This window comes from Schistocerca serialis, chromosome 3, assembly GCF_023864345.2.
Source record: "Schistocerca serialis cubense isolate TAMUIC-IGC-003099 chromosome 3, iqSchSeri2.2, whole genome shotgun sequence".
Lineage (NCBI taxonomy): Eukaryota > Metazoa > Arthropoda > Insecta > Orthoptera > Acrididae > Schistocerca > Schistocerca serialis.
In genome coordinates, this window is record NC_064640.1 from 940,293,531 (window position 1) to 940,365,619 (window position 72,089).

Sequence of the window (72,089 nt, forward strand, 5' to 3'; positions counted from 1 at the left end):
AAACAGTATTTTTTCGTAAATAAAATAAGTTACAATTTTTAAAATCTAAGTCCTGTAGCTAACGGGCTGCAAATGTTGCATTCAAGAGCAATAATCACGACTTTTGGATAATGAGTGGCTGCGGTCAGGATCATCGAGATGCAGTGTTTCACGCAAGACCAACGTCACAGCTAGCTTAGTCATTGGAGTAAGGAAAGTTTCTCCACGCGGGAAAAAAAGCGTAAGACCATAAGAAACATATTTCTTGGGAAGTCAAAGAGTAAGGTGCCATTGGTGGGAAGGTTTTCGGAGGCGCCACCGCATTTTTACGCATGCAGAAAGCGTGGTGATTCTGCTTGCAGTGAGAGCTGCTCCTCTCTCTCACACACAATTTCTAACAGCACCTAAGGTGTGATATACCGCCAACGTCCATTATTGTCCCATTTTATCTCTATATTCAGATATCTTTGAGGCTACAGTGTGATAGTTCTATTGAATAGATAATGAAATCATTTTTTAAAAAAAACAACACTTGTTTTATTTTTCGAACGTGGTTATCACTACACTAAATCAGTTACAAGAAGTAAATAGTACTTATTCTATAGATGTACAGTTACATGTGCATCTTAACATGTTTTTAACAACAAGTTTATGGTGCTGTAACAATACTGAAACGTGAAGTGTCATCGGGTTACGGTAACGAGGCGCGGGAAGGCGGCGTCAGCGCTGGCAAGGCCGGCGACGTGTCAGTTCGCGACACAGCTTGGGCGACGCCACGATGTCTCCCAGGAAGACGCTAAGCAGGTAGCTCTGCTTGCTGTCCGCGGGGAGCTCCTTGTATGCGCTGCAACAAGAAACATTTGTCGTCTACACAACTGACCATTAAAAAACTGCAACACTGTGAAAGTGACATGCGACAAAGGCCAGTTTGGTACGAAGTCTCGATACGCAGATGATAAGAACCCCAGCGCAACCACACAAAGAAGCTCGGAGTAACACTATCTACATTGTATATACAGTCTGTTGAGGAAAAAGTACTCCTTATTTTGGGAGGTGGTAACATGAAGCACACAAGACAAAAATGACCAGTAAACGTGGGCTCTAAAATCCACGCCTTCACAGCAGTAAGCACATGTTCATCTTCGCTATTGTCATACACGTCTCTTCTACTACTAGCTCGTTGCTGTTACTAACGGCCTATAGGGTACACCAAACAACTGAGTAAACAAATGAGAACCCATTATTCCGTTACTCTGGCACAGCAGAGCTTCTAATGTAATCTGTTTCCTATCACGTACGGCCTACATTTCTGAAACATTTCTGAAGGAGGTGTCCGATATGGTGTGCATTCCTACTACGTGCGTTCATGATAAGTGTAAAGATAAAACTACAATGTAAAATCATATAACGAACTTATCAAAATACAGTTTGGTTCCCTTGGAACTAATGTACACGTTGCACTTAACTAGAACTGTGAACACCGTTAATAGTAACGACAGTAACAGATGTTTCCTGCGTTCAATATCCATAGCAGAAGAATGTGTCCTCATTTGCTTGCTACAGGTCGTTGGCAACAGCAAAGAGCTTGAAGTAGAAGAGATGTGATAGTGAACATTAACAAGTGCTTATGGCTCCCAAAGTGAGCATTTTAAAACCCGTTTTTACGGGATTTTTTTTTTGTTTTGGTCCACACTACCATCTCTCAAAATATGAAATACTTTTTTTTAACACCTTGTATAAGAAGAGATTACGTAACTGGTTTCGTATTCAGAAATCAAAATTGAATTTTGGATGTTTGTAACAAGATGGTGTTATAATGCGTGTTAGAAAGAGAAACATCAGTAGTAAGTGTCGGGATTCGGAAGTGGCAGTCTCAACGCCTTTCGAGACTGCAGTTTATCGCTCAGCAAATAGCTGCTTGCGATGATCGGGATCCCACGACTTTGATGCGAATATGGAATCGATGGGCTCAGAAGGGCCATACTCAATCCATGACATTAAAGTTTCTCAGACAAGGCGATAGACTGAGGTGTTCTAGTGAACGCTCATCAGTCGATATGCAGAGAGCGAAACCAGACCGCGTACAAAACAATGTTGCTTCGAATGACAGGATTTTAACTGTACATTACCAATGCATTCGGCACAATATCCCGGAATTAAACGCCGCTCTGTGAAGCTGTCACCCTCAAATTATATTCAGCAGCGACAGCTGTATTAAACCCGACGTAGGAAGCTCCACGATATCAAGTGACGCACGATCGTATATTGAAAAGATAGACGTCATGGGATGGGGTGTTCATAGCAATGGATATAAATACTTGCCTATCGAGGTCGAAATAGGTTCCGCATGTGACGTTACCTGAACGTAAGTGACCGGCCTTGGTGACCTCAAGTTAATTATATGATTTTTTGACCGGCTTCCCGATTCCCATGTAACAATTGTAGAATCATTAGAAGGAAATCTAGCTCAGTAAACTGTAGGAACCCCGATCACACAATATTAGACTGAGATGAATTTAACATACGGAGAATAAACAGGGACGACTATAGATTAATTGCAGGTGGAGTGGAAAAACAGGCTTGTGAAGCAGTGCTGAACATATACTCCGAAATCTATTTAGATCACCTAGTTTGACAACTGACACGCGGTGGAGTTGTTTTAGACCTTGTAGCTACAAACATGCCTAACTTTGCCAATAATGTCAGTATAGAGTCATCAGATATACACAATGTGATTGAAAGTATCTGGACACCCACAAAAACATATGTTTTTCGTATTAGGTGCATTGTGCTGCCACCTGCTGTCAGGTACTTCATATCAGCGACCTCAGCAGTCATTAGACATCGTGAGAGAGCAGAATGGGGCGCTCAGCGGAACCCTCGGACATCGAATGTGGTCAGGTGATTGGGTGTCACTTGTGTCATACGTCTGTACGCAAGGTTTCCACGTTCCTAAACGTCCCTAGGTCCACTGTCTCCGATGTGATAGTGAAGTGGAAACGTGAAGGGACACGTACAGCACAAAAGCGTACAGGCCTACGTCGTCTCTTTACTGACTCAGCCCGCCGACAGGTAAAGAGGGTCGTAATATGTAACTGGCAGACGTCTATGCAGGCCATTACAAAGGAATTCCGAACTGTATCAGGCTCCACTGCGAGTACTATGACAGTTAGGCAGGAGGTGAGAAAACTTGGATTTCATTGCCGAGAGGCTGCTCACAAGCCACCCATCACACCGGTAAAACGACGCTTCGTTTGGTGTAAGGGGCGTAAACATTGGAGATTGAACAGTGGAAAAACATTGTGTGGAGTGACGAATCACAGTACACAATGTGTCGATCCGATGACAGGGTGTTGGTATAGCGAATGCACGGTGAACGTCATCTGCCAGCGTGTGTGGTGTCACCAGTAAACTTCGGAGTCAGTATTGTTATGGTGTGGTCGTGTTTTTCATCTCTTTTTGCGTAGCACTATCGCAGCACAGGCCTAAATTGATGTTTTAAGCACCTTATTGCTTCCCACTGTTGAAGAGCAGTTCGGAGATGGTGATTGCATCTTTCAACACGATCGAGCACTTGTTCATAATGCACGTCAAATGGTTCAAATGGCTCTGAGCACTATGGGACTTAACATCTGTGGTCATCAGTCCCCTAGAACTTAGAACTACTTAAACCTAGCTAACCTAAGGACATCACACACATCCATGCCCGAGGCAGGATTCGAACCTGCGACCGTAGCGGTCACGAGGTTCCAGACTGAAGCGCCTAGAACCGCACGGCCACACCGGCCAGCTTAATGCACGTCCTATGGTAGAGTGGTTACCCGGCAATAATATCCCTGTAAAGGACTATCCTGCACAGAGTCCTGACCTGACTCCTATAGGGCACCCTTGGGATGTTTTGGAAGGCCGACTAGTTCCAGGCCTCACCAGCCGACATCGATACCTCTTCTCAGTGCAGCACTCCGTGCAGAATGGGCTCTCAAACCCCAAGAAACCTCCCAGCACCTGATTGAACGTATGCCTGCGAGAGTAGAAGCTGTCATCAAGGCTAAGGTTGGGCCAACATCATACAGCATTCCATCATTACCGATGCAGGGCGCCACGAACTTTTAAGTCATTTTCAGCCAGATGTTCGGATACTTTTGACTGCCTAGTGTAGATATCATCATAACCAATATGACATCTAAAGTTAATAAATCCACCGACAGGTCTAGGAGAGCCTTTTATGCTGGAAAGAGCAGATAAGCAGTTGTTAGCATCCTACATAGACGCTATTATGATTGAGAGGTATTAAGGCCAGAGTTCAAACTAATTGTAAATCGCAATCTGGAAAAGTAGACGTACTGAGTAACTATATTTAGGATGGAATAAGAGTTATTGAACTCTCGGTTCAAACAAGAACGAAGTAAAGTCGACTCGAAAATGTTTGTAAAGATTCGTCCGTCTATATACGATTAGTGCGCAAAGCGTAAAAAAAACCTTCCTCTTTCACCCGCCAGCGAAAGATCTTACCAATAACCCTAGAAAATTCTTGTCCTGCATAAAATCGCTATCAGGATCGATGGCTGTTATTCAGGCACTCGTATACCAGTCTTGTGTGGAAATGAGAGATAGCCAAAAGGAAAGCTGAAGTTTTAAAGGATCGTAAAGACATACCGTCGTTAAACCGCTGCATAAACTCCCGTGTAGAGGACATAGAAACTGGCATATGGGGCATTAAAAAGCGGCTGAAAGAGTTGGTAACAGGTAAGTTGCCAGGGTTGTATGACATTCCAGTTCGCTCTCACAAGATGTAATCTGCGGCATTGGCCCTTTACTTAACTCTTATTCATCTCAAAAGCTCGAAGTTTCAAGCGGCTGTAGAAAGGGGTAGGTGATTGCCTTATATAAGAAGATAAAACGAACTGCCTGGCAGAATTTTAGACCAATATCCTTATTGTCGTCTACTGCAGATTTGTTGAGCATATTCACAGTTGATAACAAATTTCCTTGAGACAGAATAGCTTCTGTCCAGAAACTAGCGCTTATTTAAAGAGCATTTCCCGTGCCAAACTCAGCTTGCCCTTTTCCAGGCAAATTCCCATATTCCTAGATTTCCGAAAAGCGTTTGACCGGTGGCCCACTCCAGACTGTTAAAGAAAGGTCCGAGCATACGGAGAAGGCTCTCAGATGTAGGAGTGGTTCGAAGACTTCTTAAGTAATAGGACACAATACGTTGTCCTAAGTGGCAACTGTGCATCAGAGACAAGGGTATCGTCAGAGGCGCTGCTCTTGTTCTCTCTATACATAAATGACGTGACAGACACAGTTACTAGCAATCTGTGACTGTTTACTAATAACGTTGTAGTGTTGTAGTGTGCGTGGAAGTCTCGTCGTTGGGCGACTGTAGGAGGATACTGGATGGCTCGGACAGAATTTATATTTGGTGTGAAGAATAGCAGCTTGCTTTAAATATAGAAAAACGCAGACGAGTACGAAAAAGATCATGTAAGGGGAAGGGTCTAATTCAGTTTATTGGAAGAATGTTAGGAAAAGTGTAAGTCATCTCTAAAAGAAACCGGGTGTAGATGCTTGAGCGAACTATTCTTCAGTACTGCTCGACTGTTTGATATCCCTGCTAGGTCGAATTAAAGCAACACATCAAAGCAATTCAGAGGGCCGCGCGGGATTAGCCGAGCGGTCTAGGGCGCTCCAGTCATGGACTGTGAGGCTGGTCCCGGCGGAGATTCGAGTCCTCCCTCCGGCATGGGTGTGTGTGTTTGTCCTTAGGATAATTTAGGTTAAGTAGTGTGTAATCCTAGGGACTGATGACCTTGGCAGTTAAGTCCCATAAGATTTAACACACACACACACAATTCAGAGGCGTGTTGCTAGATTTGTTACCGACATGTTTGTTTAACACAAGAGTACTACGGAAATGCTTCGTAAACCCAACGGAAATCCCTGGAGGTAACAAACGTTTTTTTCGAGAAACATTATCGAGAAAGTTTGCGAATGACAGCAGAACGGTTTTACTGCCGCCAACGTACGTCTAGTATAAACGAGCGAGGTGGGTCAGTGATTAGCACATTGGAATCCCATTGGAGAGGACGAGGTTTCAAAGTGTCGTTTGACCATTCAGATTTATTTTCCCGTAATTTCCTTTAAAAGCTTTAGGAAAAAGCCGTGATGGTTCCATTGAAAACAGGGAACTGTAGATTTCTTTTTCCCATTCTTCGCTAATTCCACAGTGTGCTCGTCTATGATAATCTCGTTTTGACGGTATGTTAAACTCTAATATTCCTTCATTTCATCTCGTGTAAGGAATGCAAAGTCCAGATAAGAGACATTAGGGCTCGTACAGTCGTTATTCCCTCGCTCCATTTGCGAGTGACTCAGGAAAGAGGATGACTACCACTGATGCAAGGTACCTTAAGCCATGCACGCTGTGGTGACTTGCAGAGTATATATGAATATGCAGGATGTCAGTGGTCTCACATGACTAGCGTCCGAGAGGACAAACATCAGGTTCGCTCTAAAATTTAGGGTCGCACTGCTACAGTGACGAGCGAAAATCACTACCCTCTGCGAAATGGAATGCTGCCTGGTAGCACTGCGGGCTCTTGACTTGGGAAGAAAGTATATAAGCGGAGCAGAGACGAATAGAGAATCGTATACTGACGTTACGGTTGTTAATTACCAGGCGAAAGTGTCTGTGACGGACGGCAGTTTGTTATGACCCGACACATAGGAACGAGCATCTCGGAAACGGCGAAACTCGTTGGCTGTTTCAGTGGTGTTTTCGTGAGAATCTATGGAAAATAGATGAAGCACATTGAAACCGTGAGTAGGTTACGTGAAGGTGTAAGTCCACGTCTCATAAGAGAACGTGGGGAACTAAGGTTTGCCCGCTCTACAAAGCAGAATAGGCGGCAAGCTGTGCTGTACCTGAAGACATAGTAAAATGCTGGTGCAAGCACAAGTGTTTTGGGGTACACAGTACGAAGCACACTGACTGTGGGAATATACAAGTTCACTTAGAAAACATTTCTAATTTGTGTGATGATTGGAAGCTAACTCTAAATGTGGAAAAACACAAATTAATGCAGATGAGTAGGGGAAACAAACCCGTTATGTTAGGATACAGTGTCAGCCGTGTCCTGCTTGACACAATCAAGTCGTTTAAATATCTGGCTCCCCTGCGAGTCCGGGGGTTAGAATAGGCCCGAGGTATTCCTGCCTGTCGTAAGAGTCGACTAAAAGGAGTCACCCCACATTTCGGCCTAATAAGTTGTGGTCCCCTTTAAGGGTTCGACTGCACACTTCCAAACTTCTAGAGAAGTGTGGGCTATTTGGGGAAGGACACCTTACGTGGTGCATCAGATATCCATAGTGTGGTTAGATCTTCTGCATCTCTTATTGTCACGGCTCTGTGATTCCACCTGCAGTTCAGCTATTTGGTCGAGGACACCTTCCGGGCTACGTCATTTTCTTCTGTTATCTGCTGTTCTCTTTTGCCCCATTGACAAGTTTCTTTCGAACTACGATGCCTCTATTTTATTTTGAACACCTGAAGGAAAATTTTCGGGAAGTGACACCGCCGTCCAAAATGAGAAATGGATCATTCATGATTTAGACAGCATCCCTGGCCCAGTACTGGACGTTGCTCGCCTGTGAGAAGGTGGGTGATACTCGCATTTCTGTCAACCCCCATAAGAGCCTCAACATTGTCCAGGGGATTATTTTTCATCACAACCTTATCTTGCAGTCTGACCACTAGCTAAGCGCCGAGTTAGAACGATGGGGTGTTCACTTCATCCAGCGCGTCTATTGGGGACCACAAGATAATAGGATTGCCACTGGTGCCTTCATCTTGGCCTTTGAGGATTAACTTACCTGAAAAGGTTAATGTGATGCTATGCTGGTGCGAAGTAAAACCATGCATACCTCCCACTAACCGGTGTTTTAAGTCATGCAAATTCGGGCGCATGTCTTCCTGGTGCATCTGAAGCGCTACCAGTAGAGACGTCCACTGCATCCAAGTTCTCCATGTGCGCCTCTGCAAACCTGTGTCAGTTGTGGTGAGCGCCACTCCCCCTGCTTGCTGCACTGCTCAGTACTCCAGAAGGAGCGGAAATTATGGAGTACAAGACCCTGGACTGGCTGACTTACCAAGCGGCTAAACAGAAGGACAATCGGCTTCACCCCATTCACTTGACATCTTCATATGATGCAGCTACATCGACGTCGCCATCATCTACGACAGTGGTTCCCACATCTCTGCCTCATTCAGTGGGCCCTCGAGGGCGCCCGAATACATCCGCCCCATTGACAGTTTGGGGCCTCTCTCCTTCCATTACTCCAAAATTACCTACTTCGGTAGCAATACCCCCCCCCCTTTCCCTTTCAAAGTAGGTGACATTGGTCCCCTCGCCTCATCTGGGGAAGCAACAGCCTCCTTTGGTTCTTCTCACATGGAAGGGGTCCCTTGGGATTCTTCCTTCCAAGGTCTCCACTCATGCAAAAGTGGACACTCGCCAGTGGCTGAAGGAGCCACAAGTTGCTGGACGAAGCACTTCACAGACTTCCTCCATGCATGATGCTACTTCAGACAAGTTCTCCCAGCAAGTGCATAAAGAAAAGTGAGATAGCAAGTATTTGAAGAAGAAGTCTGCTAAGAAACAGGAAATTCCTGTGGCCCCAACATTCCGTACCAATTCTGCGTCTGATGACGAGGTGGATATTTTAGTATCACCCGAAGACCTGGCTCTCACCAACCCCTCAGCCGCAATGGACATGAATACAAATACTCCACCAGTGGGGACAGGTGAACCTGAAGCGTAATCTGCCTCCTTGGCCCCTTCATGCTTTCACAGAAGACAGAAAGCGCCTTCCTCCAGTGGTTTTTTCTCCCACCTGGCTGATTTATGACAATATTAAGCCCTACACCTGCTTTTTGCGTTGTCCTTTAGGAAACATTATTTCCTGCAATGCGGACCCGTGCACTTCATGCCTATCAGGGGTACTACAAAAACCGTCCTGACTGTGACAGACTGTCAGGTGGAGTTTGCACTTATGTTCTTACCTCTGTAGCGAACCTGTGCCCCTTCAAGCACCCTCAGAAACTGTGGCTGACAGGGTGAGAACACCACAGGAAATTACCATCTGTAACCTCTGCCTTCCTCCAGATGATAATGTGCTATACCACGTATTGGCTGTAGTAATTTCCCAACTCCCCCAACCTTTTCTACATCTGGGTGATTTTAACGCCTGCAGCCTTTTGTGGGGTGGAACTAAGATTTTTCGCTGTAGTAAAGACGTCGAGGCTCTAGTCACTCAACTAGACCATTGCCTCTTAAATACGGGTGTCTCAACCCATTTCATTATGGCACATGGCACATACTCGGCCATTGATCTCTCGCTTTGCAGTTCTGTCCCTCTCCTGTCTCTCCACTGGAGAATTCACAACGACTTGTGTCGAAGTGACCACTTTCCACTCTTCCTGTCCCTACCCCAGTGTCATTCATCTGGCCGCTTGCCCAGATGAGCTCTTACCAAGGCTGACTGAGATGCTTTGACTTCCGCTATCACCGTTACCACTGTTAAATCTCCGATGGGTGACAACATCTGTGAAGTGTTCCAGATTATCACTACTACAGCTGAATCACCAATCCGTTGTTCCTGTGGTTGCCTTGGTGGAAGTCGGTGTCTTGGTGGTCGCCGGTAATAGCTGTGGCCGTTTGAGACTGTAGGCAGGCCCTCTAGCGTTATAAGCGCCATCCGTCCCTGGAGCACTTTATTGCCTTCAAACGCCTCCACACCCGGGCCCGTCAGCTCATCGAACGACGGAAGCAGCAGTGTTGGGAACGATACGACACCACCATAGGATCATGAAGCTCCCCTTCCCAGGTTTGGACCAGGCTCAGACTCCTCTACGGATGTGAGTCTCCTGCTGGCATAACTGGGATTTCGACCCATGGATTTGTCTCCAACGATCCAGACGTATTCGTAGAGCGTCTTGCCGAGCATTAGCCTCGCACCACTGAGTCTGTGAATTGCCGCCCCGCACCGTCTTATGCAACAAAGTTTTCGGGATCTGGGACAATGAATGTCGCACCCTCAGTATAGCAAACAATCTACGTGTTGTTAAGAAGACAACGAATGTGTGGCGGCCATCGATGCGAGTCACTCGTAGGGACTCCCTTGTCCTTTGCCGTCTCTGCATCGGCTATACTTGGCTGACTCATGGTCACCGATGCCGTCGCAAGGACCCGCCTCAGTGTCACTGTTGTTCCCCCTTGACTGTCATCGACATCTTGTTGGACTGCTCAATTTTAGCTGCTCTGTGGCGGACTTTTAACCTTCCTAGCCGCCGGCATCTGGTGTTGGGCGACAATGCCTCATCCACATATTTAGTTCTACGTTTTATTCATGAGGATAGTTTTTATCACACCATCTAAGGGTGGGCGTCTGGCCTTCTCTCCCAATCCTGCACCCTAACTCTATTTTAACTCATCGTCACTCTTTCTTAGCTGTTTGTTTACCTTTTTGTTCGTCTTTTCCTTGTGTGTGTTCATCTCGCCTTGTTTTTTAGGCTTGAGATTTTAGTGTGTTTCAGAGTGTCTGGCTCTTCCATTTTTCTTCTTGTGATTAGCCGCCGCAGGCCATTTTCTATATTACTTTAACTCCTCCCACTACTTTTCCTTTTGGTTAGCTTCTTTCGTTTTCTCTTTCCGTGAGGTTCCCCGTTAGTTTTACGCCCTTTTACATTCCCCGACTCCTTCTGGGAACTGTGTTAACTTCAGACTTGTTTACATGAGAAAAAACGGACTGATAACCCTGTAGTTTGGTCCCTTTACACCCCGAACCAACCAGAAAGCGTGTAGTTTATAATTTATTTAAGGGACACCTGAGAAATGCTGCTGCGATGACATGTCTCTATTGCTTTTCTAGGTATACAACGCGATATTTATAAAATATTTCTTTAAGTTGCTAGAAGTTCACGGGTATACTGCCGGTTCATAGTGTCCAACGGGCACAATATTTCGGCGACCAGACATGTCGCCATCGTCAGGTGCGCTGACGAACTGAGCTCATGAGGGCGGGCAGCCGATTTAAATCCCCTCGCCCCGCGGGCCGCTCTCTTCGCCGTCCGCGCCCGCGCGTCGGCGGTCGCGAAGACGTGGGCGTCGGAATCTGTCGTAGCGTCGATGTGCTTGCTACGTCTGCCCTGGTCGCCAGTTCGTACTTCTTGCTGACAGTCTTCTTAATTACATTCAGTGCCGGGTCCCAAGCCTTGCTGAGATTGTAGCCGCAATCTCGGTTGATAAGATCTTCCCTGGTGCGAATTTCGATAGCCTCCCTTATAACGCTGTCCCAATATTTAGAGGTCTGAGCCAAGATCTTGGTACGCTTATAATCCATCTCGTGTTTCTCGGACAAATAGTGCTCTGCTACCGCCGACTTATTCGGATATTTCAGTCCAGTGTGCCTTTGATGTTCTCGGCAACGATCTTCGATGGTGCGTACGGTTTGTCCGATAGAAGTCTTCCCACACTCACAGGGAATTTGGTATATGCCGGCCTTCCTCAAACCGAGGTCATCTTTCACACTGCCCAGTAATGCCCGTGTTTTATTGGGCGGGCAGAAGACCGTTTTAACTCGGTGTTTCTTTAATATACGGCCGATTTTCCCAGATAGTGCTCAATTGTACGGAATAAAGGCAGTGGCTACCTCTTCTTCCATGACTTCATCCGTCTCCACAGGTTGTGCTGTGGTGGTGGGACGGAGAGCGCGTCTAATCTGCCATTCCGACTACCCGTTTTTTCGGAACACGGTTTTGAGGTGTTCCAATTCCTGGGGCAGATTCTCTGCGTCTGAGATGCTGCGCGCCCTGTGTACTAGTGTTTTTAGTACTCCATTCCTCTGAGAAGGGTGGTGGCAGCTGTCTGCATGCAGGTACAGGTCAGTGTGCGTATTATTCCTGTACACACCGTGGCTCAGGGTACCATCAGCTCTTCTCTTGACCATGACGTCCAGGAATGGTAATCTTCCTTCTGCTTCGGTCTCCATGGTGAATTTGATGTTTGGATGTGTTGTGTCTAGACAAGACAGCCTAGACACAATGAGAGGAAGCCGAAAGGCACGCGCTATAAGCTCACGCAGGATGGCGTGAGGTCTGAGACAGGATACGTAATGAATGCTATAAAGAAAAGTACGTAGCTTCTGGAATACTTAACTTTAATCCATCCTTGGTACATCGCTATTGACGATACAAGTGAGACTCTATAGTTTCAGACAATATACAGCTAATGGCGCCTTGCTAGGTCGTAGCTATTGACTTAGCTGAAGGCTATTCTAACTATCTGCTCTGCAAATGAGCGAGGCTTCGTCAGTGTGCATCGCTAGCTACGTCGTCCGTACAACTGGGGCGAGTGCTAGTCCGTATCTCGAGACCTGCCCTGTGGTGGCGCTCGGTCTGCGATCACACAGTGGCGACACGCGGGTCCGACATGTACTAATGGACCGCGGCCGATTTAAAACTACCACCTAGCAAATGTGGTGTCTGGCGGTGACACCACAAGATGTATGGAGTTTAGGTGTGTAAGGATATCCAGGAGCTTGTCCCTACCATGGGGACAGATGACGAACGTGTCATCGACATAACGGAAGAAACAAGTAGGTTTCGAATTGGATGACGCCAAGGCTTCCTCCTCTAAGTACTCCATGTACAAATTCGCGACGACCGGTGAGAGTGGGCTGCTCATTGCGACTCCATGCGTTTGCTCATAGTGTTCCCCATTAAACAGAAAATACGTTGAGGTCAAGACATGCCTAAAGAGTTTGGTGGTCTTCTCGTCAAATTTCTGCTCAATAAACTCGACTGACTCTCGTAAAGGCACCCTGGTGAATTGTGAAACCACGTCGAAGCTCACTAGGATATCATTGTCTTTCAGTCTGAAGTTGTCGAGACGTTTCACGAAATCCACGGAATTACGGATATGATGAGGGCATTTACCTACATAGGGGTTAAGTAATTCAGCCAGATATTTTGCCAGCAAGTAAGTCGGTGCCCTAATGTTGCTGACGATCGGGCGCATAGGTACCCCCTCTTTGTGAACCTTAGGGACTCCATAAAGTCTTGGTGGTACAGGTTCTTGAGGTGACAATTTCTTGGCGGCCCCCTCTGGTAGATCCGCGTCCTTGAGTAGAGCCCTGGTCTTGTTCTCCACCTTCTTCTTGGGGTCAGCGTTGATCTCCCTATGGGAGTCGTCACCTAGCAGGCGCTGCATCTTCTCAATGTAGTCCTTACGGGAAAGAACAACAGTGGCATTGCCTTTGTCAGCAGGTGAGATAACAATCTCAGAACACTCTCTTAGATCCCGAATCGCCGCCCTCTCTCTACTGGTAATGTTAGTGTTCGTGGGTTTAGTTCTGGCCAGAGCCCGGCAGGTTTCCCGACGCACTTCTGGTGCTTCAGGTGGTAATCGCGCTGCAACCTGTTCCACTGCACTGACGATGTCCGCGACCGGCCTGAACCCTGGGGGTGGGAGCAAAGTTGAGTCCCTTCTCCAGAACCGAAACCGCCTCATGAGACAGCTCCATGTCAGTGAGATTGATGATCGTCTTGCATGGTGCCTCTAGCGATGGTTTATCCGAGAGACGAGAGAATTTTGAAACCGGCAGTATACCAGTGGACTGTTCGAGCAACAAATACGCCGGGAGAAACTGAAGAATCAAATTTCTTTAAGTCGTTCACACGTAAAATTCACTGTAGTGGAGGAAAAATGAAAAAGGAAGTGTCATATTTATTTTCCCGGTTCCTTGCAAGTACGAATGGTTTTGAGATGGTCGAATTTAGTTGTCACTGTTTTGTACTAGATGAGACATAAGCCTTAGTACATGTTCGAAAGAACAGACCCCACCCCTCTCTCTCACTCACACACACAATATCTTAAGTGCGGATGCACACCAGGCCAGCAGTCTTAAGGGAATCGGCTAAATACTGCGAGTAATTGAGTAATTAGGATAATGTGCAACGTGCACTACTTTCGTAGTGTGTGGATAGGTTGAGAAATTGAGTCTGACAGGAGGCGTGCCAGAGTAGTCCATGCAGTTGCGATGAACACTGTGCCTGGATGGCACAGTGGTTGGCACACCTGCGTAGTATGTGGGAGACCCGGGTTCGAATCCCGGTCCAGCACAAATTTTCAGCCTTCCCGCTTAGTTTAAATCAACGCCCACTAGGTGCCAATATCTGCATTTATTTTGTGTCATAACTAAAAGGTTAGTTATCTTGAAAACTGGATATTTCTCCACCGATGGAAATGTTGTATACAACCAAAATTTCCGAACTCGGTGTGTTGTTCGGGATCCACGTTAATCTGTAAGATCTCTCAGACGTCTGGAAGCATAGTACTATGTCATTAGAACAAAATGTCTTACTACTGCATATTTAGCAAACCCCTGTAATAATAAACCTAACTTTCAGGATGAGGACGACTTCGCTTCAATCGTCTGATATTTTAATGTTTCCTTCTTCCACACAACGGCAAACATGATACACTTCTTCTACAGGAAAAGATACAAGCGCAGTACAATTATTGGTCGTGGAAAGAAATGAAGACAGCTGAATGACAACTCTGGAAGTACAGAAGTAATAAAATGTGCCTACAAACCAAATACTAGCAAAGTGCTACAGTACTACAAAGAGTCTCGCTTTTTGAGTTTATCTGCTCAAATTCCAAGTTATGAAACAACTATGGAGTTAAGATTTGCTAATGAACTTATTTCGAAAAATGCTGCTAAGATAATTTACTTCGAAGAGTGAACAATGTAACTTCGAGTTCACTTAAATAATTAGCGGACCTATTACCAGACACTGCTTTTATTCGTATTATGATCTTTTACAAGCAGAACGGCTATTAAGACTGACTTGGTGACTTACCCCAAAGAGCATTTGAGTTAGATGCATCTCCAGATTGTAGTAAAGAACCGACGGCAGCGACCCATAATGGTATGGACTTCAGTACATACGGCAACCGTTGGGGAACCATCTGACAGCAGGTGCCCTGAGTAACTACGTTACCATCGTCATCTCCTCTAACTGCACTACTGACCAATAAAATTGCTACACCACGATGATGATGTGCTACAAACGCGAAATTTAACCGACAAGAAAAAGATGCTGTGATATGCAAATGATTAGCTTTTCAGAGCATTCACACAAGGTTGGCGCCAGAGGCGACACCTACAACGTGCTGACACGAGGAAAGTTTCCAACCGATTTCTCATACACAAACAGCAGTCGACCGGCGTTGCCTGGTGAAACGTTGTTGTGATGCCTCGTGTAAGGAGGAGGAATGCGTACCATTACGTTTTCGACTTTGTTAAAGGTCGGATTGTAGCCTATCGCGATTGCGGTTTATCGTATCGCGACATTGCTGCTCGCGTTGGTCGAGATCCAATGACTGTTACCAGAATATGGAATCGGTGGGTTCAGGAGGGTAATACGGAACGCCGTGCTGGATCCCAACGGCCTCGTATCACTAGAAGTCGAGATGACAGGCATCTTATCCGCGTGGCTGTAACGGATCGTGCAGCCACGTCTCGATCCCTGAGTCAACAGATGGGGACGCTTGCAAGACAACAACCATCTGCACGAACAGTTCGACGACGTTTGCAGCATTATGGACTATCAGCTCAGAGACCATGGCTGCGGTTACCCTTGACGCTGCATCACAGACAGGAGCGCCTGCGATAGTGTACTCAACGATGAACCTGGGTGCACGAATGGTAAAACGTCATTTTTTCGGATGAATCCGTTTTCTACTTACAGCATCATGATGGTCGCATCCGTGTTTGGCGACATCGCTGTGAACGCACATTGGAAGCGTGTGTTCGTCATCGCCATACTGGCGTATCACCTGGCATGATGGTATGGGGTGCCATTGGTTACACGTCTCGGTCACCTCTTGTTCGCATTGACGACACTTTGCACAGTAAACATTACATTTCAGATGTGCTACGACCCGTGGCTCTGCCCTTCATTCGATCCCTGCGAAACCTCTACATTTCAGCAGTATAATGCACGACCGCATGTTGCAGGTCGTGTACGGGCCTTTCTGGATACAGAAAATGTTCGACTGCTGCCCTGGTCAGCACATTGTCCAGATCTCTCACCGACTGAAAACGTCTAGTCAATGGTGGCCGAGCAACTGACTCGTCACAGTACGCCAGTCACTACTCTTGATGAACTGTGGTATCGTGTTGAAGCTGCATGGGCAGCTGTACCCTGTACAACACAACACCCACTCTACGAGCGGAGAAAATCTCCAACCCGGCCGAGAATCGAACCCGGGCGGGCTTGTTTGGAAGGCAAGCACGTTACCAGCCAGCTAAGCAGGCGTACACTTGACAACAGCGTTTCTACTGCATAAAGTCAAAACCGTGTGGTACGTGACTTTAATGTTGATGGCGTAATGCACCGATACGAATGGTACTCCTTCGCAGCACAACACGCCGACAAATTATACCTGAAAACACGCCTTTTTCAGGGTCCATTCATTTTATGTTCACCCTACCTCCAGACGTCTACGCTATTTACGTTTAGAGAACATTGTTTCATTACTTATGATGTTTAGGAAAAGCTGTCTCAGAAATCTACGTCGCAAAATTCTGCAACTCCTCGCTCTCTCTCCCACGAATTACTTCCGCGGACCTCAGTGAAAGCAGTCGCGGTCCGGATCCGGCGGACGTGCATCCGATTGCCCTGCAGTGCTACAGTCTTTCGAAAGAGTAACAGAAATATTCGGAGAACTTCAATGGAAATCATTATTAGAAAGATAATGTACTCCTCGTGAAACCATGTTGGTTAAATTCAGAGAACCTGTTAGTTACGTGGTTCATAGATAATCTGAATAATTCTTTTATTGAAAAGAACGAGTCAGTTTACAGGATATGTAAAAATTATTACCTTCACATTGTTGTATTTTTGTAGTCCTATTCATGCAACCACGCTTCAAAACAAGTATATATATATATATGACTATTCGGCCATTATGCTGTCATATGCAAACACAACATATAGGTCGTGTAAAGATCATCAGAGCAAACTAAAGATACTGACATATGCTAAATCAATACTAAGTAAGTTTCCGTAACACCCTTATTATGCTTGACATAAACGTATAGCCAAAGTCTAAAGATTTACGAGTATAATATACCTAATTTTGTATTGTTGTGAAGACAACAAAGCAATTTGTCGAAATTCCTAAAGCGAAATATTAGCTGTGCAACTGATGACGGAATTTTATTCTGAAATGCATACCATAGTTGCTGAAAAATAACAGCTATTAATAGAATTAAAAAAAAGTTTCGTCCAAAGAATCAATGATTTTTGAAAGTGCATTTATGCAAGTGCTTGTACTGATAGAACGAAGTAAAGAGAGATATTTTTGAAGGGCAGTGTTGCCCGGGTTTCCTGCCACAATAAGTATTCGCTTAAAAGACCGTTTGTTCTCAAAGCTGCTGCCCCTGATTACATGTCACAAAGCAGCTGAGCTCCGAAATGTTAAATAATCTTTATGCCGGTGAAAGAGAAAAAAATATACATGTTATATTTAGTAACATAGTAATGATTGTGCATGGTGCATAACTATTAAGATATGATCGTACAACAGTTTTCGGTAAATATTGCAGTCGAAAATTTAATAATTTCTCATTATTTTGTAAAATCATTGAGTATTCTGCAACAAAATTCGCAACTGATGCTCTACTTTCAGCAAAGTTATGGTGGTAGGAGTTTCAAATTAGTGGGAAAAGATTTTTGTGAAAGATAAGATGGTAATTGCGTTCATTTCAGTTATACGCAAGGACTGTCATATCTTATTGACTGTTCTCAGCCTTCAATCTCGTAAGTTCCAGATGCAGCATTTGTTTTAATAACCGTTTACTCTCTAATTGCTAGAGAAAAAAGGGCAGAGCAAATAGCGTTCGTTCTCACTTGAAGACGGTGTCCCAGTCGAGGACGTGGTTGTTGGTGGCGAGCACTTTCTCAGCATACTCGTCGCAGACGTTTTCGTAGATGCACACGCTCTCCCCGAACTCGGCCACCATGCGCTTCTCCACGCTCTCCAAGTCGAGGTGCGGCTGGGGGCCGTCCACAGAGCGCGCGCTACGGCGCACGTACGTTCCTGAAAGCAACCGCAACACGTCACCAGATAGCCAACAGGTGCTTCGTTGAGAACAGTTTATGCTATATGTCGTTCGAGAAAATCAAAAGTAGAATATAACAGGGAACAGTGTTGAAGGACGTTAAAGGCTAGGAAAACCATGAAAGATTGGAGTTTCATTAATAGAAGCAAGACTTTTACAATATGATCATCAGACAAAATATTAGTCACCTCCTTAAAATAACAGACTCGCCGCTCTGGAGCAATGTAGATGGTATATTAGCAGCACATGGCGGTCATGTGACCTTCACCGCTGACGTGTCACGGCGGTGAAGTTATGTGTGTGTGTGTGTGTGTGTGTGTTTGTGTGTGTCATTCGGTTGCGTGAAATGAGCACCGTAAGACGAGTCGACATAGAGGCGTAACAAAACGCCAGAAAATAGCAGTTGTGATTTTACGTGCCCATAACCACACTGTAAATGAAGCTACTCAATTTGTTGGTGTATTATCGCGGACTGTCCAAAGTGATTACACGGAATGCGGGGTGTCACTCGTATCCATCTAACACGGCGTGACAACAATGGTCGTAAGAAGATCCTAATAATATTTTCCACATTCGTTTCTTTTAGTGTGTGTAAGGCCGCTGATAACCTCACCGTTGAGCGCCCGTAAGCACCAAACACACACACACACACACACACAGACACACACACACACACACACACACACACACACACACACACAGCCTAACCGACAAAGACCGTACACGAATTTTACATATTTTCACGATCAGTTACAAACCCGACGTGAATCTCTGTTGTCGGTGAACGCAGGTCGACTCAACCAGCTTCAGAGTGAACACCGATATTTTTGAGTCGGATGATTCTCAAAAAAACCATTGCTCACTGCCACACATGAAGTTGTTTGTCTTCAAGGGACCATACAGCAGAGAAAATAGACAGTAGGTGGAGGCGTGTGATGCGTTCGTGAGGTTGCCCCTTTTCAAAGGAGAAGATTACACCAACAGTCCAATGAGACGTTTAATCTACAGGGTGTGGAGGGTGCAGTTTAGGCTGCACGAGGTTCTGCGATGATTTGGGAGTGTTTCTCGTATCATGACTTGGGCCCCCTCATTCGAGTGTCAAACTGTTGCCCTTGCCTCTAGATCTTCCGGAAGAGTATGTTGTGGGTTCGTTCGACTTCAAAGGACTGCACGCATACGTTCCTGGGTGACCAACACTCAGATACGTTATCGCAACTCGGTTTGTCCCCCGAACGTACTCTCATAGAAAATATCTGAGACTATCTGGAACAGTGTCTTAAACGTAGCACAGAACACTCTCACAATTTGGTAAGACCAAACGATCTAATCACCAGTTGGATATGGCGTACAGGATAAAAATTTTGGACTCTCTTTTTTACAGAATTGAGCCCATTATACTGTTAGAGATGCTGTTGCTACAATAATGGCGTGATTTCTATTGGGAGTGACTATTTTTTTTTTGTTCAGTATTGTTAGAATGCTTACAATCGAAGCAACGAAAATGTAAAAAGTAACTTGAACTGTGCCGAAAGACGTTATGGGGCTGAATGAAATCTTCGAAAGGAAAATAAAACTAAAGTGAGACTTACCTGCTTTCACTACAGACTGAGTGACTTGATAGATGTACTTGAATTTCTTTTCCGTATGTAAAATTTATAGATGTCTGTTGTCTATTTAACGGCGAAACTATTAGCACTCTTTTACCATTATTTGCGACGGATAAACATCTCCATTTCACGTTATTGTATACGGCGCTTATTGAGAATTTTATTCATTTCTGTAGCAGTGCTCTCTAACGAACATAAAAGGTGAAAAAATATACAGAAGTTTAGAGCGCTTAGAGGTGATAGAGGGGAAACAGCATTTTATGTGACTGGCCCACTGTATCCCCGCTAGGAGTTTTGACATTAGTGATGCTCAGAGACGGGGCTGAAGCGGTCTTGTGATGAATACTGTTTTAGAGATGTTGCTGAAAATGTCTTTTCCTTTACAGAGCTGCTTGCTAATGATTGGTTAACTCGCTCAAAACAATCAGGGGACCATCATAAATCGCGGTAACTACAGCGTAATTATCGTCTTTTAATAAAAGTGTCATTTATGAGCCAGCCGGTGTGGCCGAGCAGTTCTAGGCGCTACAGTCTGGAACCGTGCGACCGCTACGGTCGCAGGTTCGAATCCTGCCTCGGGCATGGATGTGTGTGATGTCCGTATGTTAGTTAGGTTTAATTAGTTCTAAGTTCTAGGGGACTGATGACCTCAGAAGTTAAGTCCCATAGTGCTCAGAGCCATTTGCACCATTTGTCATTTATGTTCCTCTCATTACGTATTTTTTTCAGTTACTTTCTGTACTATACTCTTCCGTTCGTTCCTATGTATGATCCAAGTTTCATCGAGCTGTATTACTTGGAGTAACACATCATGCGAAAGTTACTTTCCTCCTTAAGTTTTTCACACGATTGTCTTTTGGATGCTACTTTATTGAGTACAATTATCGAGTGTCTTGAGACAACTAACATCGGACTCATAATGCCGCTGAAAAACACTAAATATGTTTTCTTGACGGTTCAGAGGCGTAGCAGATGTTCATCATGCGGTAGTGCGAGGCCGACGAAGTACAACCATTCCTGAACAGGATCCGAAACTGGCTTTCATTGCATGGTGAAAATGAAAACTAAAACATAATAGCATTTTGAACTTACAGATGTCTCCATAGTTGCAGTTTTCCGAATATACCGTGTATAGGATCATCATAACAGTCGGTCAGCGTGCAAGAGATCTAGTCACGGTAGTGCAAGGATGGCTTCATTTACTGTGGAAGCATAACATCTAATGGATGAACTAGGTTTTGTGGTATCTAATCTTATGGGAAAAGCTCGTGTTTGGGGAAATTTAGCCGTAGACTATTATGACAGTATGGAAAGTTATAAAGGCTTTCTTTGAGGAATAATAAAAAAAAGATGGAAGTTTAACCCAAAGAAAGACTCTATTAAAAGGTTTGTGCAGAAGTGTGTAACTACTTTGTCCTACATGACTACCATGTTAGAAACAGAACAAATTATAATGGGGTTAGAAAAGAAGTTGCCTTTGTCCTGGCAATATAAAATAATTTCTGCGCCCAGAGAGGACATTAAGAAATTCATTGGTTGCTTGAAAAGGGTATAGAATCTTCTGAAAGAAGAAGAAAATAATAAGAGATATTATAGGGCTCCTACCAGGCAAAATGAAGTGCAAGTAAACAGAGCAGGTGTGCAGAGGTCTAACAATCACAAAGGGAGGTCCAGAGGACGAGGGGGTTTTACTGAAAATAGAAATTACGACAGGAACAGAAATCGCAGTTATCAAAATCAAAAATCAACTGAGAGAGTAGAACAGTATTCCAGGCAGCCGCATGAATGGAATACTACGGCTAATGTCAGAGTAGGCAATGGAGAAAACTAACAGTCTGTAAGGTTGCTCGCGTTTGCGTACTTCCCAGACATAGGTAAAATCTGCTTCCAAAGCCCTTTGTGAGTCAGCTACCAAAAGAACAACACAGTAGTGATACAGGTACCATAAACAAACCGGAGGAATGGGAGAAAGTGAGGATATTTACTTTTCAGGGAAACGTGGTAGAATTTTCTGAAAGATTAGATGAAAATCGCGAATCTAGGAAGCAGGTTACCAAGGAACAGGATTACCTGATGAGATAGTGGAGCTCGATCTTAGTCTAACTGAGCACTGCAGTACTAAAGTGGATCCTAAAGGGAACATGGAAGAAAGCACTGTATATGTGAAAAGTGTAGCAGAGGAGGAAGACATACCGGCAGATGAAGTTTTACATATAATAGAGGAGACTGTCTGATAGTGATGGAGCAGTTTCAGATGTCGAAGAGGTTAGGCACCTACAGAATTAGATGAAGCCAAACTAAACTGAGCTCTAAACTCCATCCGAACAGGCTTTGCAAGGCCCAAAGGTAACGACCGGCCGCCGTGTCATCCTCTCAGCCCAGGGGCGTCTCTGGATGAGGATACGGAGGGGCATGTGGTCAGCACACTGCGCCCCCGACAGTTGTCAGTTTTCGTGACCGGAGCCGCTACTCCTCAATCAAGTAGCTCCTCAATTTACCTCACAAGGGCTGAGTGCACCCCGCCTGCCGACAGCGCTCGGCAGACCGGATGGTCACCCATCAAAGTGTTAGCCCTGCCCAAAAGAGTTTAACTTCGGTGATCTGACGGGAACCGGCGTTACCATTGCGGCAAGGCCGTTGTCAGATGGGCGTGGGGATTGTTTTGAAAATCCTGACAACATAGAAGAAAGTGTTGCAGAATCTGAGATGATTAAAGAAGGTGCAATTCTGTACCAGTTCTTTGGCTCTTCAGTGTAAATAGTGGATGAGGAATGGAGAATGTGTGAAAGTTTCGTAGAATAGGTTAATGCAAAACGTAACTGTGATGAAATGTGCTTCAACCTGTTTATGTAAAAGTTTCAGAACAGAGCCAGTACTGTTATGATTGCCAGTGTACAGTGCCAAGAGATTTCGTAGAGAGATGAAGGTGAACATGTTGTGTATTTTATGACAACTGAGGCAGTTACAGTAAATGTTTTTAGTAATTTTTCATTCATTGTGTATTTTTACATACACTATGTGATCAGAAGTATCTGGACACCCACAAAAACATTCGTTTTTCATATTAGGTGCGTTGCGCTGCCACCTACTGCCAGGCACTCCATATCAGTGACCTCAGTAGACATTAGACATAGTGAGAGAGCAGAATGGAGCGCTCCGCGGAACTCACGGACTTCGAACGTGGTCAGCTGATTGGGTGTCACTTGTGTCATACGTCTGTACGCGAGATTTCCACACTCATAAGCATCACTAGGTCCACTAGATGAGGGAGGTGAGAAAACTTAGATTTTTGGTCGAGAGGCTGCTCATAAGCCACACATCACGCCGGAAATGCCAAACGACGCCTCGCTTGGTCTAAGGAACGTAAACAATGGACGATTCAACAGTGGAAAAACTTTGTGTGGAGTGACGAATCACGGCACACAATGTGGCGATCCAATGGCAGGCTGTGGGTATGGCAGGCTGTGGGTATGGCGAATACCCGGTGAAAGTCATTTGCCAGCGTATGTAGTGCCAACAGTAAAACTCGGAGGCGGAAAAGATGTTATGGTGTGCTTGTGTTTTTCATGGAAGGGGCGTGCACCCCCTTGTTGTTTTGCGTGGAACTATCACAGCAAAGGCCTTTATTGATGTTTTAAGCACCTTCTTGCTTCCCACTGTTGAAGAACAGTTCGGGGATGGCGATAGCATCTTTCAACACGGTCGAGCCCCTGTTCATAATGCACCGCCTATGGCGGAGTGGTTGCACAACAACAACATCCCTGTAATGGGCTGGCCTGTACAGAGTCCTGACCTGAATCCTACAGAACATCTTTGGGATGTTTTGGAACGCCGACTTCGTGCCAGGCCTCACCAACCGACATCAATACCTCTCCTCAGTGCAGCACTCCGTGAAGAATAGGCTTCCATTCCCCAAGAAACCTTGCAGCATCTGATTGAACGTATGCCTGCGAGAGTAGAAGCTATCATCAAGGCTAAGGGTGGGCCAACACCATGTTGAATTCCAGCATTACAGATGGAAGTCGCCACGAACTTGAAAGTCATTTTCAGCCAGGTGTCCGGATTCTTTTGATTACATTGTGTATTATTTAAAGCTAATGAAACAGTAGGTGCTAGCCTGAATACTGTATGTCAAGATTTTCTAAAGCGGAGAAATGTATTTGCTAGTATATGAGAGCAATGTTGGTGACATTTACGATCGGAAGCAAAAAACTCGTATAGTAAAGATTGATTTTTTCAGCAGTAACTTGCTTGAGTGAATCTGAATGCCTTTTAATTACCGCATTTATGTAATTTGAGTTGGGTAAAAATAGGGACAGTTAGATTACCATTTACTTTTGATTAGTAAAGGTTAGTTCACTTTTTACTGAAAAATATTTTTTCTGAGGAAATATTGATACTGAACAATACTTTAATGGAGTAATGTTACCGCTCGAAATGTAAAGTCAATGAAATCCAGGAAACTGCCTTTGTAAATGTACCGATTATGACAAGAAACTAATTGTGTACGTATCTGGAAGAAACATGTATAACATTCTTCTTTGCGGGAGGCAAAGGGATACGAGAGTCATTTGATATTTATAAAGCACTCAAGTGTGGAATTGGTGTAAGAGTAAATCCGAAAAGAAGTTCCCAAGCTGTTTCATCGAAAAGTAGGTGCTGAAAAATATAATTTTTATAAGCACTCACCACAGTGAAAAACGTTTGTGAAAGATAGGAAGCGGCCTCTCTTTCATACTATTAGCTGTTTTTAAGGAACCAGCCATAGCGCTCTTTCCGAGAAATTTGTGATAAAGTATACTTAGTTAAAAAAGAGACGCCCCACAATGACTCTACATAGATTATGTAATGCTCTAAAAGTTTTCTTATGAACGCTCGCCATAGCGAATTTCAGGAATAGCTTACATTTGTAGCAAAGGAGACAAACCAATGCGCCTTTTATATAAAGATGGTTTCATTGAAGTAATTTAGTAGGTATTATTCGCTAAGAAAATTTCTTTTAACAATGGAAATGGGAAAGTTAAGTCTTAAGGTCAAGTGAGTTTGAAAAAGAAATTTTCTGTTGTAATAATTTTTGTCAAATCGACATTAATTTTTTTGAAAATATTGATAAACTTGAATTTTGTAGAAAACTTATTTTTTCGTAACAATTTTTGCAAGTAATTTCGAGGTAGTGGTATCAAGTCCAAGCCATAAAAATCCGGCGTATTACTGTAACAGAGTTATGTGTTTCGTAAATTTTCATTTTTCAACAAGGTTTCTGGCATTTAAAATTTTGTAAAGAATTCGTGGGTAATTAGTTTTCGTTTGTTTAGTTATAATTAATTCGTGTTAATAATTGTGCCGGTATATGAACGTCAAATGTACTTATAGTAATTTTCGGTTCAGAGGGAATGTGTAACGAAGAAAATTGTTACGAGTTGTCATCTTGCACTGAAAACATAGCTTGCCGTGGAGCGGACAGGAGAGAAGAATCTGGTTCTCACGCTGGGACAACAGGAGCTGGCTACTAGGCAGAGCGAGCTTCAGGTGGTTCAAATGGCTCTGAACACTATGGAACTTAACATCTGAGGTCATCAGTCCCCTAGACTTAGAACTACTTAAACCTAACTAACCTAAGGACATCACACACATCCATGCCCGAGGCAGGATTCGAACCTGCGACCGTAGCAGTCGCGCGGTTCCAGACTGAAGCGCGTAGAACCGCTCGGCCACTGCGGCCGGCCCGAGCGAGCTGTCTACGCGCCTAACGCAACGGTCAGTACGTTGCACTACTCACTATGAATATGAAGGGACAGTATTAAGTATTAATCGACCTTTTTCATACATAGTATAACAAATTATGCGGATAACAGAAACATACTATTGTAATATGAAATCGATAACTTTAGTACTTTCGTAGATACAAATTTTTACCTAAAACACGTAATAACCATGCTATCGTTGTGAACCGGAGTTAGGGACTGTAACATACTCATCTATAGCATGAGTTTAAACTATAACCAAGAGGATAGATTGAAATAATCTAATTTTCTGGAATTTTCTGGAATTTCATTACCACAGATTTCTGACGTAATTAAAAGTACTTTGGAAAATTATCATGTCATCGTGTTTTGGTAGTGTGAGTATTTTGAAGAGACTGAGAGAGTGAATGCAGGACATAGTGAGAATGTGATATTTTATTAAAACTTTGTAAAAGTATGTGTCAGAAGGTTGTTGTGCAATAGGGGGATTTGTAAGGTATGTCTGAGTGAGCTTGATTTCGTAAAAGGCAGCCAGAAGGGGTCTGTGTATTAAATTTATTTCGTGGGAAGGAATCGTATTTTGTTTTCATTAAATTTTGTTTAGTTTCGGAATTACGAGATTTCTACTCTAAACTACTTGTGGTAATCTTATTGGCTGACATTGAACCAACCGGGAGTATAGAAGCGCTCGAGATGATCTGATTGGCTGCTTAACATACCAGACAATAGGAATTCAGGAGGCGTCTTCTGGTGGACACATACGGTAAACCGTGCTGACCAAATTTGCACCGAAATGAAGAAATTTGCCCGTTTGATCGGTATCTGTGTAGTTGAAGAAAACCTACTACAGTACTGAGTATTGTGTGAAAGTTTGAGCTTTGTAAGTGGCTTATTTTAAGAGATATTCAAGTGTGAACATTTCATTTCATACATAAACTCCGCGTGGCGTGTTTTGTGGAGATACGAGGCATTATGGGGAGCACTTCTTTACAAGAAGCCTACTTAACTACTGAATGTGCTCACTCGCAAGTAGTCGTGGGTCAGTGACTGTTTAGGACGTTCACCGGCTGGTGTTGCCGAGCGGTTCTAGGCGCTCCAGTCTGGAACCGCGCGACCGCTACGGTCGCAGGTTCGAATCCTGCCTCGGGCATGGATGTGTGTGATGTCCTTAGGTTAGTTGGGTTTAAGTAGTTCTAAGTTCTAGAGGACTGATGACCTCAGATGTTAAGTCCCATAGTGCTCAGAGCCAATTGAACCATTTTGTTTAGGACGTTCAAAATATCGGGTCGGAGTAAATATCTTCTTCCAATCATAAAATACCAACAGCCGCTATTTTAGTTTTATTTGTTCGGCGACCAGTTTCGGGATTGCATTATGCTATCTTCAGGCCTGCATGTATCGTGTAACCCTCGTGTTAGAAACCAATGCAGCACTGTCAATTGGTATCGTGAAGATTTTTCTCGCACGGGCATGTGCGTTCCTTGGTCAGTTGTCGTCAGTTGTCACACCAACCACTCAAACTAGGTCATCTTTGGCCTTCTAGTTTGAGTGGTTGGTTTGACAGTTGACAACTGTCCAAGGAGCGCACGTCTCACGATGTCTAATGTCTACTGAGGTCGCTGACATGGAGTACCTGGCAGTAGGTGGCATCACAACGCACCTAATACAAAAAACGTATGTTTTTGTGGGTGTCCGGATACTTTTGGTCACATATTGTATGTCTGGCAGGTAATATTTCTCTGACGAGCAGACATGACCTGCAGTTGTGAAGCTGCCAGCTCAATGTTATTTTTTTGACCTGTGAAAGACGTTACACTTGTCTAAAAACAAGTTTGAATCAAACATATAGTTTCATTTCAAGTAACATCGCCGACTTATATCTCCGAGAGAACGATGAAACGTTTTCGATCAAGCCGACAGACCACTGAAAACAATGCAACTTTTTTTGTTATACTGACACATGTTGGGCAATAACGTGAATGAAGTGTCACCTTGATTTACTCAGAAGCTATGTTTATGCGGTTCTTAAAGTTTTTGTTTTGTCAGTGTTTAGTTTATATGGAAGAACTAGATATTCGTCTCTGACAGTTTGTGGTCAACAGAAAGTCATCCAAACTTGATAATGGTTGATAAATAGTTCGGTCGTTCACTTTTAACAGTCTAAAAAAGGAATGGCCGCTTCCAAACTTTGCGTACTTCTCTTAAAGGCAATTCATTCGAAGGACGTAGAAGAACTGCAACCACTGGCGAAAACATCCATTGTGTGCAAAATACCGTATAGCACTGAAAGGTCGGTGAGTGAAGATGTATGAAATAGCTGACGCCAGATCATATCACAAAAAGGAACATGGAACATATAAGAAGAAGATTTAACTATGGCATAGCTCTGTGCAATAGTAGTTCTATATTTATTGAAATCTCTCAAAAACCCAATGAGTATTCTAATTATTGAACACTTTTGGACCTTTTAAAAAGAATCCAGTTTACCCTGTGGGCAAATTCGTCACTGTGGATGAGATTCAGTTCACCACTTCAAACGTAGCAGACCTACAAATTGTCCTAAAATTGCGGGAAAAAATGCACTCATCCAACATGCTCACACCATTAAGCACCATTTTAGAACTTGTCCTCCAACATTTTATTTTATTATTTCAATGATTTTTTACGGGGTTAGGTTCGTATAACTTCTATTTCCTCTACTAATTTCGAGTGGCTCAATGACGACGTCCAAGTCTTCCAAACCACCTAGGCAACTTGATTTACTCTATTTATCCAACCGGGGAAGAGGTATCTGTACTTCAACGCGTAAGCTAAACCACATGTCGCTCTTGGTGACTGTAAACCACTGAAACACTGAAGTTAGATTAAAGGCAGATTGAAAATTTTCATGCTCCGACCGACATTCGATTACACGAAATCGGTTTCTAGGCATGTGTTTTACTACTAGACCACCAGGACCGATGTTCTCTGTACTGAATTTTATTTAATGTTACTACTTTCATCGGTCTATGAAGCAACCACAGTGTTCATTCATCTTCGAGTAAACCATTCGACCCTTGCTTTCATGTGTTTCGCTGGATACCCTAATTTCCAATTCCTTATTCATTTACTACGGAAATAGATTTTTGGTTGATTGGATTAGACCTGAAAATCCGTAGCGTATGGACTTTTCATGCAGGAGATCCAGGAGGTTTTTCCTGGCGAGCTTTGAGGATGCCGACTTCTGCTGAAGATATCCTGGCATGGATACAAAACTTGTTCCCTTTCCCAGCAGACGAAACGAAGACTTTTGATATGTCATGGGGACACTAACAGCAAGGGTAAGAAATTTTTAGCCAGAATCAAAACAGTCTCTATGTCTTGTTGTAGACAGACAGTTTCACCGTTTAACTAGTCAGAGTGAAGGAAGTGTCGACATATAATAAATATAGTTTTTATGGAATATTTCGTCGGTTCTTGGACGAACATAGACATATTAAAAACTTTGTTACAATGTATTAATGTTCCTGAATAATATTTATTAGTTCGTTACGAACTGGCTTCAGCTTATTAGGCCATCGTCAGATAAGTTAATGCTAAACAGATAGCCCACACAACTTCATCCAGAATTCGTAGCTGTACAAAGAATTCTGTACAGAGATATGTGACATTTTATGACTGTAGCGATACAAAACACAAACATGATGTAATACCTAAATATTCAAATGTTAAAACTAAGACAGTGCACAAAATACAAATATTCTACAAGTGATTAATGGCACAGGCTGCTATGTCATATGGACAAACTGATAATTAAATTAATTTTTTAAACATTTGAATTAATATCACAGTAAAATCAAATTTACTAAGGAATTTGGAGGAGTCTATTAACTTTTTGGACCTCACCACTGACTTCATTAGCCAATAGCGTTTATTTAAGTTGCACAGCAACGCAACCTCAACAGACACAATAATACCCTCCAGTTTCCAGCATCCCGTAACACATAAACAAGCAGCCTTCCACTCCAGGAGTGCACCGCCTATTACCTGTACCCCAAACTAACCCAGATTTTGAATATGAATTGAAAATAATGATAGAAACAGCGTTAGAGTAATGGTTATAGTCCTACACTGATTGACAACATACTCAGCAAAAGGAAGAGACAGAGGATAACAGTTCTCTTTTATCCTCCTCAGACCGCACAAAATCACAATGATAACAAATGGACACTCCGGCTGTATGTGGGAAAGACGTCACAGGTTCTGGCCAGTAAACTAAAATCCAGGAAATATGCTCCAGCTTTTTACACTAGGAATACTGTTCCCCATCTTCTGTTCAACACTAAAGATATAATTACACCTTAAGGACAGACTGGAATTTATAGAATTTACTGCAATCTGTGTGGCAAATTATATATAGGTCAATCAGGTAGCACTATAACTACTAGACTGTCTCAGGATGAAAGAAGAAATAGACTAAAAAATAAAGATGATAAAAGTCTTCTCGGGTTAGCAGCCGAGTCAATGCGTCGTTCTCCGTCACGTTTCAGCAAGTTTCTTATTTGCCATCTTCGCCTGAGGATGGCAAGTAAGAAACTTGCTGAAACGTGGCCAGAAAACGACGCATTGACTCGGCTGTCAACCCGAGAAGATTTTACCATCGAGATTAGCCGAGAAAGCCTGCATTCTCAAGAAAAAGAAAGATTCCAGCTTTCTTGTGCATGCTCTCAATGAATGTCATTCACATGCTGTAAGATGTGTCGTTCTATAGTTCGACTGGTGATACTCTCTAAGAAAAGTATTGATAAAAATACTTTCTAAGGGAGAGTTGGGCGGGACCATCAAATGAATATTATCTTATTCGTGTTAGTAGATGAAACAAGAACAATTAAAGTCTTAGGGTTTAACGCTCCGTCAACCGACGAGGTCGTTAGAGATAGATCTGCGGACAATATTGCACAGGATAACGACACTGCGCTATTCTTCTATGGTAAATTATTAGTTGCTATTGGACTCAAATATTTGCTCCTCAATTCTTATCCTGTGTCGTATCCGTACTTGAAAACAGAAGACGTATTTGACACATGTACCAAGTTCTCATGTGCCTATGCTAATGATGAATTAAGTTAATCAACTACATCTCCATCTGTTTAGAGACTGTACGTTTATTCTCCATGGAGTCAAGATGAATACGTCGTAGACGTTTGCTGAGGACAGAGTCACAAACAGATATAAACCTGGATTTATTGTAATTAACGCCTGTCGATTCTGTTTGGGTATGCATTATCCATATAGGATGTAAGTGCATGGAATACAGAGATTAAAATCATGGAACTGAATCGTTTACTAACAAATGTCTGAAAAACAATCCAGCTTGGTGTTCCATTTTTCTGATATATAGTTGGGTACTATCTGACAGGTTTTGAGTTCGCTATTACGACCAAACAAGCTACCCACATGTAGGCAAATATATGGCTGGTTCTTACAGCATTACTATCATCTGCAGTTATTGCAGTTCAGCACCATAGAGTCCAAAAATTTTAGTATGTTTTACCGATAAGGTACTAACTTTCCCATAAATTAAAGTTACATGTAAGTGAATAAGTTCTTCTCAATATATCATCTTCACTTAGATAACAAAGCAGCTGCAGTTGACAATACCTCCTTGGTAGCTACAGGGTCAGTGCGGCAGAGTCTTAACTGAAGATGCCTGGTTTCGATTCTCGGCCGGGTCGGAGATTTTCTCCGCACAGGGGCCAGGTCTGTGTCGTCCTTATCTTCGCACCGTTATTACTAACAATAAATTCGCGTTATCGACTGCCCATGACTAGTCTTAAGCATATGTAACACCGCACCAAAGTACAACTTCAAAGTACTGTATATTCTGCGTTGTCAAAACAAATGCTGTCGTATCATCTTTCCACTGCTGAGATGGCTGTATGGGCACGAACTGAAAGCCAATAAATTAAAAAAAAAAACTGTAATTTAATTCTAAACTTCTACTACCTCTGATTCCATGAAAGTTAAGAAACGAGCTATCGTAAATGTAGAGACTCTAGTGAAGTACGAATTATCGATTGCCTCTCGTTCTCGCGGTGAGTGGAGACGCGGATAATTTCGTAAGCGACTGTCAGGTAGAACCGGAGCAAGGCCACCCGCTCATGGCCGCCCTGTGTTGCACATGAGAAAGACTGTCGTGATCGCCACCGCCTCTCAGCTGCATGCCGAACAACAGTAGCAATTTAAGTGCGTAGGATCGGAAATTCCAAAAAATGACTGATTTCGGGATCATGCATAATCCATCTTCAGCTGGATCCTGATTACGGAAAAATTCGTTAATTCGGGGATAAATAGTCTCCACGCGCCAAAAGAAACTGTGAGGTCCCTATACCTCGTAAATGCCAGGTTACCACGTAATCAGGATAAATCTGAAATGTGAATCATAAACTGGTAGCTTTGCTGTACTGACTGTTAAATAAAACCGTTTTTAACATATTGTGGGTCGCATTTCTCCTTCTTTGAATAAAATGTATTATCATTTGTTAATGAAATCGTAATTGCTCGCGTCGACATCCTTGTATGAAAGATACTCGGTTTATTTGTCTTGACAAATCTGGGTGAAGGAAAAGCTCACTCGTGGCTTTTCTCCTGACGAAGGCGATCGAGCATTTCGTCGAAAGCCGGGAATTTTACCCAGATTTGACGCGACAAGTAAACCGAGAAGTTTTTGCGCCACCTTTGTGCCGCGCGACTGCTACGGTCGCAGGTTCGAATCCTGCCTCGGGCATGGATGTGTGTGATGTCCTTAGGTTAGTTAGATTTAAATAGTTCTAAGTTCTAGGGGACTGATGACCACAGATGTTAAGTCCCATAGTGCTCAGAACCATTTGAACCATTTTTGAACCACCTTTGTGAATGTTTACTTGTTATCGCAAATGCACTGAACTTCCTGGCTCACGTTAAGCTTCCTCGGAAAATATTTTTGTAATACTGTACAGCTGCCTCAGGCTCTCACCGTGCTCTGGTTTTTGGTTTACGATGACCTCCTATGGCCGCTGTCCCAAAGGAAATGATCCTGCTTCTAACGACTATTCAACATCTTTTAGACTTACTTATAGAAAAAAATAAATCCAACACTTCCCTGAGTAATGGGATTCGGCTAATTTGTTATGCGCCTGAAAAATAGCTACTGCTATAATTCATACGTTGTTTGGTAATAGTAAGTGCCACTGGCTGCATGGCACATTTGGACGAAAGGTACAAACACAATTCATCGCTGGATAATATAATTCCGTGTGGGATTATTTAATCTACAGGGACGAATGATGATTTAGGATACCTTACAGCTAGCTGCTCTGCTCGGAGATACATGTACAAGCGGCAATATGCACTGTGTATTTTGCAGTTGCATATTGGTGAACTTAATGAAAAGGCTGTATTACCGTCTCCAGGACAAAATGACTAGAACTGCCTGTGTATTATTTATAAACGTTCAGTGACGAGAATGCCAAGAAAATTCTCATATTTTACCAGTAATTCTTCTGAACTGCGTTCCATTTCAACGAAATTCCATGTATTTACAGGGTATAACTGCTATAAGTGCAGTTATTTTTGTTGGTGATTGACGATGGTGTACGGAACAACATTACATCAATAGCTGCATCATTTGCAGACTAATAATTATAGCTACTACAATTCACATGTTTTTAGGTTGGTTAGTGCGTCCAAGTACATTTGGCAAGAGCAAGCCATTAATGCATATCTTCCCCTTATCAGCAGTTCAGGCCTTGTAGAGTGGATGCGTGGTTTTAACATGATTAGTTTGTACTGACAGGCGTAGTCCACCTAGTGGTGCAGTTACTACTGTGTAAAAAACATAAGGTCATAAAGTTTGTGATGTGTCTGTGGGAAGACTGTTCGATACAGAGGAAAAAAACACACAAACAACACACTGATGTATATACATACAGGGTGGCGCACGAAATGTGTTACCATTTTGTTTTTGAATATAAACTTTATTGTCAATACAATCTGAAAGGAACACATACTACAATGAAGAGCCGTCCATGGTGATCTGTTCTAAATCAGCACGTGCTCAATATATCCACCATTTCGTTTCCTAACTTCCTCGGAAAGAATACTGAAGTTAGTGATTAAATGGTTCAAATGGCTCTGAGCACTATGGGACTTAACAGCTGTGGTCATCAGCCCCCTAGAACTTAAACCTAACTAACCTAAGGACATCACACACATCCATGCCCGAGGCAGGATTCGAACCTGCGACCGTAGCAGTCGCGCGGTTCCGGACTGCGCGCCTAGAACCGCGAGACCACCGCGGCCGGCTGAGTGAAGTGATCCGCACGTCGAAATGCTCGTGTAGAAACCCCAACACACTGTTTGCAGTATGTGGCCTTGCTCCATCTTGCATGAACCACTGCGTGTTGAACGGCAGGTAATAGCAAGAAGCTGTGGAATGAAGCTATTGCGAAGGATGATCAAATAACGCTCGCTGTTCACAGTTTCCTCAAAGAAAAAGGGTCCAGTAAGTCCGTGACTGGAAATTGCTGCCCACCCTGTAATCCTCGGAGCATAATGTTGTCGTTCATGAAGCACTCGGGGGTTTTCAGTGGCCCAAAAGCGTACATTTTGTTTGTTAACCACACCGTCTAAATGAAGACGCGCCTCGTTTGAAAACCAAACGTTGTTGAGAGTTTCTTCCTTATTCTCCACCCACTGAGCAAACAGTAGTCTGTGCTGCTTGTGTTCTTCAGTGAGCTTCTGTGCACAGATCATCTTGTATGGGTATATATGGAGGTCACTTTTAAGAATGCGTTGAATGGAGCGTCTGGATATTCCCAGTTGCACTGCTGTCTTTCTACACGATTTCCCGGGACTTCTCTGTACAGCAACTCGTACAGCTTCAATATTCTCCGGCGAACAAACAGGCTTAGGCCGAGGTCGCTTCGCTTCCAATACTGTTCCTTCCTGTACAAATTATCGTACAACCTGTGGATGGTCTTCTTGCAAGAGACCCATCGTGTGCTAAACTGTTGTCGAAAATGCCTCTGAGTCACAACAGGGCTTTTCGTTTCATGAAAAAGTAACACAATTGCCGATCGTTGCTGTGTCGTCAGTCTTCCATTGTCAGCCATTGCTGCTTACTAGTCTCCTAACGGCAGTATCGTGAATTACACGTCATTTCGTAACTCATTTATTTTTCCATGATCTGCTGGTACTGCTGTAGAGATCCCAGTGGGATATCTAATTGAATCGTAAAGTGTGAAAGAAACAATTGGTAACACATTTCGTGCGCCGCCCTGCATTAAGGTACCACATATAAAAACATCTGCACATACCCAGTACACCATGTATGTGTCTGTCTGATGACTGAAGTTTCGTATGTATATAGTGTGTGTCAAAAGTAACTGTACACGCTTTGTGGATGGAATGTATGTATCAAAATAAGACTAAAATGTTAAATACAGTTTTGTCAGAAATTGCTTTATTTCCAAGACATGCAGTAGAGTAGGGCTCACAAGTGCGACACAAACAACTCAAAAGCAATTCTTCTCAGACAGCAACGCAGCGTAAGCACCCGAAATTCGACACATCTACGTACCGTACATTTCCCCCTAAACATGTTCTAAATTACGTCTGTATAGGTTAAGGCAGTAACGTGCTCGACGTCTTACTGCTATTGGAATGTTGCACGCTTCTATCCTCTAAGTGTGCATAGTTGCACCGTCATTTCCAGTTCGATGCTGTAGTTGTGCTGCATTCTCAGTTGCAACAACATACACGAACTCCTTGAGAAGGTCCCAAAGCTAGAAGTCCAGGGCTTTAAGATCTGGAGACCTGGCAGGCCAAGCAACTAGTCCTGCACGACCTACCCAGTAATCAGAATAAGCAACACTGATGATGTAATGCCTGTTACAAATCATATTCTGAATCACAGCTCGGACAGGAAACAATTTCAGACCACACTTTATTTAACATTTAGTGTTATTTTGACGCATACATTACACTCCCACGAAGTGTGTGCAGTTAACTTCTGCCTCCCGACTGAAATGTTGAGGGGCACTGTCGTGTATAAACCATAAGCTGATTCGTGTAACGAGTGAGACATCGTGAAGCAGACCACACAGTTCATGCTCCAAAAACTGTCGATACACCCTGTCAGTCAGACACTGTGGTCCGAATAACTGATTGTACACTATATGACACTAAATGTTTACAGAAAAACGTTTATTTTAGTTACGCGAGGATTCTCATACACCCACACGTGCATGTTACCAGCGTTCATGATAACCGCATTGATAGGGGGATTCTCATGGGTAAGCAGGACCCGACGATCAGCAGCATGGTGCTCGAGTGATCACTGACAAAAATTCTGACGCTTAGAGCAGTCTACAGGTGTCAGCTCCTGTACCTTCTGCAGGAGAAATGGGTGGAACTGCTGTCTCCGAAGAAGCGCCATCCAGTTGATTGAGGAACCTCTACTGCGGCACTTATACGGCGGGTATTTATGGTCGGATCTTCATCTACCACTTCCAGGATGGTCTCAACACCCACGATGTAATGCCTACCACAAATGAAATTCTCCATCATAGCTAGGAAAGATAACAATTTCAGACAACACTTTATTTAATATTTAGTGTTATTTTGATGCACACAATACATGCACGAAGTGTGTGCAAATACGTTTCCAATCACCAAATAGGTATGAAATACTGCACCGATTAGATAAAAATTGGAGAGAATGTTATTACTTGCGCGATGATGCTGTTTCTGTTTTGTTACAAGAAGACAGAGCATGAAAACAAAGCATGAAAACAACGTCAGCCGTAATCTAATCAGTCTTTGTAGTCATATGAACATCTTTGAATTTATGAATATGAAGATATATTTTGAATAGTTTGTCTCTGTCAGCTTTACACTACATCACTTTTACCTATTTCTGTGCCGACAGTCTTTATCCAGAGTTCTTGCAACATGAAACATTGAAAAGAACAATATTTTATCGATAATGAAACCCTATGTGACGTTAGCATATACATCTGTATTATTCTCCAGTGATTTACACGGCATTGCTAGTATCTTTCATCACATGAAAGCGTTTGGAAAGTCTCTGTTTTTGCTGTTATTTCTTGGGCTACCGTGTAGTATCTGGTAAACCCTGAAATACCAATTTGTTATGGTTTGGATTGTAAAATTAGACCAACTTCTCGGACAGGGGAATATAATCAGTTATTCTACACTTCTTCAAGGGGCAGTAAATACACTCCTGGAAATGGAAAAAAGAACACATTGACACCGGTGTGTCAGACCCACCATACTTGCTCCGGACACTGCGAGAGGGCTGTACAAGCAATGATCACACGCACGGCACAGCGGACACACCAGCAACCGCGGTGTTGGCCGTCGAATGGCGCTAGCTGCGTAGCATTTGTGCACCGCCGCCGTCAGTGTCAGCCAGTTTGCCGTGGCATACGGAGCTCCATCGCAGTCTTTAACACTGGTAGCTTGCCGCGACAGCGTGGACGTGAACCGTATGTGCAGTTGACGGACTTTGAGCGAGGGCGTATAGTGGGCATGCGGGAGGCCGGGTGGACGTACCGCCGAATTGCTCAACACGTGGGGCGTGAGGTCTCCACAGTACATCGATGTTGTCGCCAGTGGTCGGCGGAAGGTGCACGTGCCCGTCGACCTGGGACCGGACCGCAGCGACGCACGGATGCACGCCAAGACCGTAGGATCCTACGCAGTGCCGTAGGGGACCGCACCGCCACTTCCCAGCAAATTAGGGACACTGTTGCTCCTGGGGTATCGGCGAGGACCATTCGCAACCGTCTCCATGAAGCTGGGCTACGGTCCCGCACACCGTTAGGCCGTCTTCCGCTCACGCCCCAACATCGTGCAGCCCGCCTCCAGTGGTGTCGCGACAGGCGTGAATGGAGGGACGAATGGAGACGTGTCGTCTTCAGCGATGAGAGTCGCTTCTGCCTTGGTGCCAATGATGGTCGTATGCGTGTTTGGCGCCGTGCAGGTGAGCGCCACAATCAGGACTGCATACGACCAAGGCACACAGGGCCAACACCGGGCATCATGGTGTGGGGAGCGATCTCCTACACTGGCCGTACACCACTGGTGATCGTCGAGGGGACACTGAATAGTGCACGGTACATCCAAACCGTCATCGAACCCATCGTTCTACCATTCCTAGACCGGCAAGGGAACTTGCAGTTCCAACAGGACAATGCACGTCCGCATGTATCCCGTGCCACCCAACGTGCTCTAGAAGGTGTAAGTCAACTACCCTGACCAGTAAGATCTCCGGATCTGTCCCCCATTGAGCATGTTTGGGACTGGATGAAGCGTCGTCTCACGCGGTCTGCACGTCCAGCACGAACGCTGGTCCAACTGAGGCGCCAGGTGGAAATGGCATGGCAAGCCGTTCCACAGGACTACATCCAGCATCTCTACGATCGTCTCCATGGGAGAATAGCAGCCTGCATTGCTGCGAAAGGTGGATATACACTGTACTAGTGCCGACATTGTGCATGCTCTGTTGCCTGTGTCTATGTGCCTGTGGTTCTGTCAGTGTGATCATGTGAGGTATCTGACCCCAGGAATGTGTCAATAAAGTTTCCCCTTCCTGGGACAATGAATTCACGGTGTTCTTATTTCAATTTCCAGGAGTGTATAAACGAACTTTCTTCTACAACGCTTTGCAGAATATAAATGCATAAGCTGAAGCAACGTAAAAGGTATAAATGTTCTGACTTTTCATCATCATTTTCATTATAAATGAGTAATGTCACAAATTATGTCCATACTGTCCATAATAATTGTTCGCCACTTCCATCTCACCAATATGACTCAGCTGTATGCCAGTCAAAAAGCCCACAGACACAGATGTTGAGGTTTTCATTGCAGTTATCACATTGTTAATGTGAAAATGGAGAAAATATTGCTTTAGCAACAACCATCCGATTTCAAATGCATTTTTAAGTTATCCAAGGGACTGCTGTTATTCCTATGTCTGACAGACCAACCTACGTTACAGGCTAAAAAACTATTCGTGTATCAAGGATCAGATACTTTATTCAATGAATTTACACATGATATGAAGTTTGTGTAATACTTCTTTAGTGTCCTCGCCAGCAGACATCGTTACGGACGCAGATGAGCTGGTGTGCGACTCGCGACAGAACAGAGCGGCAAGCTGTCACGGACGTCGGGCGAAAGAGACCTTAATGTCGAGCATTACAAAAGCTTGTCATCATCAACATCACGTCCTGGACAACGCACACAAAGTGTTGTATGGGCGGAACCGCTGACGCAAGTCTTGACTTGCCGGCGGAGATAAGACGGGCCCGTCAGTTCGAACGCCAACATCGACCGCCTCCGACCTGTCTTTCGCACTGCGCAGTGCTTTCGGTTCAGCGGGCTGGTTGTTCAGTGATCGTGCTGGTCGCGTTAGTGCTTTTCTCCGTGCCCGTCTCTAAGGCAAGCTGTGACTCGCGGCTCCCGCGTTGACTGACCGCACGTCTTTTGTTTCCGGGATCCACCTCCCTGGCTTCCGCAGCCGAGCCACTGCCAGCTACAGTGCTTACAATTATGCCGACAGCAGGCTTCTGCGGCGTTGTAATGCCGAGCAGATACAAAAAGTACCGTAATATTTTGAGCTCCACGAATTCCGTGTACGATACGATGATCTTTATGGTACTTGCCAAAAGTTTTAACCAGCAACATCTACATCTCAGTAATGCTCGATGAAGAAGTGGGTGCAAACAACCGTAATCTTATTATCTTCGGATAACGCGCAAATTACTTTGTGCTTAAATGTCTGAAGACCAGAGCAGCACTTTTACATTTAATGAGCAGTCGTAACGTGCTCTACATGCTTATCACTCAGAGCGTCTACATGACAATGAAATTGTCTCAGGAAGACTGAGGACATGATGATGACGCGTTGCATCAAAACGTAATCTGTTGTGACTTGGCAAGACAGCCAAGCCACTATGAGTGAGCCGAAAGGCACGCGTTTAAGCTCACGCAGGCTGGCGTGAGGTCTGGAACAGTTAAAGGAGTTGAGTCTAGTAAAAAAAGTACGTAGCTTCTGGAATGCTTAACTTTAATCCATAATTGGTAAACATCGGTCTGACGGTACATGCATCACAAGATAAATAGCAAATGATAATGGCGCCTTGCTAGGTCGTAGCAAATGACGTAGCTGAAGGCTATCGTCTCGGCAAATGATAACGTAATTTGTCAGTGAACCATCGCTAGCAAAGTCGGCTGTAAAACTGGTGCGAGTGTTAGGAAGTCTCTCTAGACCTGCCGTTTGGCGGCGCTCAGTCTGCAATCACTGACAGTGGCGACACGCGGGTCCGACGTATACTAGCGGACCGCGGCCGATTTAAAGGCTACCACCATAACAGAAGCTGAATTTCAAGAGAGTTATTTTTGATTAGATTGGTCTTTCGGTTCAGATTGATAAGAAATTTTGCTAATATTATCACATAGAATTAAATTCGGTGCTTCAAATACGCCAGCTTTGTGCTGTCTATGGACATCTGCTGCACTGACAATATGATACTTGTTATACTGGGACCACGAACTTTGACATTCACACGATACAGGATGAACGGTAAAACATATAGTAATTTTTGTTTTATCAGTATTAGGCCGTGGCCCAAGCATACACTGATGTCACAAAAGTCGTGAGAAATCTCCTAATATAGTGTCGGACCTCCTTTTCCCCAGAGTAGTGCAGCAACTCAACGTAGCATGGACTCAACATGTCGCTGGAAGTCCCATGCAGAAATATTGAGCCGTGTCGCCTCTATAGCTGTCCATAATTGCGGAAGTGTTGTCGGTGCAGGATTTTGCGCAAGAACTGACCACTCGATTATGTCGCGTAAATTTTCGATGGGATTCATGTCGGTCGATCTGGGTGGCCAAATCGTTCGCTCTAACTGTCCAGAACGTTCATCAAACCACTCGCGAACAACTGTGGCCTGATGACAAGGCACATTGTGATCCATAAAAATTCCGTCGTTATGTGGGAAAATGAAGTCCATGAATGGCTGCAAATGGTCTCCAAGGAGCCGAGCACAACCATTTCCACTCAATGACACAGTCCATTCCATGTAAATACAGCCCACACCATTATGGAGCTACCACCAACTTTCACAGTACCTTTTTGACAAGCTGGGTCCACGGCTTCGTGGGGCCAACGCCACACTCGAACGTTACCATCAGCTTTTATCAACTGAAATTGGTACTCATCTGACGAGCCCAAGCTTTTCCAGTCCTCTAGAGTCAAACCGGTATGCTCAAGAGTCCAGGACAGGCGCCGCAGGCGGTGTCGTGAGGCACTCGCGTCGGTCGTCTGTTGCCACAGCCCATGAGCGTCATATTTCGCCGTTTTGTCCTAACGGATACGTTCGTCGTACGTCCCACAGTGATTTCTGCTGTTATTTCGCGCAGTGTTGCTTGTTTGTCAGCAGTGACAACTTCACGCAAACGCTGCTGCTCTCCGTTGTTAACTGAAGGCCGTGGGCCCTGCCGGTGAGTGTTGGGGTATCTCCCACTGTAAGCCGTGTTTGGAGATTCCCTGCTCCCCTCCCTGGCAGAGATCCTCTTTTCTTCCCCTTTTACTCTGTTTTTATCATTTCTTTTTTTTTAAGGATTGGTTAGTCTCCTTTTCCCATACGCACTTCTACATTCTAGTGGTTGCACCTTTTAAGTCGCAGGTGGTCTTGCCTCTGCTGCTTCAGAGGTGGGATATTTCTTGCCTCTAGCATAGCGTTGGGTTCGCTCTCTTGCTAACTTACCTCATTTTGTTTTTACCATTGACAACATGACTGCCCTTTAAATTTTTAGCCTTTCCCCTTTTATCGTTCTGACTTTTCTGAGATGTCACATTATCGGAAAGGACCACGTTTGAAACAAGGGACTGATGACCTCGGTGTTTGGTCCCTTCAACCCCAACCAACCAACCAACCAACCGTCGGCCCCGCGTTGTCTGTGGTGAGAGGTAATGCCTGAAGTCTGATATTCTCGGCACACTCTCGACACTGTGGATCTCGAAATATTGAATTCGCTAACGATCTCCAAAATGCAGTGTCCTATGGGTCTAGCTCTAACTGCTATTCCCGTCGTGTGGTCAGAAGCATGTCGCTAACCTTTTGACCTGTATCAACTGAGTACAAACGACTGCTCCGCCAATGATTGCCCTTTTATAAATACTGGATATGTGCATATAGCTATCCCATGACTTTAGTCACCTCAATATATTTCTCTGAGCAACAATATGAATCTACAACAAGCTCAGCAGACCGAAACGTTAGGTAGAGAAGAATGCCTCGGACCACGACCTAATTCCCTTTAAAAAAATCTGACGTTGTAGTTGACTTTTACTGCTCGTCAGAGCTATCTGTAATAGTCTGACATCATCTCGACAAAGACCAATCGGGATAAAGCTACAATCAAAGAGAATAAAATCAGATGGATGGCTTAACTGATCATGAAAGGGAGGAACGTTGCTGGTTAAACGGATAGAAGTAAAACTTGAACTGGTTTGTAGGGCAGCCTTTCACCACACAGCGGCCTCGGAGACCACCGTGTCCGGCTGTCGCTTGGTGGCCACGCCCTCTCAGTGAGGCTGTGGACCGTTCCACGTTCCTGCCCCAGTCTTCTACTCTGCACCCGAATCCTAACAACTTGTATTCACAAGATTCCGAATAAAAAATCATTAATAATTTTCAAAAACTTTTGCTTCGGGGCCATAAATCGGTTTTGTTAGTGATATTTCTTTCTTTTAAGACAAGACAGAAGCAGATACATTGTTAACGAGGATTCATTAACATTATTCAACTCGTAGTGGAAATAACGAACAGAGCAACGTAAGAAAGTGTCTGTCGCTCATCGGATTACTAAGAAAGGTAGTCGAAAGTAAAGCTAGAATGGATCATGGAGCTACTACATTTGTATCCAATGACATCAAAACACACAGTTGGGCTCAGGAAGTCATAAACATCTGCTTCAACGTCTCCGAGACTCACTACTATATAAGACGGAAAGCGGGTTTAACCGCGTAATCCTGTATCACCCGCACCCACGATAGCTACTAAACTTACAATATTCTCAATATTTATAGGAGCCGAAATACGTCTGTTAAATAATTGTCCGTCGTAAATAATGGGCCTGATTGCCAAACGGAGAGCGGAGACTCAGTCTCTAGATCATGGAAGATTTTTCATGGTGACAGAAATAGAGCAGCGACCTCTCAGCCTTATGAAGAAGGAAGGAAGATTAGGGTTTAACGTCCTTTTGACACCGAGATCATTAGAAACGAAGCACAAGCTTGGAATGTTTCAAGGATGGGGTAGGAAATCGGCCGTTCTCTTACAAGGAAACCATCCGGTATTTGCCTGAAGCGATTTTGGGAAATCGTTGATAACCTAAATATGAATGACCGGATGCGGATTTGAACCGTCGTCTTCCCGAATGCGAGTCCAGTGTGCTAACCACTGCACCACCTCGCCCTGTCTCAGCCTTATAAGGACAGCAGGTGGTCGCTGGTTGGATTAGTAGCGGCTACACTTTAGAAAGCTGTCATTAATGGCCAGAGAGAGAGGTTTGTTAACCATATACTCCTCAATTATAGATATTTGAGCTGTAGGCGGAGCACAAATCTCGACCTTGAATTGAGGAAAGTGTCACAGAATTTTAGTAAAGTTAGAACAATTAAAATGCGTTTTACTGCATATTGTATGATCATGTTCTCTGTAACACGCAGTTAGTGACCAGTACAAGAAGAATTACAGTTTACGATTTGTTTCTTCGACAAGAAACAGTATCTCCGTGGGTTCCGTAAGTGACAACCGGTAAACTGCAAAAACGTCTGAGTGGTAATGTTCTCGTACGTATATATAGTTTTTCTACTACTTTTTTGAATTTGTATTTTCCGTTTGTCATTCTGGAAACTGCAAGTGCTCTCTAAATATAGCACCACGTTTAAGTAGCAGTGGACAATATGGAAAGGAAAGACATTCAAAACAGTTAAAACGAGGTGACGGCGCGGAGACAACTCTTTTCACAGGGCATAGAGGATACTGTCAAGCCAAAGGTAGCGATAATACCATTAGCGTCGCAATTTTTCGCTACATATAGGCCTTCGCTGATACATTGAATTTCCTGTTGAGTAAAGTACCACATTCGAGCGATGACTGTTTTTGGCTCTGAGCACTATGGGACTCAACTGCTGAGGTCATAAGTCCCCTAGAGCTTAGAACTACTTAAACCTAACTAACCTAAGGACAACACACACATCCATGCCCGAGGCAGGATTCGAACCTGCGACCGTAGCGGTCGCGCGGTTCCAGACTGTAGCGCCAGAACCGCTAGGCCACCAGCGGCCGGCGACTGTTTTTACACCATGAAATACGTTCCCCGGCAGACGCAAGTTTCCTTGAAGTGATATACATAGAGGCAGTGAATGAGCAGTTTATTGCTGACTGCTCTTGCGCTCTACCGGTAAATGAAATAAAAGAAGCTAACGCTGCAAAGTCATGTACCCACTGCATGTGTTTAATCAGTGATTACGCCTTCAAAATAATACCAATCTTAGCCCATACACGTCTGCAGTCTTTTTCCCACTACTGAAATCATTTCTGCGGAACATCTTCCTGTAATAGAAAACCAATGAAAATTGCTCAACACTGGAAAGGCATCTGAGACGAATCGGATGATATACCTGTGATATTCTATAGAAATCATGAGAAAAAGTGGTTCCCCTTCGGGCAGCTGTTCGTCGTAGGTCGCTGGAGCAGCGAAAGGACCCAACGATTGGAAAAAAGAATGCAGGCTCTTCCAGTTTTCGAGACGGATCGTCGGATAGATGCACATAACTATAGGAATGTAACGCTGATAACAATCTGTTGTACAGTTAAGGAACCTGATTTACGCGCAGTCATTAAGACAGGTTAGGAGCACGGAACTCTCCTCCGTAAAAACCAACACGGCTTTCGCAAACAGGGATCTTGCGAAACTCAACTCACTCAGTTCGTCCGTAATATCCACAGCGCCGTAGAAAGTGGCACCCAGTTGATTCTTGGTAGCTTGACTTCCAGAAAGTATTCAGTAGAGATCGGCACTGTCGTTTAATGAACCAAATACGAGCTTGCCGAGTATCAGACCAGATTTGTGACTGGACAAACAGATAGATGTGAAGGTCATTCGAAGAGGACCTTAAGAGAGTGTTATAGCGCCGTTACTGTTTAGAGTAAACATAAATCATCTAGTGGATAACGTTAGAGGCTCTGTCGGACAATTAACGGACGATGCTGTTGTCTGTAAGAAATCTGCTACGCAAGCAAAACGCAGGAAGACTTCAAAGGATTGACGATGCGTCATCGGATCGTTTAGATGGCGCGAGAGCGTTATGGTGGTGAACTCAGCATATATTACTTCCTCATACACACATTTCGCGGAATGAGCAGGATGAGAAAATCAGGGAAATTAGAGTTCATACAGAGCTGTTCCACAAATCGTTCTTCCGACGCGCCATTTGCGAATGGAACAGGAAATCGGGAAACAAATAGTCATACCAAAAGTACCACCCGCCACACACCGTAACGTGGCCTACAGAGTGGAGACATGGATACAGAATTCTGCCGCAATCGAAGTGCACACACAGGGTCAAAGAATACCCACGCCATCTCTTTATTTTATTGTGGCTTCTTGACGAATCAGTACGAGATCCCTCCGAGGATGATAAGCTTCTTAGAATCCAGGAAACTCGTGCAAAAGCACACTCGGCTTTAAATGTTAAGATGTGGTATACAAATAAACACAACATAAAACAGAGCGAAGCGGAGCAGTGGTTAAGAACGTGTCATGGCACTCAGGTGGAATGGGCCACACGACGTCCTGAGCGACATCATGATTTACGTTTCCTTGTACTACTTCGCGTCAGCGACAGAATGGACGTATTATAGACTCACTCTATCTTCCATTCGAGTACAGCTGAGTCAATGCTCCATCTTTACTAACCTAGATTAAAACAGGACGGGAATCTAGTTCTCTGTCCTATTTCAACCAAGCGAGGAATCACAATGGTAAAACTAACAGAGACACTCGGTTTGAATTACAGATCTATCTTCCGCACACAGACTTACTGCACTTCATAAACCATTATAGGCTGCAGATGTGTTGGGTTTGACGAAATGTGTCTCTAGCTTCTATTTTCTATCCATTATCGTTGGTGAGTAACGATGTACGTGTAACGATAAGAACAGATAAAGAATGAAAGTGGTAATGTCATCGATATTGTTAGTAAGCTCACTGCGCGATATGTCAGATGAACAAATAGGATGGCTGGATCAAGTTTATGGACTGCACTAAAAAAAACAAGGAAAAGCCTCGGAAACATATTAAATCCAGAAATGCTCCGTATTATGCTCATTATTGACAGAAATTTTCGTGTGAAATTTATGATTATTAATTAACGTATGGCCTTCGGAGACAGTGCGCTACCAGTTACACTATCCGACATGTTCTACGAACTGACCCAAAGCTTCTACTTGTTGCGGACTCCATGACTTTCCTTCCAAAATTCTGCACAATTTTAATCTGGTCGCCTGTAATGCTGTGTACAAAGTAAGGGAACTCATTATCTGCAACAACTTTGAATCTGTAGATAAGCCAACGTCCCCGCAATTGTTAGTACTCTCGGATGCTGTAGTCTCACAAAACGATGGAAGAACCGCCTTAGAGTTTGGAAGGTAAGAGGAGTCAGTGACAAGCTGAAGCTTTAATTCATTTCACGAAACTTTCTCGAATGGCGTTACTGAAAGCACTCTGCACCCCGACGTAATGATCTCTGCATATACCCGCGGAGAACAAAGGGTTTCATTTTCAAATGATGACGAATTCTTCCATAGATTCCACAGATTAAGTTCCTGACAGCGAGAAAAATTAATCGTGTAATGTGGCTCTAACATATTGTAGTCTCATATCTAAAGGTGCACAGATCGATATCCCTGACAGACCGACAGATAAAAGAGGACCTGTTCTATAGCCTTACGTTTGCCCACCTTCAGTGCTTTCGTCAATGGGGACACATAAACGAATCGGTTTACATAATGGGCTTTACAGTATAGTGGCCCCTTATCGACATATTATTGAAAGCAACGAAGACTTCAGACACCATTTGAGTGTCCACGATATAACGAGTTAATACATTTTGAGAAGTTATAGGTGGACATTTTGAACAAATTTTATGTGTTTCTTTGAGGTGATGACAATGTGAACTATTTCTGTGAACTGCACATGTTGGCGTTTTGGTTTTAGGAGTCTACCCTCAAAAGTATGTTCAGGTATTTTTGATACTTTCTGATTGTCTGTAATTACATGTTACTTAACATGCCAACCAAGATTTGTGTCGTGTACTTGTGTGTGAACAAGAGAGATTAATCTTCGAATAATTGCAGTAATTGTTGATAAGAGCAAGAATAACGCTGTCCGAAACACTCTCAGTCCTGAAGCCTGCTCAAAACTCTGCTGGCATGATTTCGCTGATAAACAGACGTGCTAGATCTTCCGAAAGATTTTTAACCACAGGAAGAAACTCGATGGTTGGCCCACTTCATGTTATTTGTCATACTCTTTTCAACAACAACCAAACGATAATACAGCCACGTATTCTCTTTCATCATCAGTGGTTCAGCATTAGTTTCGAGATTTCCATTACGGATCACGACGATATGTCTTTTATTAAGTGGCACAGTTATTAAGACAGTGCAGCCGCATTCTGGAGGACTGTGGTTAAACCCCGTACGGCAATTCATATCATAGGTTTTACTTCGTTAACGTAAGTCGGCTGAGGCGAGTGTCGGGATAGTTTCTTTGAAAAGAACATGGACCAGTTTCGTTTCTCCTCCATTTCCCATCCAGGCTCTGTCCATAATGACCTCGTTGTCAACGAGATGTTAAACCTTGCACTCCCTTCCTTCTTCCGTAAGTATCATTATGATTCGTAACTGCTTAATAGTCGTTACGACACAGTGCGTCACTCATGTTTGTATATGACGGCCAGAAACTTCGAACTCTAAGGAACGCAAACAGCCAGTGATGCCATAACAGAACCGTATGTGGAGAAAGTGGAATGACGCAGACGCCAGGCAGCTGGCACGGAGTGTTGCTCGCGGCGAGCAATCGGAGAAAGTGAGACGCCGCCTCGCAGCGTGACGTCATGGAGATTCCAGCAAGCTCTCGCTGTGTCACATTGTAAGCGGAGGCCTTCTCGTTTTTTATCCATGAGCAACTATTATACCTGTTACCACTGTGTAGTTTATAACAGAAACTGATGGATACTTTCAAAATATCAGAAATTCTGAGCTGAAGTTTTACTGGGTGAACACAAACTGCAAGGACAAAATTTAGGAAGCTGTGCGGGGGATCTTCAATGAAAATTTTGGTGATAAGAGACTCATGATGTCAAGTGGCTCGCTATAGAGTAATAATGTAATTGTGATTTATTCGGTTTTGTTACCCCAGTTACCTATGTTTCTGTGACAATACGGCCACGACCCTCTAAAAGGCTGCAGTTTTTCAATCACCAGAACGTTCAACACAAAATACAGAGTAACGCAAGAACTATGAGAAGCAAAAATACTGTCATGTGGTTGTCGTATGTGCAAGAATGTCTGAGCGTAGCGTCACCGTGTGTCTTTTCCGTCGCATTCAGTGAAACAACATACTACATCGGCAGACCTATCCACACTGTTGTTTATCACTGTTGACGTAAAAATAACACTGCCGGAAAAGCAAACATGATGGAGAATCGAGCGGTACTGCTTGCAAACTTGTGGCCAATACAGTAGTCAGCAGCAAGTAAAGCGAGTGAATGGAACGATTTTGTTTCTAAACAAGACACACGACTCATACCGTCTAGATATGCCCAGTGCAATACAGACACAGAGATAAATGGGACTAGGAAAGCAACCGAAATGCAATTACTCTGTACTGTGTCACCAGAGACTATGCGTCATTTGTACCAAATTTCTCAGAAAATATTCCTGAAGAATTTCCGAAATTTTTGCAGCAGAGTTCGGGTTTACTCTGGATGAAGTCATACAACGGCAGTTACTCAGTGTCCAGTTCGCTTGGCCCTCAGTACCGATTGCTTTGTGTATGTGACACAATTTCGTTTTGCACACTTTTAGCTGGGTATAGTGTTCCGTGAGACTGTAATAAAAAGATAAGTTAGCAAACAGGCTATGGCCTACGAAATGGCACCATTCGAGCTATAACAGCTGGGAACGCCCTAATGGCTGCAGGTAGTTTTGATGACGGGGTACTTTTTTTTCGGGCTAACTGAGGGTTAGAAGCAGACGAAGCTGGGACTTGAGCATGAATGCTTACACGTGTGTGAGGAAACAGATGAACAAAAATTTCCTATAGTACACAGAGCAAACTATGATTCTTTTCACACCTTGTGTTGTGGTTTTGATCTTTCGACTTCGTAAACATATCCTCAAACATTCTAATACTGCGATAAAATTTCAGTAAAGTAATATGCGATTACAGCTCCTGTCAGTTTAGCTGAAAACTGAGAAGCGAGTTTAAATAAAGCAACATCTAATGCAACCGAAAACAAAGTAGCTATATGTTAGACTGACTGACGTTTGTCTCGGTTCACAGTGTATGTATGACAAAACAAAGTAGACGATTCCTTTTGTCTTTGTTGCATGATGTGGTGTCGAAGTTGTGGTTAATTACGACTTAATAGCTTTGTGATAGAAGGCAACAGACTTCCTTTCATTATGAAGGAAGAAGATCGCATCTTACTTCTTAGTGAACTGTGGAATCGTCTAAAAATATATGTACTAATGCGTCAGCTGACAGATTACTGATCAGGAGCTTTCAGTTTGAATATGTCTCGAACCGCCATTAAATTACGCTTTACGCTTTTGTTATATCCCTATAGTCTGCTACTGAGAGACATGCTGCAATGATAGGCGTACATTTTTATTACCAAAGGGATACTCCCATGTGCTGTCCACCCTCTGTGGGAAAGATAATGCCAAGAACACCTAAACCTTGATTTTATTGTACAAGACGATGATTATGCTCAGTTCTCCAGTGTGCTACAGAATGGGTGCATAGTTGACTTATAACTGATTCTACAGCGCTCACGATTAGGCTCACTATCTCCATGATTTTTGGTGTGATATACAGCTCTGCGGATGATTCGAGACTAATAATGATCACGCCATGTCTAATTAAAAAATCTACAATTTCATTATCTTTCTGGAAGCTGTAGATTCGATCCAAGCCACGGTATATCTCCCACAATTCAGAAAAGAAGATGCTTTTCATATTCGCATCAAAGTTACTGTTGTAGAACTGTAATGAATTTAGATAATGTGTGCAAACTGCTCATTTATTAAATAATAATTCCTTTTGTAAACCCACTTTCGTGTTTTAATTGTTAGAAGGTTCTCATTGCAGGCCCTTTATTTCATGGCTCAGTCTGTTGACGTCCCAATACGTGCAGTTAACTCTCTCCTGACCGTTTCTGTAGCTTACGACAGCAATATGATGTCAGCGTTGCATCTTTCGAGCTTTCCCGCTCCACTTTCGTCACCCCACAGCGTGTTTGTGCATACTAGTGAGACACGTTTCTCGGCTGATTCTGTTTCGAAACACTGCGTCAATTTTTTCGCCTTCTTTTTGCATAGGGCATTGCTCTGAAATATTTCTTACGTTAATCAGCGATTCCACCTTTAGCAGTCATCAGTTTAACAGTGGCAAAAACTGCAGATTATTTAGAGTGAGTGTAACCAACTTTCTTTTTGTTTGTTCGCTCTGAGGACTAACGTGTCACCTCAGTGGAGGAACTGTGTATCAGTGTTGTGACTCGGCAGTTGGTTTTTAACAATCGTTTTATTTGCTTCTCATCCGGTCGTTTTTCTCCACCACACAGTGTGTTGAGATTGGTTCACTGAGGTCTCTTGTATAAGGTTTACACGTCTTTTCTTTCTTCAGTTTCGAAATTGAGGAAGAACAAAATAGTTTTTACTTTACGACAGGAAGGGAAAGTTGGCGTGAGCCTCACGCCGATATCGAGACGGACAGAGACGTTTTATTTTCCAAGACTTTTGTGCGACCTCAAGGGAAATACGTACACCATCAAGGCAAGTAAAAACGAATGACAAGAGCTTAGCTTCCATTTCATTATAGTACAATGGTATGAATATAAATACAGGATGTATCATAATTAATGACGTAAATGCATACAGTTGAAAGTACACGATACTAGAAGCAAAAAAGTCTCAGTAAACACGGGGTCGAAAATGCATATATTAAGAGCTACGAGCAATTTTTCATCTTCGATAATGTGAAACAAATCTCTTCTACAGCAAGTTCCTTGCTTTCCACATTTTTGGAACTGGTAGTGTGGACGAAAACAAGAAAAAAAGTCCGTTAAACATGTGCCCTAAACTCCATTCCTTACGAGCTATGACCACTTGTTCATATTAGCTACTTTGAAACACAACTCTTCTAATGATCAAGCGCTCGTAACTTTTTAGGTATGCGTTTTAGAGCACATGTTTGCTGGACATTTTTTTCTTCTTTTGGTCCATACCACTACTTCCCAAAATATGGAAAGCAAATAACTTGCAGTAGAAGAGATTTGTTTCGCAGTATCGAAGATGAAAACTTGTCCGTAGCTCTTAAGGTATGCATTTTCGACCCTACGTTTACTGAGACTTTTTTGCTTCTAGTATCGTGAACTTTCAACTGTATGCGTTTACGCCATTAATTATGATACACCCTGTATATGAACAGGAAATTCTGAGCCAGTTCTCATGTAACGCATAGTTAAGAAGAACCCCAATCTTCAGGCTTCTGAGGCAAAGATGTAAAAATAGATTTCCGTATGGAAGTAACGAATTTAAGATAAGAAAGTAGCTGCGGGATTGCAACTTTACATATTCTTCAAATCGGGATCACGAGAGGCACCGCATTGATGGTATTACAGCTAAACAAGCACTATGAAACTGTAGGAACAGAAAACTACTGCGGGTTATTTGTTGATATTCTTGCTTTCAGAAATGAGAGAGATTTACGGTGGCAGTCGAATCGTGCTGACTGTGATTGCTCTGTATTAGTAATGGTGCACGACAGCTTCGACATTTAACGTTAGTTCATTATCGATAGTATTACAAAATATGCACCTGTGTTATTTCAGGAAATGAGGAATCCTATCACAATAATTACGGAGTTAGTATCATTAAAACTTCGTTAGACCCTGAAAGACAAATGTCAACTTGTACGATGTCTACAGAAGAGGTTATAAACACGGTTGACGTTGAAGGAAAGTGTGATAATGAAGTAGAACTAACGTAACCTAAGGATGGCGCAAGGAACTTACTCAAATGAATACCACTGTATGATAGAGTCAGTTGTATAAAAAAATGATAAATCTACATCTACATCTACGTGGATCTCGCCAAATCACACTTAAGTGCCTGGTAAAGGGTTCATCGAACCATCGTCGCCGGCCGGGGTGGCCGAGCGGTTCTAGGCGCTACAGTCTGGATCCGCGCGACCGCTACGGTCGTAGGTTCAAATCCTGCCTCGGGCATGGATGTGTGTGATGTCCTTAGGTTAGTTAGGCTTAAGTAGTTCTAAGTTCTAGGGGACTGATGACCTTAGAAGTTAAGTCCCATAGTGCTCAGAGCCATTTGAACCATTTGAACCATCGTCACAATAATTCTCTGTTATTCCAATGTCGAACAGCGGGCGGAAAAAACGAACATCTATATCTTTCGGTGCGAGCTCTGATTTCCTTTATTTCATTATGATGATCGTTTCTCCCTATGTAGATCGGCTTCAACAAAATATTTTAGAATTCGGAGGAGAAAGCTGGTGATTGAAATTTCAAAAATGGGTCAAATGGCTATAAGCACTATGGGACTTAATATCTGAGGTCATCAGTCCCCTAGACTTAGAACTACTTAAACCTAACTAACCTAAGGACATCACACACATCCATGCCCGAGGCAGGATTCGAACATGAGACCGCAACAGGAGTACGGTTCGGGACTGAAGCGCCTAGAACCGCTCGGCCACAGTGGCCGGCTGATTGAAACTTCGTCAAAAGATTCCGTCGCAATGTTTTTTGTTTTAATGACATCCACCCCAAATCCTGTACCATGCCAATGACACTCTCTCCCTTATTTCTCGATAATACAAAACGTGCTGCTCTTCTTTGAAATTTCTCTACATGCTCAATTTATCCTATCTGGTAAGGATTCCTCACCGCACAGCAGTTCCTCAATCATAGGCAAGCGACAGGGAAAGTTCTTCCACAGGAGACTATAAGACTAAACTCGCAAATTGTTCGACAGGTTTCAAGACAACGTCTATCTACCGTTCAGTTTCTGGAGACTTTATATATGTTTGCTAGACAAGAATCACGAGTAAAATAATGAAAGGGAGTGTGAGCAGCAGTGGTACGAAGGAACTTATTATTTATAAAATGACGATGGGAAGAAATTATTGGTACTGCGTACTCACCCACTTCTACTGCGCTGGTCTTATTTTATCTTTTCGAATGGTCTAAAATTTTCCCGATTACAACAACCCAGTCGTTCCACAATTTCAGAACTTTCCGCTCCGAAGGAGAAGACGAAACCTATTTCGCCTGTATTTGCTTAGCGACAAGGTTTGAGAATAGTGTCCTGGAGTAGATCGGATTTGTTGTTGCAGCAAATGACGCCCCCGACGCAGAGTCGAGTGGGGAGTCGCAGAGTGACTTACGTGGGTTGAGCGAGTAGGCGAGCTTCTTGACGAAGTTGGAGGCGCGCACAGCGAAGATGATGACGGGGAAACCGATGAGCTGCACGGGCAGCTCGAACCCGCCGTCCTGCGCGCGAGCCGCCAGCAGCTGGGCCAGCAAGAGCGCGGCCAGAGCCACGTTGGTCGCCCTCATCGCGAGCACTAAGCGCCGAGACTGGCCAGCGAAAGCGCCGCCTCTGCTTTCCTACGGCCGGTTCTCCCCTCCAGCACCTGCCCTGCCGCCGCCGCTCGCCTTTTATTCTTCGGCCAGAAAGCACCTCTTCCCCGAGTTTCTACGTGCCGCAACGCGATCTCAAACTCTACACCCAGCCTCGGGCTAAAATCTACACGCTGATGCTGTAGAAGCCACACGATGACTATGCCGGGGATCTTTACCGCGACATCCATTTTGACAGAATTGACTCAATGTGAAAAATTTCTTGCAATTCATCCTTAAAACTACTACACTAAAAAAACTATAAGCGACCAAAGGTTGAAAGGCACAAGGTTCTGTGATGAGACTGAATGTTATATACAGGGTGTTACAAGAAGGTACGACCAAACTTTCAGGAAGCATTCCTCATACACAAATAAAAAAAAAAGATGTTATGTGGACATGTGTCCGGAAACGCTTGATTTCCATGTTAGAGCTCATTTTAGTTTCGTCAGTATGTACTGTACTTCCTCGATTCACCGCCAGTTGGCCCAATGGAAGGAAGGTAATGTTGACTTCGGTGCTTGTGTTGACATGCGACTCATTGCTCTACAGTACTAGCATCAAGCACATCAGTACGTAGCATCAACAGGTTAGTGTTCATTACGAACGTGGTTTTGCAGTGAGTGCAATGTTTACAAATGCGGAGTTGGCAAATGCCCATTTCATGTATGGATTAGGACGGGGCAATAGCCGTGGCGCGGTACGTTTGTATCGAGACAGATTTCCAGATCGAAGGTGTCCCGACAGGAAGACGTTCGAAGCAATTGATCGGCGTCTTAGGGAGCACGGAATATTCCAGCCTATGACTCGCGACTGGGGAAGACCTAGAACGACGAGGACACCTGCAATGGACGAGGCAATTCTTCGTGCAGTTGACGATAACCCTAATGTCAGCGTCAGATAAGTTGCTGCTGTACAAGGTAACGTTGACCACGTCACTGTATGGAGAGTGCTACGGGAGAACCAGTTGTTTCCGTACCATGTACAGCGTGTGCAGGCACTATCAGCTGCTGATTGGCCTCCACGGGTACACTTTGCGAATGGTTCAAATAGTTCAGATGGTTCAAATGGCTCTGAGCACTATGGGACTCAACTGCTGAGGTCATTAGTCCCCTAGAACTTAGAACTAGTTAAACCTAACTAACCTAAGGACATCACAAACATCCATGCCCGAGGCAGGATTCGAACCTGCGACCGTAGCGGTCTTGCGGTTCCAGGCTGCAGCGCCTTTAACCGCACGACCACTTCGGCGGGCGCGAATGGTTCATCCAACAATGTGTCAATCCTCATTTCAGTGCAAATGCTCTCCATGTACTGATGAGGCTCCATTCCAACGTGATCAAATTGTAAATTTTCACAATCAACATGTGTGGGCTGACGAGAATCCGCACGCAAGTGTGCAATCACGTCATCAACACAGATTTTCTGTGAACGTTTGGACAGGCATTGTTGGTAATGTCTTGATTGGGCCCCGTGTTCTTCCACCTACGCTCAATGGAGCACATTATCATGATTTCATACGGGATACTCACCCTGTGCTGCTAGAACATGTGCCTTTACAAGTACGACACAACATGTGGTTCATGCACGATGGAGCTCCTACACATTTCAGTCGAAGTGTTCGTACGCTTCTCAACAACAGATTCGGTGACCGATGGATTGCTAGAGGCGGGCCAATTTCATGGCCTCCACGCTCTCCTGACCTCAACCCTCTTGACTTGCATTTATGGGGGCATTTGAAAGCTCTTGTCTACGCAACCCCGGTCCCAAATGTAGAGACTCTTCGTGCTCTTATTGTGGACGGCTGTGATACAATACGCCATTCTCCAGGGCTGCATCAGCGCATCAGGGATTCCATGCGACGGAGGGTGGATGCATGTATCCTCGCTAACGGAGGACATTTTGAACATTTCCTGTAACAAAGTGTTTGAAGTCACGCTGGTACGTTCTGTTGCAGTGTGTTTCCATTCCATGATTAATGTGATTTGAAGAGAAGTAATAAAATGAGCTCTAACATGGAAAGTAAGCGTTTCCAGACACATTTCTTGAAAGTTTGGCCGTACCTTTTTGTAACACCCTGTATACTTATTTTGACTACGAACACGATCTCGAGAGAGATGTTTGATAACATTAATACCAAATCAATTGTACTATGGTTGTACATTTAAGTTTTATGAGTAATCTCACACTATTTGGTTGCATTGTGTATTATAGGTCACTCAGAAATTCATTTCCTTTTATCACTCACATATACTATTACGCGGCCCTCACACGCTCAATATTTATTCTTCAGTACCGAGCATTACGGAAGAATACTGACTGTTCGAGATCCGTATAGATAGTTTGCACAATATATTGAGGAAGACTAGAGAACTTTAAAAATATTGGCGTTATTCCTTTGGTAAACCCTATACGCTAGTTTTGTAAAGGCCTCGTCGCTACTGCTGCGGAGACCGCGTTGCCACTGTTGTTACGGTAGGCTGCGTGTGTGAGTTCCTGAAACGGCCTCCGGTGCAGTACAGTGCAACTCAACACTTAGGCAAAAGGTATTCACTGCTCAAAACAAAGTAGTTAGAATAATGTGTGGTGTTCATAGTTGCACATTTTGTAGGCATGTGTTTAAAAGGTTAGGAATTCTTACTGCTGCTTCACAGTACATTTACTCGGTAATGAAATTTTTCCTCAACAACATGGACCAGTTTAAAATCAACAGCGACATTCATTATTACAACAGCAGAAAAAAGAAAGACCTACACTATCCTTTATTTAACCTACAGGGTGTTTCAAAAATGACCGGTATATTTGAAACGGCAATAAAAACTAAACGAGCAGCGATAGAAATACACCGTTTGTTGCAATATGCTTGGGACAGCAGTACATTTTCAGGCAGACAAATTTTCGAAATTACAGTAGTTACAATTTTCAACAACAGATGGCGCTGCGATCTGGGGAACTCTATAGTACGATATTTTCCACATATCCACCATGCGTAGCAATAATATGGCGTAGTCTCTGAATGAAATTACCCGAAACCTTTGACAACGTGTCTGGCGGAATGGCTTCACATGCAGATGAGATGTACTGCTTCAGCTGTTCAATTGTTTCTGGATTCTGGCGGTACACCTGGTCTTTCAAGTGTCCCCACAGAAAGAAGTCACAGGGGTTCATGTCTGGCGAATAGGGAGGCCAATCCACGCCGCCTCCTGTATGTTTCGGATAGCCCAAAGCAATCACACGATCATCGAAATATTCATTCAGGAAATTAAAGACGTCGGCCGTGCGATGTGGCCGGGCACCATCTTGCATAAACCACGAGATGTTCGCAGTGTCGTCTAAGGCAGTTTGTACCGCCACAAATTCACGAAGAATGTCCAGATAGCGTGATGCAGTAATCGTTTCGAATCTGAAAAATGGGTCAATGATTCCTTTGGAAGAAATGGCGGCCCAGACCAGTACTTTTTGAGGATGCGGAGACGATGGGACTGCAACATGGGGCTTTTCGGTGCCCCATATGCACCAGTTCTGTTTACTGACGAAGCCGTCCAGGTAAAAATAAGCTTCGTCAGTAAACCAAATGCTGCCCACATGCATATCGCCGTCATCAATCCTGTGCACTATATCGTTAGCGAATGTCTCTCGTGCAACAATGGTAGCGGCGCTGAGGGGTTGCCGTGTTTGAATTTTGTATGGATAGAGGTGTAGACTCTGGCGCATGAGACGATACGTGGACGTTGGCGTCATTTGGACCGCAGCTGCAACACGGCGAACGGAAACCCGAGGCCGCTGTTGGATCACCTGCTGCACTAGCTGCGCGTTGCCCTCTGTGGTTGACGTACGCGGCCGCCCTACCTTTCCAGCACGTTCATCCGTCACGTTCCCAGTCCGTTGAAATTTTTCAAACAGATCCTTTATTGTATCGCTTTTCGGTCCTTTGGTTACATTAAACCTCCGTTGAAAACTTCGTCTTGTTGCAACAACACTGTGTTCTAGGCGGTGGAATTCCAACACCAGAAAAATCCTCTGTTCTAAGGAATAAACCATGTTGTCTAAAGCACACTTGCACGTTGTGAACAGCACACGCTTACAGCAGAAAGGCGACATACAGAATGGCGCACCCACAGACTGCATTGTCTTCTATATCTTTCACATCACTTGCAGCTCCATCTGTTGTTGAAAATTGTAACTACTGTAATTTCGAAAGTTTGCCCACCTGAAAATGTACTGTTGTCTCAAGCATATTGCAACAAACGGTGTATTTCTATCGCTGCTCGTTTAGTTTTTATTGCCGTTTCAAATATACCGGTCATTTTTGAAACACCCTGTATCTTTGGCACAGAGAGGGGTAAAATATGCTGCTATAAAATTTTTGATAAATTACCAGATGAAATAAAATGTCTGACAGACAGCAGTAATACTTTCTAAAACAAACTGAAATCATACCCCCTTGACAACTCCTTCTATACCATAGATGAATTCTTGAATATGAGTAAATAATACTGGAGATACAATATTTGCATTTTGTGCCATTTAAGAGAATGGGATAGATAACAGAAATATTTAGGTATAACACTACAATGTAAACATAAAACGAAAAAAAACTTATTTCCTGTGCGCATTTATTGTACAGTTGACACGTTCCACATCATAACGGTTTTTTCGTGCTATTGATCAATGGAACACGTAACTAACTAACTAACTAACAGTGCTGAGACAATTTCTCCTTGCCACTATTACACGGCTTTTCCCCAAGGTCAAGTAATAGGATAGGAGAACGAAGGTTCTATAACAAATGGTTCAAATGGCTCTAAGCACTATGGGACTTAACTGCTCAGGTCATCAGTTCCCTAACTAACCTAAGGACATGACACACATCCATGCCCGAGGCAGGATTCGAACCTGCGACCGTATCGGTCGCGCGGTTCCGGACTGAAGCGCCTAGAACCGCTCGGACACTCCGGACAATCCAACAAATTGATAACAAACTCACACAAATGAGTCAAAAAGATTTACTCATTTTTGTGACTTCTTGAGTAATGAAGTCTGCAACACTGCATGTAATAAAACACAAAAAAGGCCCTCAATGGCCAAGTGCAAATAATGGTAGGTAAACTTCACAGTGCATAGCAAATGCAATTTACAGCAACTGTCTGTTTCCTTCTAAGAGTTCACTAAACGACCTTCTCTACCTAAGTCAGCCCTGGGCGATGATCTACGAGTATAACCAAGTGGGCGAGAGCTGCTCATCTGTCCTCCGAGTAGGCTTCTGTCCGTTGTCGTCCGGTCTTTGGCGGATTGCACTCGGCCGGCAATTAGCCGAGGCGAAGTCGATATCTTCATCCTCAGCGCCGCCTGTGAGGCTGGTGGAAACTAGCGCAAGTGGCGAGTCTCTATGGCACTGGCACCAGCTGGCATCTTCGCGCCTGTGGTGCTTTTTCCCTGACTGTGTCTTGTTCGGACGACACAGAAATTTCTATACACACTGAGGTGACAAAGGTCGTGGGATAGCGATATGCACATATACAGATGGCAGTACTTTCGCGTACACGAGGTGTGCTGTCATTTGTACACAGGTGATTGACGTGAAAAGGTTTCTGACGTGATTATGACCGCGCGACGGGAATTAACAGACTCTGAACTCGGAATGGTGGTTGGAGCTAGACGTGTGAGACATTCCGTTTCGAAAATCGTTAGGTAATTAACTATTCTGAAATCCACAGTCCCAATAGTACACCGAGAATACCAAACATCACACATCACCTCTTACTACGGTCAGTTCACTGAAAGACCGAGAGCAGCGGCGTTTGCGTGGAATTGTCAGTGCTGGCAGACAAGCAACACTGCGTGAGATAACAGTACAAAACAATGTCGGACGTACGACGAACGTATACGTGCGGTTAAATTTGGCGTTAATGGGGTTTAGTAGCAGACGATTGACGCTAATGACTATGCTAATAGCACGACATAGGCTGCAGCGCCTCTCCGGGGTCTTGGGCATACCAGTTGGACCCTACGCCACTGAAAAACCGTGGTTTGGTCAGATGAGTCCCATTTCAGTAGGTAAAAGCTAATAGTAGAGTTCGAGTGTGGTGCACACCCGACGAAGCCATGGACCGAAGTTGTCAGTAAGGCACTGTGCAAGCTGGTGATGGCTCCATAACTCTGTGGGCTGTGTTTACGTGGACTGGATCCTGGTCCTCTTGTCAAACTGAAACGATCGTTGACTGAAAATAGTTATATTCGACAACTACGAGACCACTTTTAGTCATTCATGGATCTCATGTTCCAAAGAAACAATGAAATTGTTATGGATGACAATATGGCATTTCGCCAGGCCACAGCGATTGGTCCGAAGAACACTCTGGACATTTCGAAGAATGATCTGGCCGCATAGATCGTGCGGCATGAATCGCAGTGAACATTTATGGGAGATAATCGAAAGGTCAGTTGGTGCACAAAATCCTGCACTGACACTTTTGCAGTCGGGGACGGCAATAGAGGCAGCATGGCACAGTATTTCTGCAGGAGACCTTGCAACGACTGGCTGAGCCCACGCGACGTCGAACTGCTGCACTACGACGAGCAAAACGATGTCCTAGGCGACAGCAGAAGATATCCCATGACTTTCGTCACCTCAGTGTAATACAGGGTGGTCCATTGATCGTGACCGGGACAAATATCTCACGAAATAAGCGTGAAACGAAAAAACTATAAAGAACGAAACGTGTCTAGCTTGAAGGGGGAAACCAGATGGCGCTATGGTTGGCCCGCTAGATGGCGCTGCCATAGGTCAAACGGATATCAACTGCGTTTCTTTTTAAATAGGAACTCCCATTTTTTTACATATTCGTGTAGTACGTAAAGAAATATGAATGTTTTAGTTGGATCACTTTGTTCGCTTCGTGATAGGTGGCGCTGTAATAGTCACAAACATATGGCTTTCTAAATTAAAATACAGAGCGTAGGTACGTTTGAACATTTTATTTCGGTTGTTCCAATGTGATACATGTACCTTTGTGAACTTCTCATTTCTGAGAACGCATACTGTAAATACCGCGTTAATGCAATAAATGCTCAAAATGATGTCCGTCAACCTCAATGCATTTGGCAATACGTGTAACGACATTCCTCTCAACAGTGAGTAGTTCACCTTCCGTAATGTTCGCACATGCATTGAGAATTCGCTGACGCATGTTGTCAGTCGTTGTCGGTGGATCACTATAGCAAATAGCCTTCAACTTTCCCCACAGAAAGAAATCCGGGGACTTCAGATCCGACGAACGTGCGGGCCATGGTATGGTGCTTCTACGACCAATCCACCTGTCATGGAATATGCTATTCAATACCGCTTCAACCGCACGCGAGCTGTGTGCCTGACATCCATCATATTGGAAGTACGTCGCCATTCTGTCACGCAGTGAAACATCTTGTAGTAATATCGGTAGAACATTACGTAGAAAATCAGCATACATTGCACCATTTAGATTGCCATCGATAACATGGGGGCCAATTATCCTTCCTCCCATAATGCCGCACCATACATTAACCCGCCAAGGTCGCTGATGTTCCACTCGTTGCAGCCATCGTGGATTTTCCGTTTCCCAATAGTGCATATTATGCCGGTTTACGTTACCCCTGTTGGTGAATAACGCTTCGTCGCTAAATAGAACGCGTGCAAAAAATCTCTCATCTTCCCGTAATTTCTCTTTTGCCCAGTGGCAGAACTGTACACGACGTTCAAAGTCGTCGCCATGCAATTCCTGGTGCACAGAAATATGGTACTGGTGCAATCGATTTTGATGTAGTATTCTCAACACCGACGATTTTGAGATTCCCGATTCTCGCGCAATTTGTCAGCTAGTGATGTGCGGATTAGCCGCGACAGCAGCTAAAACACCTACTTGGGCATCATCATTTGTTGCAGGTCGTGGATGACGTTTCACATGTGGCTGAATACTTCCTGTTTTCTTAAATAACGTAACTATCCGTCGAACGGTCTGGACACTTGGACGATGTCGTCCAGGATACCGAGCTGCATACATAGCACACGCCCGTTGGGCATTTCGATCACAATAGCCATACATTAACACGATATCGACCTTTTCCGCAATTGGTAAACGTCCATTTTAACACGAGCAATGTATCGCGAAGCAAATGTTTGTTTGGTAGAGTAATTATGGTCTACCCGTAAGCAATCGCCGACATAGTGTACCTGAGACGGAATAACGGGAACCAGCCCGAATTCGCCGAAGCAGATGGAAAACCTCCTTAAAAGCCAACCAGAGACTGGCCGACACACCGGACCTCGACACTAGTCCACCTGGCGAATTCGTACCTCGGACCGGCGCGCCTTCCCGGCCGGAAAGCAGTGCGTTAGACTGCACGTCTAACCGGGCGGGCAAGTAATCAGTAAATAATTGTTTCATTTCGTTTGTAACAGTTTTTGCAGTAGATTACAGGAATACATGGAAAACAGTAAATGTACACTACAAATTACACAGTTATCTTGTTTAATTTTTAATTAGTTGTTGTTGAAATGTTCACTGGAAGCTTTTTAATCTTCCTTCACCTGTTGTGCGTAATTAGTACTTGTGTTCCGCAAGGCAAGCAAGTAAACCACATTACATACGAGCTCCATATCTTTGAACGTCGACATGTTCGCTGTTAAGGCACATCTCTAACTGAAACTTGCCTCACATAAATATTATGGCCACGCCCGTCCGCACAATTTGACTCTGGAAGAGGCATATATCGATTGTCCATTCATTTTGCAGTCATTTATAAAGCCTGTGTTGCCACTTCAATGTTCATTATTAAGACCAGGCACTGTCAGTGCAGCTTCGGTAAGCCAGGCTTCAAAATGGACCAGAATGGTTCGAAACCAGTTGCCTAATGTAAATACTGCAAGTGTTAACAGAATCGTTATTGAACGCTTGAAGAAATTTAATAAATTTGCTGGTTCCGTGTCAAAAAAATGTTGAAACAGAAAAAAATATCAACACACATTTATAATGTCAATAATATTGAGGGCGTGAAAACCACTTTACTGGCTTTGTTTTCAACGAAAGATTTCGCAAGTTTTTATGTAGTAAAGTAATAACTAACATTACCTGCGCAACTAGAGGGCACTTATACCCCAATAAGGTAATAATTATCATTTTCAGTTCCAAGTTTTGTCGGTATCTTCTATTTAAAGTTTTCTATTATCTGAAAATTGTCTCTCTATTGTATATTTTACATAAGATTTAAGAAGAAATATTTTGAAACATATGAAGGATCACGTTTATTTTATTTTAGTTGACAATGGGAGTAAATACACTGGTTACTGTCAGTAAGGCGATGTAATTAAAATTCCAATATTTTCAAATACTCTTGACACTTATTGTAAGCTTCCACCGTATTCGCAAAAGTTTCATTGTGGAACCTTGCAGACAAGACAAGTAGGTCGTGCAGACTGCTTGATAGAAAAAGTGAAGCATCCAGAAGGGAAGGACAAAACAAAAAGGAACTTCAAGGGGTTGAGAGGGCGTTCGACGTTACTTTTGTGATTACAAAATTTGTGGAGAACTTGGCAGAATTAGCCAGCTTATCAGCATGGGGCTGCACCCCTCTGGCCTGTATGCATACACTGATTCGGTTTCATCCTCTCCTGAAGCAAGCTGGCAAAAACTGTTGTAATTGGCCTTTGATATCCTGGAGACTGGACAGAGTTGTCGCTTGATACGGGCAAGTCTTCAGGTCCAGATTGTATACCGATTAGGTTCCTTCCAGATTACGCTGATATAATAGCTCCCTACTTAGCAATCATATACAACCGCTCGCTCACCGACAGATCTGTACCTACAGATTGGAAAATTGCGCAGGTCGCACCAGAGTTTAAGAAAGGTAGTAGGAGTAATCCATCGAAATACAGACATATATCATTGATGTCGGTTTGCAGTAGGGTTTTGGAGTATATATTTTATTCTAACATTATGAATCACCTCGAAGGGAACGATCTATTGATACGTAATCAGCATGGTTTCAGAAAACATCGTTCTTGTGCAACGCAGCTAGCTCTTTATTCGTACGAAGTAATGGCCGCTATCGACAGGGGATCTCAAGTTGATTCCGTATTTCTAGATTTCCGGAAAGCTTTTGACGCCGTTCCTCACAAGCGACTTCTAATCAAGCGGCAGGCCTATGGGGTATAGTCTCAGTTGTGCGACTGGATTCGTGATTTCCTGTCAGGAGGGTCGCAGTTCGTAGTAATAGACGGCAAAACGTCGAATAAAACTGAAGTGATATCAGGTGTTCCCCAGGGAAGCGTCCTGGGACCTCGGCTGTTCCTGATCTATATAAATGACCTGGGTGACAATCTGAGCAGTTCTCTTAGGTTGTTCGCAGATGATGCTGTAATTTACCGTCTAGTAAGGTCATCCGAAGACCAGTATCAGTTGCAAAGCGATTTAGAAAAGATTACTGTATGGTGTGGCAGGTGGCAGTTGACGCTAAATAGCGGAAAGTGTGAGGTGATCCACATGAGTTCTAAAAGAAATCCGTTGGAATTCGGTTACTCGATAAATAGTACAATTCTTAAGGCTGTCAATTCAACTAAGTACCTGGGTGTTAAAATTACGAACAACTTCAGTTGGAAAGACGACATAGATAATATTGTGGGGAAGGCGAGCCAAAGGTTGCGTTTCATTGGCCGGACACTTAGAAGATGCAACAGGTCCACTAAAGAGACAGCTTACACTACACTCGTTCGTCCTCTGTTAGAATATTGCTGCGCGGTGTGGTATCCTTACCAGGTGGGTTTGACGGAGGACATCGAAAGGGTGCAAAAAAGGGCAGCTCGTTTTGTATTATCACGTAATAGGGGAGAGAGTGTGGCAGATATGATACGCGAGTTGGGATGGAAGTCATTAAAGCAGAGACGTTTTTCGTCGCGGCGAGATCTATTTACGAAATTTCAGTCACCAACTTTCTCTTCCGAATGCGAAAATATTTTGTTGAGCCCAACCTACATAGGTAGGAATGACCATCAAAATAAAATAAGAGAAATCAGAGCTCGAACAGAAAGGTTTAGGTGTTCGCTTTTCCCGCGCGCTATTCGGGAGTGGAATGGTAGAGAGATAGTATCATTGTGGTTCGATGAACCCCCTGCCAAGCACTTAAATGTGAATTGCAGAGTAATCATGTAGATGTAGATAGATGTAATCGTGTAGATGTAGATGTAGATCCGAGCTGGTGCCACACATGCTCTTTCGGTGACATACCTGGCGATCTTGCTGGCCACGGGAGTACCTCATTATCACTGTCAGTTCATGGAGGCACGTGACTTCTGTGGACGGGCATTGTCCTGTCGGAAAATGGCACCACGATACTGTCGCAAGAGTCGTAACACACAAGGAAGTATTGTGTCCATGACATAGCGTTGTGTCGTCAGAGTTCCTCATAAAGATGAGAATAGGAGTGACACTCCTGCGCCTCTCTAATGCGTCGAAGGAATGAGACGTCTCACTTGGTTACGAAATGCTTGATTCACAATACAGCGATCCTCCATTGTGATGGTCAGTCGTACTCGACCGAAATGTTGACGATGAGTATGCCTGCTCTCACGTTACCTTGCAGTCCAACATCGGACCACTGTCACATGCGAATGCCCCACAAGTATATATATTGCAAATTCGACCATCAGGTTTAATGGAGACTCAGAATGAGGCCCATTTCAAACTCTGTCCGGTACTGATAACGCTCTCTCACACGATTATGCGACATCTCTGTGTCTTTCACAGTGACCTTTCAACGTCTCGTGCTATTCACGTTTCTTATACGCATTACCATGCCTGCTAACAACACTAAACCCGAAGAACACTAATGCACTCTGGTGGCTGTTCTACCTGTCAGAGAGAATCGCAACTCTTATCAGTTACCTATCCGCATACGGTGTGTACGTTTACGATGTTATATTGATGTCCGACTGAGTCTTCTGGATGTTTAATTTTTTTGTCATCCAATATGTGTTGTGAGAAGAGTGAAATTGTTTGAAACAAACAAATACAAAACTTAACAGTGTTTGAAGATTGTCGAAACAGGTAAAATTTGATGATAATTTGAAGAGAGAACCTGAAACATTTCATTTATGACAACATGTTTTACGTGTAAAAGATCCAATAAACCCCTTGGTGCAAGGAATCATTCCCTAGACAACTGAAGCATCAAGAGCAAAGACTGAAAGAGGGTGATTCTCAATGTTTAGGTAAGCAGACAGCTTTTTCACATGATACAAAGTCTGTTAATTATTCTAACTGCTCCCCATCGAGGAATGTCTCATTTACATTAGTCACAACAGGATTTTGTGAAAATACTGATCGGGTTATCAAAAAACAGCAAACAAATAGGGTGAGGCAAGTTATAATGTGATGTGCTGAAGCGTATGCTGTGCATTTGTCTCCATGCAGTCGTGATGTAAATGGTTAGCTGTCCCCCAATTCATATCTGACTCACAGAAGACCGTCGATCGCCCCGTATGGTGTCTGACGTCCGTGCGTCCAGCACTTGTGGTCGTCCTGTAGGCCGTTTTACGAGTGTGAAAACAGTGTCTCTGCGAAACTAAGGATAAACCCTAAACACTGTTGTCCTCTGGGACCCGAATACTCGTGTAATCTCCCATATGCTGTGACCCAAGCGGCTTACACCGATTATCAACCACATTTAAAGACAGTTAAGTCGCGACGTGCTGCCATGTTCAGTACACGCGTGCCTGACACCTTACAGTAGTACTTGGCCGTCTCCACACACCTCTTCGACGGTCACCAGGCATCAGACAGATACTGCACTCGTAGGTGAAGAGAAACGGAGCCTTGGATCCGTTTCCCATTTGGGGTGAAGCGAGGTGGATGTTTTGTATTATTGTTCATTCTCAACACCTAGACGCAAAGTTGATAGCGAGGAGACGCTGACGTACTTTCTGGGTGGACACAGTCCTACCAGCTGCCTCCAAAAAGGAGCTGTCGCTTTTTCCATGGAGTACCTACGGGTCGTAAATTGTAATCAGAGGTATTTTTGTTCTGTTGTTTACCATAAGGAACCATTGCGAAGTAGGTCTTCAATGTTATATATGTCACGGTAGTGGCTGAACGCTCGAATGACACACTTTCGCCGGCAGTGGTAGTCGAGCGGTTCTATGCGCTTCAGTCCGGAACCGCATTGCTACTACGGTCGCAGGTTCGAATCCTGCCTCGGTCATGAATGTGTGTGATGTCCTTAGCTTAGTCAGGTTTAAGTAGTTCTAAGTTCTAAGGGACTGATGACTTCAGATGTTAAGTCACATGGTGCTCAGAGCAATTTGAACCATTTTTTGACATACTTTCGGTGTACAAAAATTCAGAGTGTAACTTCCGTTGTTGACAACCCTCCTTGTTGTAAAGGACGAGTCGCCACGGTCTTAGCTCTATATTACTCTTCGAAGCATGTTGACATCCTGACCAGAGAACACGAGCCGCATTGTCCAGTCCTGGATTGGAGACACAGTGTACTTTACTCAACTGCACCGAGAATGCAGGTTAACGTTTAGTTCCATTACACGAATGAATGTATATTGTGATTTCCTGTGGTAAATACCAAGCGATATGAACCATGATAAAACATTGAACGTATATTTGAAAAATGATGGTTCAGTCCCACCCTCTGGTCATCCAGATCTAGGTTCTCCGGGATTTCTCTAAATGGCTTCAGAAGAGTACGGGGATGGTTCCTTTGAGAGGTCGCTGCCGATATTCGTCCCTATCATTGCAAACTACGACATTTTGCCCCGTCTCTGATGCCGTCGTCGTCGTCGACCGAATGCCACATCCTAATATTTCAACCTTCCTGTGGTCAGAAGAGCACAGAGAGACATTTTTCCGATGTGTAAGTGAGAGCAACTCTGCAATTATGACAAAGTTGCTCCACTGTTTGGAGTTTTGGAAATTTGCTATGAGCAACGTTAAGCAATACATTTTATTAGTATTTTGAACAGTAGGATGGTCTACGTCTCTAAGTTCACTTAAATAAATGTTACAAATGTAAATTGCAAGGTGTCGTCGGATGTGCTATAACGCAGCGTTTATTTATTCAAGTATTACCTGAAACTGAAATACACTCCTGGAAATGGAAAAAAGAACACATTGACACCTGTGTGTCAGACCCACCATACTTGCTCCGGACACTGCGAGAGGGCTGTACAAGCAATGATCACACGCACGGCACAGCGGACACACCAGGAACCGCGGTGTTGGCCGTCGATTGGCGCTAGCTGCGCAGCACTTGTGCACCGCCGCCGTCAGTGTCAGCCAGTTTGCCGTGGCATACGGAGCTCCATCGCAGTCTTTAACACTGGTAGCACGCCGCGACAGCATGGACGTGAACCGTATGTGCAGTTGACGGACTTTGAGCAAGGGCGTATAGTGGGCATGCGGGAGGCCGGGTGGACGTACCGCCGAATTGCTCAACACGTGGGGCGTGAGGTCTCCACAGTACATCGATGTTGTCGCCAGTGGTCGGCGGAAGGTGCACGTGCCCGTCGACCTGGGACCGGACTGCAGCGACGCACGGATGCACGCCAAGACCGTAGAATCCTACGCAGTGCCGTAGGGGACCGCACCGCCACTTCCCAGCAAATTAGGGACACTGTTGCTCCTGGGGTATCGGCGAGGACCATTCGCAACCGTCTCCATGAAGCTGGGCTACGGTCCCGCACACCGTTAGGCCGTCTTCCGCTCACGCCCCAACATCGTGCAGCCCGCCTCCAGTGGTGTCGCGACAGGCGTGAATGGAGGGACGAATGGAGACGTGTCGTCTTCAGCGATGAGAGTCGCTTCTGCCTTGGTGCCAATGATGGTCGTATGCGTGTTTGGCGCCGTGCAGGTGAGCGCCACAATCAGGAGTGCATACGACCGAGGCACACAGGGCCAACACCCGGCATCATGGTGTGGGGAGCGATCTCCTACACTGGCCGTACACCACTGGTGATCGTCGAGGGGACACTGAATAGTGCACGGTACATCCACACCGTCATCGAACCCATCGTTCTACCATTCCTAGACCGGCAAGGGAACTTGCTGTTCCAAAAGGAGAATGCACGTCCGCATGTATCCCGTGCCATCCAACGTGCTCTAGAAGGTGTAAGTCAACTACCCTGGCCAGCAAGATCTCCGGATCTGTCCCCCATTGAGCATGTTTGGGACTGGATGAAGCGTCGTCTCACGCGGTCTGCACGTCCAGCACGAATGCTGGTCCAACCGAGGCACCAGGTGGAAATGGCATGGCAAGCCGTTCCACAGGACTACATCCAGCATCTCTACGATCGTCTCCATGGGAGAATAGCAGCCTGCATTGCTGCGAAAGGTGGATATACACTGTACTAGTGCCGACATTGTGCATGCTCTGTTGCCTGTGTCTATGTGCCTGTGGTTCTGTCAGTGTGATCATGTGATGTATCTGACCCCAGGAATGTGTCAATAAAGTTTCCCCTTCCTGGGACAATGAATTCACGGTGTTCTTATTTCAATTTCCAGGAGTGTATTCTGGAGAACGTTCAGACGAAACTGTCAAGTCAGTTACAAAGGAAGTGCATGCTCGCAGTAAAATACGTATACCGATGAGACTCAAACTGATCGTTTATCGTGCTCTCCTGTGTTGTTAATTATGTTTCAAAATCAAATCTTGAATAGTTTCGTATTTCAGTCATGATATTTTTATGACTCATATAACTTTTCTCATCGACTGAATAGAGCTCTGAAAGAAATGTTACATCACGCTTGAATTAATATATTTTTCTAATATTAATAAAAAGTGTCCTCTCTCTCTAGTGCGTGAAGTTTTGACTGTTCTATCTCTCCCGTTAGAAGTGTATCATTGGATCAGTCTTACACTGAGATCTGTTACTAAGAAGCTCAGTGGGAATTCAGTTTTTAAATAAAGATACGTAATGCGGTTCACGTACATTGGAGTTTTTTATGTGCCGAATATTGGGATGTGATGGAGTTAAAAAGTAAAACGTATCAAACACTGTGTTATAGGTTTAATCATATATGTATTGTAGATTAACACTACGAGAAGTAACAGCTAACCTTTCGCATTTTTTTAAATTTCTCGCTTAATTACTAGGGGAACACAAAATTATAAAAAAAATGGGAGCTTCAATAGAGTTGTTTCATATAAATCCCACCAGTTTTAACATTATTTGCAAATACTTCGTCAGCTCTACACAAGTATTTGCTTTGAGTTGACGGAGCATAGGCAGATGATGTCGAAGCTGGTAGTTTAATATGGCTCTAATCGCTACAATATGTTTCATACATGCAAAACTGCGCCAGTTTCAAGTCAACTGTTTCTCAAAGTATCATAGGCAGTTATGTTTAAGGCACATAGCGTGGTATATTTCTCAGAGCTGAGGGACTTTGGACTGTTGGAGTCAATCAGAGGGCTCATCGCTAGAATTTCATTTTTGGAACAACGTGGTCGCAACATGAAGCCACTCTGGTGCTATTTTTCGTAATGTGCAAACGAGGATACAGATTTAGGGTTTCAGTACGCTACCTCATATATTTTAGTAAGATCGGTGCATGCTCTTAGCTTAAACAGTGCATTTTTCGGGTGTACAGCTTTCGTTTCTTGCAGATTGTGTATGTTACCTTTTATGTTGCAACTCACTGTTAGTAGTAACTGAAGTACCACAGAAAGTTGCCCTGATGAAAATGCGCTCTTTCAGTAGTGAATATTAACCTAGGAAAATAACGTTGTGGCAGAATGTGACTACTAGTAAGGAGCAGATGAACACGGGTACACATACTGTTTTGCAATGAGAGTGCTCCCTATCATTGAAACTAACATGTGATATATCCTGTATTATGCCTTATAGGCACAGGAAACGCAAAGTATATGCTTGGCTCTTGCTTTCCAGAACAAGTTTCTATAGGGAAGCCAAGAACACAAACATTTTACAAAATATGGCGCGGAAAATAGCACCACCACTGCTGATCCGAAATTATCGGTGTAAAATTACCTCCTTCAGTAACCTGAAATAAGCGCAATAGAATACTCCAAGCAATGTTTCACCACTGAAAAACCTACATGTTTCGAAAATAATTCTTATGGGAATGACGATCATGTTGATGACACAGGATCGTAATTCACTACCTTTACTACATGATGTAAGTGCACTCAGCCTCAGGTATTTCAAAGACACAGTTATTAAGAATCTACTATTGTATTTAAGCGGATGAGCGAAGAATATGTAAATCAGTGCAAATATTTTGTAATATCTGATGATTATTTAAACCCACAACGTAGAAATAAAGTTACAAGCTATGTTTTAGTTAGTTTCACAAAAGGAATGTGGTAGCCACAGCCATTATAAGACAAAGAATTAATCTTCAGATTATTTGTGAAACTAATAATATGTAAGAAACATTTGGTGAATAAAACTCGATTACAAATCAAATACACCTTACTGAATCAAGACAGTGGAAACTGCACCATATTAACTATAACTACTAGACCCATTCGCTATTCATGCAACTTCCATACAAAAGGAACCTTGTTTTCCAATATGGCTTGCCATTACACAATTAACGAACAAATACAAAAAATTATTACCTTCTCTTCCAGCTCAGACGAATGGAGAGGCGTTGTACAAAATTTTCTGTGGAACTCCACATATCCAAGGCCAAGGCTGCGTTCATACATCACTCCCCTTCCTTCTTGGTATAATTTCCAGCAATCACGCTCATTACCACATCGTAACGCACTCAAGCAAATGCACGCCACCAGAGCTAGAACAGAACAGAATAGAAAGAAGAAAGCTATGTTTTCCTTGGAACCTGCAAGTCATGCAGTTAGTACAACCGCCTTCAGTTTTAATTGGCTGAAACCGCACTTGCCTCAACAACATTAGTTAAAACAAACCAGTGCAGCAGGAACAGGCGCGGCCACACGAATCTGTGCTCACAAATATTATAATAAAAATTGCTCACGAATAACAGACGCAAAAACAAGATAATTAGAAGTTGAAAAATTATTGTTTCTAGTCAGTTTTATACAGAGTAAATTTTCACATTGCCTATTTGTATATAGCAACGCAAATCGGCATTCCTTTGAGATCAGTTCTAAAACATGTGTCCAAGTAATGGAAATATTCTGTTGCAATTAACACATCCGATAGCGCCGGTGGCATTCAACCTCTCACCCTCTTTGAAATAAAATTATGAAGATCGCTTTAGTTGTATTATTTTTGGTTCTTGTTAAATAACTACACAAATGATGATTTTATGTGGGACTTGAGATAAATTACAATCGCCCACATGGGGCTTTCTATACTATAATTAATCTTGTTGAACGTTGGAATATCTTTCTACCACAATCTGTGTTCGTCTTTTCATTGCATTAAAAGGCATATAACCACGTGGCCTTATACAGTGAAGAGCCAAAGAAACTGGTATACCTTCTTAATATCGTCTAGGGTCATCGCGAGCACGCACAAGT

General features: G+C 43.8%; 1 protein-coding gene across 1 annotated transcript; it reads right to left on the bottom strand.

Annotated features, from left to right (window-relative positions):
- Positions 1 to 491: 491 nt before the first annotated feature.
- LOC126471268 (uncharacterized) lies at positions 492 to 53,550 on the bottom strand. Its single transcript, XM_050099387.1, has 3 exons — positions 53,348 to 53,550; positions 17,963 to 18,152; positions 492 to 823 (listed from the first exon to the last, which is right to left on the bottom strand). The coding sequence occupies exons 1-3, from the start codon at positions 53,517 to 53,519 to the stop codon at positions 700 to 702; spliced, it is 486 nt and encodes a 161-aa protein (XP_049955344.1). The 5' UTR covers positions 53,520 to 53,550; the 3' UTR covers positions 492 to 699.
- Between the last annotated feature and the right edge of the window lie 18,539 nt (positions 53,551 to 72,089).

Coding starts and splice junctions, on each gene's coding strand:
- LOC126471268 (XM_050099387.1), bottom strand. CDS start 53,519: ATGAGGGCGACCAACGTGGCTCTGGCCGCGCTCTTGCTGGCCCAGCTG. Junction 18,153..53,347: donor CGCCTACTCGCTCAACCCAC/GTAAGTCACTCT, acceptor GGTTGCTTTCAG/GAACGTACGTGCGCCGTAGC. Junction 824..17,962: donor GACTGGGACACCGTCTTCAA/GTGAGAACGAAC, acceptor TTCTTGTTGCAG/CGCATACAAGGAGCTCCCCG.